The sequence below is a fragment of the Rattus norvegicus genome, chromosome 2 (genome assembly GCF_036323735.1).
Source record: "Rattus norvegicus strain BN/NHsdMcwi chromosome 2, GRCr8, whole genome shotgun sequence".
NCBI lineage: Eukaryota > Metazoa > Chordata > Mammalia > Rodentia > Muridae > Rattus > Rattus norvegicus.
This window is the reverse complement of record NC_086020.1, coordinates 173162519-173234607: the sequence shown is the minus strand read 5'-3', so window position 1 is coordinate 173234607 and position 72089 is coordinate 173162519. Positions and strand designations below refer to the sequence as shown.

Genomic DNA, 72089 nt, shown 5'->3' with positions numbered 1-72089 from the left:
ATTATGGCTGCCCATCCTATGTTTTCCTTAAGCACACTCTACTTCTACTATGTACACATGTATTAGCAGGTACTGTCACAGTGTGCTTAGTTCCTCCATGAGGGCACGATGACCTGGCTCAGAGCTGTCTCTCTAGAGCTAGTACGGGACAAGCACTTGGTAGACAGAAACAATGTCAGCCGAGGAAAGGACTGAAGGCAACCACAAAGGGAGGTAATAATAATTTAAGTAGAAGCCTGATGCTTACTGAATCGGGAGTTAAAACCATGCACTTTGAATACACTCAGTTAAGTGTTTACTGATTAATCTTGAAATATTTTAAAGCGCTATCTTTCTCTTATGGACCTTCTGTAATCAGGCATCTCTTTTAACAAGTCAGCAGGCAAAACAAATCACACATAGACCAAATGTATTCTACAGAAACACTACAGTTTCTGAACAATACATCACTGCTTTTTGAACAAAGCAAATCTCTTCTAAATTAACAACACATTAAAACTTAGTAACTTTCTATTTTGCAAATAAAATAAGTATTTTTACTGAGAAATGTTTGTCCAATATACTATTGTGGCCAAATGACATAATTGCAGTATATCTATGGTGATAAAATGCAAATAAGGATACCAACTGTTGTGTATAGCAGTTACTTTTGCTGTCACTCGCAAAACAAGAAACTGTGCTTAATAACTGAAGGGAATCTTTATAAAGATGGAAGTCGCCACTCACTATGTGTTAATACTAATAGGTTAGATTTATGAAGCACTTATTACTTGTAGTGACTAAGCATTTTAAAAGAGTTTATTCATTTAATTCTCATAAAAATCCAATGAGTCTAATACATTACCCTCACTTTGCAAGTTAGAAACTTAGGCAAAAGAAGATTAAGTGATCTATCTATGCAGACATTCTACTCATCTCAATGAAAATTTTATCTTTAGTACTTTCCTATGCCACTACAACATTTTCATAAACATTATTAGTGGCTTCATAATACTCCACTGTATACATTTGTCACAATTTACTTAACCATTCCCCCCACAACTCAAAAACTCTGGTTGCTTCCAATTTGACATTATTACAAACAGTCCTGGGTAGACATCACTGTAGAGAAGTCTGTAACAATTTTTTTCCATTGTTTTTCTATGACAGACTACTAAAGAATCAGTGGGTCAATAAATACTTCTTGAATAACTAAAATATACAAAACAATTTAATTTTGACTAACAAAAGTCTCTTCATACTCGCAAAAAATATCTTCCTGTCTATCCCAACAACAAATGAGTATTCTGTATTTTTTGGTGGTTTAATTTTTACATTTAACTTGTAAATATATATTTATTTGTTATTTGTAATAATATATATTAACTTGTAAATACACACACAATTTGTTCTATGGATAGAAACTGTATATGTTTTCTCTAAATAGCTAACCAATTTTCCCAAAATCATCAATTAAGTAAATTGTTCTTTTCCCAATGATTTTCTTCTCTCTCTCTCTCTCTCTCTCTCTCTCTCTCTCTCTCTCTCTCTCTCTGTGTGTGTGTGTGTGTGTGTGTGTGTGTGTGCGTGTGTCATGTATACATTCCTCCCTTTTCCAAACATTTCTGAGCAGATACTTTCCCCTGGTGATGGATATTTTTTTAACAAAAAATAAGTGCTATATTTAATATGTTAATGAATTATTTGTATAGAAATAGATAAAACATTAAAAATACAGACTGATAAGTAGACAAGAGACAAAAGCTCTATTTAAAGGCAAAATATTGCCAGGAAAACATGTAAAACAGAAGTGAGATCTGAGGAGCAGAACATGTGACACCAAGACATCCGAGTAGGTAAAGCAGAGCAGCCATGAGGAGAGCAGCCATGAGGAGAGCAGCCCTCTGTGAGAGCATCAGTGAGTCAGAGAAAGGAGATGCAGGAAGGAAGCAACAGTGTTACGCTGTGTTGACACAGGGGATTACACAACAGCATACTACTCTTCTCTAGTCTTCAGAGACCATCTCTCAAGTCCTTCACTAGTTACAGTTACCAGACGCAGAGTAAAAATATCACAAATACTGTGTCCGTGGGCCTCAGAGACATGTTCTACAACATTTTAAATTGAATAACAGGCAAAGAAGAGAGGAATGAAATACTTTCAGTGAAGTCTTGGCGTGAGGGTTTCCACATTCCTCAGCTGGCAGACTAAAATCCGTTCTTTAAAAGAGTGGCACTTCTGAAGGGCAGGCTGACAGCAAAGCTGAGAGAACAGCCATGGCACCTCCTGGAGCCATGAGTGGTGCTGGCTTTGATGAAGAAAAGCAAACCCTTGCTTATGAAAACAATAATTGTAGCCTTCCCTGCAATCTCAATCCAATGTTCACACATTCTCAATGCACTCACTGTTTAACTGACCTGCTAATCACAGAGCAAGAACTTTCTAGAGTACATAGCACATCTCTCCAAATATGCTGACCTGCTAGTTATTTTGAACTGTCTGCAATATTTGACTCTATTTAGGCACAACTGAAGAATATATTATCTGCTCAGAGCTGCTTATATCTGCTTATCCAAAACTATGTTTCTAAATGTACCCTAAGACTCTGCTAGGTATCACATTTCCAACTGAGGGGAAAAAAAACAAAATTTCCAAAAGGTTCAAAAGCTTCCATCTCCTGATGGTCAGCCACAACATAAAGAAAAAAGGTTCTCGCAAAGAAGGAAAAAGGTAGAAGTGCTATATAAACTGACTTCTATTTCACTCATCTGAGTAGATATTGTATCTACTATATGTGAGTCTTCACCCAAAAAAGAACCTGTTTTTTTTTTTTTTTTTTTCTTTTTCTTTTTTTCGGAGCTGGGGACCGAACCCAGGGCCTTGTGCTCGCTAGGCAAGCGCTCTACCACTGAGCTAAATCCCCAACCCAAGAACCTGTTTTTAAAAACAAATCTCTTCTCCAGTAAACAGGAACTCCTCCTCCATAGGCAGACACATTATGGCAGAAAGAGAAGCTGAGAGGATGGGACCACATGCGTACAGCAAAGGTCTCTGTAGCCGACTTCCTTTAGAGAGACCCAAGGGCAGACAGGCAATGGCCTGGGATGTGGTTTGGACAGATGCAATCCCTCACAATGAAAAGCCCAAATAAGAGGAGTTCTAAGCCTGAGACACTGCTTTAATCTAATCAAAGCTCTGGGTAAAGCAGACACATGCAAGACACTGCCAACAGCCTGTTCAATCAGCCTTCACTTGTATTTAAATGTCTGAGAGTACAGAACACACTCATGACAGTCCCTGCCTATGACACACTAATCATCACCCCGTCTACACATGCTCCCAAAGATGGAAACTCCATTCCCACTTAACAGTGTAAGATTCCTGGACAGAAGGGGAGCCACACACTAGCTCAAACATTTACACCGATCCTTCCTTCTTATCCTTCAAAACGCAACTCCTTACGTAAAAATACCACACTAAAACTCTTGCTGATGACGACACTGGCTCAGTCGCTCCTTCAGATCAAGTGAAAAAGAGTAGCTAAATCAGTAACCAACTCTTTTATACTGTAGTGGTCTCCTTTCTCCATTACGGACTGCTTCTTAGCTCTTAATAACCGAACTCACATTGCTCTTGCACTGTAAAATCACATACTACATGTTCTTTCCTTGGGTCCTCCCCACTCCACCACACAGTCAAACTCCTACTTGACTTCTCAGTGTGGACACCATTTTTTTCCAGCCATTAACTAGATACACTACTATGATTTCCTACAATAATACTTCCTCTTGCTCAATTACATGTCCTTCCTTTGGTTTCCAAAACCACCCTTTGCACATCGCCATTGCGAGAATTATCATATCGTACTCTACCTGTTTGTAAGGCATCAGCCCTGCCCATCTTTAAGTTCCTCCTAAAGCAAAGATCTTCGCTCCTCAGCATTAGACAGCTCCTACCAGTATCTGGTGTTTGATAGGCATTTAAAAGCATTTGTGAAATAAGTGAGTAGATGCTATGAATACACTCAGATTTAGAAACGGAATTAGAGACGTGTCTTTATAAACAATTAATACATAGTGTTTAACCATTCAAAATCCCTAACCATTCAAAATCCACTAAGCAAGTAGTTCCTTATCTATATCCACTATGACATAAACATTTTCTAATGAAAACAGATGATATAAAATACCTTACCGGTAAAGTTCCAGGCAGAGATGCATCAAAATAAGAAACCAAAGAATTCGGAGGTGCTGCAAAGCATACTTGAGCTCCAGAGAAGAGTTTAGAGTTGGAGGAAATCTGCGCATGAATTTCCAATCCTACTACAGCTGCCCATTTGTGTTCACTAAAGGGAAAGAAAATGGTTAAAAAATGCTACATTTGTCACTGTACATAAGTTCTTATAAACCTATATTTCAAATAATAATCTTAATTGTGTTTTAAATTAAAATTTCATATGCTTATATTTTAAAATGTATCATTTTATTGGTGAATAAATTAAGTGTACCTTATTAGTAAACACTAAGTAAATGTCTCAGTAAATAATAATAAAATCTTATCTTCTCATAATTATTTAGGTTTACTACAAACGCCAGGATTTTAATTCTAGAGAAATGATGTCTAAAGAATAAATTATCATCCATATTTTGTGTTCATTGTTAACAGCTTGTAGCTAGAGAGGCAGGGTCACACAGATACCACAGACTACCATGACATGGTATTCCTCAAAACTTGTGCAGAAGAACAGTAAACCATTAGAGGAAACATTTATTTTCCATCCTCCAAGTTACATCCAGTTCTTGAGACCTAAACTTAAAATTCTTTCATTTGTTCATACTTGACTGCTAGCAAATCTTAGTAAATGCTATAAAATGCTATACTAATGTCTCTTATCTGACTATTCCTACTCTGGTGAGCCAGTACTCAGTTCTCTTTGGGGAATTAAAAGTCTTTATTCTTATGTATGTTCCTATTCTTCACTTCTCCTGAGCAATTTTCTGTATTATACAGATTTTTATTCATGTGCATCCAGTTTTGTTTTAAGCATTTCAATGAGAAAAAAATTAATTCCTTTTTAAAAAAAATTTGGAAATAAAGCTTGCAAGTGAGAAGAAAATAAAGAAATTCATAAATTCTGCATGCTCTAACTACTAATTAAAGTAATTCTGCAGTTTCATTGCATGGAAAGAAAATGATCTAGTTTATAAAGGGAATAGAAATGAGATGCTTTGGGACATTTTCCTCTCCACTGAAATACTAAGAAGAATGCCAACCTCAACGAAACAAAACATTAAAAATTTGCCTTATGTTTTGTATTTTATAAGAAGCTTTAAGTCATGTACACTGAAGCAACTAACAGAAGTACAGGATAAGCAAATCTTTAGTCAGGGAAAGATTTCGTCGGTAGACTACATCCTCCTAGGTCTAGACAAATACGCCCATCATAAAACCAGAGATCTGACTAATAAGACCTCCAATAAACATTAAGCTCTCTTATCCGGGGCTTTGTACAAAGGCTATTTTCTGTCTTTAAATTATTGCTAGCTCGTAGTAACGCCAAATGCCCGCTATATACGTGCCATAGTCTAGTGTCACAGACAACCACACTAGTTAGTAGGACCGCTAGAGGAAACGCTATTTTACACTCGTACGTTGTCCAAACATGCCTATTTTAGGACAGAGGTTTAAGTGTGAGGGTGGAGATGGCAGGCCTGGTTTTGTGTTTTCATTTAGGTTCTGTTGCCCACATTACACAGGTAACCACCCTCCAGTTCACTAAAACCCTCAGGCTGGGCTGCGGGAGCCATTATCTTCGTTCCGCACTTCCACGAGACAGGTATAGGTACGAAGAAAATATACCCTTTCCTCGGCTTCTGAGCCGTGTGGAGGGAAGGCTGAGCCACTGAACTCTGTCTCCTAGCCCAGTTGGATATGGGCCCAATTTGAGAGCCACTTCGGAGGCGGGAACAGTCGTCTATCCACGCTAAAGCCCAGCGTCTTCCAGGGAAACCCGAACGCAGCACGGGTGCCGCCATTGCATTGCCGAAGACCGGGTCAGGTGACCCACCTTCCCTCCGCCGCGAGGCTCTCTGGGAAGCGTAGTTCTGGCAATGCGCCACAACCCTTGTAGGCCTGGACCGGAAGACTACTATTCCCGGCAACCCAACTCAAAAGCTGACGGAAATCTGACGGGGAGGGGCGGAACCAGAGAACTGTGGGTGGGTGAGTGGGTGGGGGTTGTGGGTCCTGTGTGACTCCTCCTAGCGGGGAGTTGGAGAGCTCTGTGGCAGTAGAGCTTGGGCGTGTTTGTGCTTGACAGCTCTTTGAGGGAGAGCCAAGGCTAGGAAGCCTCACCAAGGGTTTTAAATTCAGCTTAAGCCCATGAGTTGAAACAAATGATCCTGACATCACCACAAAGGCTTCCTGGACTCTCAAACGCACTTATTTTCTCTGTCTTGCTCGCACACTTCGTACACAAATTTGTGCATTATTTCAACCGATACTTATTTGTATGCCTGCTATGAACAACCTAGTTCAATAATTAGGCAACATTGACATACTAGAAAGCAAGACTTTATGGCTGTTATATTTTATAGACTTGGTATTTTAGGGAGAGAAACATACAGAAAAAAAGTTTAAAAAAATAAATCGTTTTCATGACCGAAAAAAAAAAATTAAACTTTTATGTGCTTTTTACTTACCATTTTTCTTAGGCAGCATCTGAAACATTTTTTTTTGTTGTTGTTGTTGTTAGAAAGCTTTGATAGAAAAATGACCTCAGCTCAATGGGTTTCTTTTGGTGTTTGACTTCAGCACTAATCCTGGGCTGGGCTGGGCTGGGCTGGGCTGGGCTGGGCTGGGCTGGGCTGGGCTGGGCTGGGCTGGGCTGGGCTGGGCTGGGCTGGGCTGGGCTGGGCTGGGCTGGGCTGGGCTGGGCTCAGTGGTACAGCCTTTGTACCACGTAGAAGGTGCTGCGTTCCACTCTCAGGAAGGCAAAAACAAATAGAGTTTTTCATATCCCTTGTTGAAATTCCAGGTGATTTTTTTTTAAATTTAAAAACTTAGTCTACAGTAGTCCTCACTTTCACCATCTGATTTTAACTGTTCATGTAGTACCTAACAGCTATCTTTGATTTCAATGGATCCTTGTCTGGTATTCACCACAGTATTTCCAGAGCACAGAGTAGGCACCTCAAGAATATTTGAAGCAGTGCAGTGTGGTGGATGTATTTCACAAATGGGGGCTGTGGAGAGGATATGTTCTTTAGAAAAGAAATAACAAATTGGGGTAGTGGTAAAGGGTACAGTAAAACATCTATTTCTGGGAGATGTGTAAGATGAGATCGAGGGACCTGATAGAGAGTTGGGGATTACTTTGGGGCTTCTGACTTATGTGTCTAGTATAAGGTAAAAAGGAGCCAGAAAACGAACCTATTCTCTGTGGAAACTTGTGAATGCTTGGTTGCCTTGGAGATTTCCAAGCGAAGTAATCCAGTGGAAGTCACTGATGCCCAACTATAGAGAAAGAAAAGATACGTACTCTCCATATTTCACACAGATGCATTTCTGTTATCGATCACTAACCTACAGATTAGACAGCTACATCTTATGATTTGTTTCCATTATTATTTACAAGAAGTTATGGTATTATGTAATATGGTCCCTCCATTTGGAAATATAACCTGTAAACTGGCCAGGAGAGATAATTCAGTGGTTAAGAGCACTCTCAACTCTTCCAGAGGACCCAAATTTGTTTCCCGGCGCCCATATCCAGGGAGTCACACCTCTCTGTAACTCCAACTCCAGAAGCTGTGACACCATCTTTGGCTTTCTGCAGATCCCACACACAACAATCCCCAAACATGTCTCTCTCATATATACATATAAAAATAATTTTAGGTAATTGTCATTTACTGTTTCTATTTTTTTTTTTACTTTTTTATCTACCTCCCATGAGTAATCTGGATTGCGGTAGTAGAAATCCTTTCATATAACTAAAGAAAAAGATGAAAGTGCGTGGAACACAGAGGCAAACATTCCAAAATGTATCTCCTAATTTCTTCCATTCATCCTTCCGGTCCTTGATATACTGGCATCTCTCTTCTGTGTCCCCACGTTTTCTATACTAGCTGTAGTTGGGTTTCCTTTTTCTTCTCTCTTAGCTCCTGGAGTGAGTTTCTGGTCAGTAAAATTGCTTGGGAATGCCATGTTGTTTCATCTTTAATAGGGCTACAGAGGAGAAAGACTGCCTTCTACCCCGCCCCTTGAATACAGTTAGGACACACTGCACTACCTCCCAGGGAGTATTAGAAGAGTTTTTTTTTCCCAAGAATGTGAGGACACCCAAAGAATAGCCTACATTTTTGTACAAAGCCAGATCCAATAGAAACCCAGCCTGATTTCTAAAGCATTATACAATCACATTCTCTCCGTCTTCAAAGGCCTCCACCCTGCCACTAGAGGGAGACAAAACCTATGCATGTAAATGGATTTGCTTCTTTGAACGAATGGGAAGCTTCCAGTGTGGTACATTTTATGTCTAATCATGGCCTCTCGAAGGCCTAGGGAAGCTAATGGTGGGAGTAGGGACTTACCATCCCGTTTTCTGACTTTGTTCTCTATCAAAACTATCTCTCATTTCCAGAAATGCCTGTTGATCTCTTGGTGGGGTCTAGGAGAGGCACTGTTTTCCAGTTACCCCTTGCTCTTCAGGGAGGGCAGTTCTAGCTAATCTTCTTTCATAAGACCATTTCTTGCCTTCTTTCTGAATGCCAAATATGTACCCATCAGAACTCTTACTGACAGACAGCTCTCTGGCTGAGAGAGCTATTTTGGATCCACAACAAGGTGGCTGTCATCTGGAAGACACAGAGATTCTCATTTTCCAGGCACTCAGGAGGTAGCAGGACAGAGTTTCTAACCATATTTTTTCAAGGAGCGTGTCTCAGCTCTTTCCTTCCCAATGTTATTCAATCAATTTAAAAAAAAGATATTTGAGCCAGAGCTGATTTTCAGTTATAAATGAGACTGGTTAGGAAATATGTCTTAAATAAGATAGTTTGTTTGGGTTAGTCTTTTTTGCAAGTCTTGAATGGCCAGAGTTGAAATGGCCTGGTTCACCTCTGTATTTGGTATCTATATAAACACATTGCTTTCTGAACACAAATACCGCTCCCCCATCTAGGTTGTGTTTAATTGTGACCCTTCCCATGATCCTTCATTTTGCTAGGGAGGGGTAGGAAAAGGCACTTTGTGCTAAGATTTGTAACTTCTTCAAGCACCATGTGTTACAGTGTAAGGGGAATAATGCAAGTGGCACAAAGTTTCTGCTTTTTAAGAAGAAGCAAACAGTTTTAATTGCAACATTGTAATTTCAAGTAAAATAAAAAGATAGCTTCTGCTGTCATGGCACTGTGTCTCAAAGTCTATTTGAATATATGTGCAAATCTTAAAACCATGCCAACTAATCTTTTTCTTTAATTAACTATGTTTGTCCTGTGGAAACAAAGGCAATGCTTTAAAAATACCTAGCAGATGAATATAGAAAGCATCCACTGTGGTCTCAGGAAGCTGGATGGGTGTTGTCACAGTGTTTCTTAGTAATGCAGAAGTGAGTTTGATCTCTCAGTTGGCTATTATTTTCTACTTGTTTTTTGGCTATGGAAAGAAGCCCAGTGTTGAAATTCCAGCCATGTGGATAGGAAGGGTTGGTAGTGAAGTTAATTCAAATTCCCTATAAAAAGAAAACAAAATTCATTTAAGATGATGGGCATGTGACAAAACTTGACAAGATCATCTGCATGTAGTAAAAACACTGGAACAAAGGTAGTTCATGTCTTTGAAAAGACATTCTTTAAACACAGAGTTTCGTCTTAGAAAAGCCCTACATTTTAAGATCCAGAGACGTGCCACTGGGGGGAAAACAAGAGACTGGGAATACATGCTTGCTGGGCAGTTGGGAGAACAGGATTCATTTCTTTTTATTTTCCCATTAAAGTCTTGCTTCTGATAAAATACTGATGTGGAGGGAACAGTCACTTTCTCTAGAAGATTGCTGTGGGGCAAAGAAATCTATAACCCTCTCTTCATTCCCGATGCAAGGAAATAGAACACCCTGCTCAGGGCCTTTGTGGAGATGAAATGTCAGCTGGGAAGATGAGGCCGGCACATTGTTATTAGGCCTGGCCTAGGAACTATAATGTTTTTGTGGTCTTCTATCTGATTTCAAGGAATAGCTTGCTGATCTAAAAATATGACTAAACCCTGGAAAGAAACAGGAATAGCGTATCAGCAAAAATTCTACCTGCATGTATCCTCTTGACTCATCCCATGCTTGAAGGAAGATAACCCTGAGTTGCAAGTAACGAGAGCTAGAAAACCTTAAACTCCGTGTTTCTGCAAGCTGTGGTTTGCACGTGATCGAAGCTCTGCAAGGAACTAAAAAGGCTCTCTATTTTGAGCTTTGGAATCGAGTATTCTAGCCATCAAAGCTAGAGAGTTTGTGAGCATGCGTATACACACACACACACACACACACACACACACACACACACACACACACGCTTCTAAGCTCTATTTTCATTCAAAAAACAATGCAAAAATAATAACCAGTGGCTATTCTGTTTCAAAAGAGATTATTTTTTGTCTGTCAGATGGCTCTCCTATTTTGGAGCCGAAGGATGATGATGAATAAATGTATATCATTAAAGAACCACTCAACAGGGAAGGCTGGGGAGATGGCTCAGTTGGTAAAGTGTTGTCTTCCCAAGCATGAGGATCTGAGCTTGGAACCCTAGCACCCATGTGAAAAAGCTAAGCACTGTGCTGTGCATCTGTAACTGAGCTGAAGAGACAAACACAGATAGGAGCATCTCTCTTACAGTTTTAGTGAGAGACTACACCTCAAAGTTAAGGTGGACCGTGACTAAATGAGGTTCAGCATTGACCTCTGTCAATAACATATACAACATGTGTACACATGTGCAGGCACAAACACACACAGCCTCACCAGGACACGTGGACTTTGACGAGACCTTTCTTCAGTGAATCAACTCTTCCTCGATCGTTGAGGGGGAAGTACCCCGCCTTCCACTGGATGGTAGTGGTACCGAAGGGAACAGAACAGCTTATCTCATTGTCTTGCTAGATAATTAGCGTCATTACTTGTGCATATCTGAACTGGCACCTCTACCTAGGCTGCCCTTGAACCAAGAATGAATGAGCTGCCCAAAACAATAGGTCTGAACTCTTGGTGACTGGGCCTTCAGTTTCACCACAGTTTAGTATATAACTATTGAGAGAGGCAGCATTGTGCTTCATGGAAAAGTGCTGTATCAGTTAAAACCAAGCAGCAACCAAATGACAGAACTACTGGGATAAATTCAGAGAGAGGGGAGAAGGGGGAAAGTTTCCAGCGATTGATGAATTAAGAAGGGATAGGGGAGCATAGACATTATTTGTGTCTCCTTGGAGCCTGACTCTAGAGTCTGATTCAACAAAGAGATTGAATGATGGCCCAGCAGTGATTTCAAATGGACGTTATTCAACCATTTAGATCAGTTTTGCTACTAAAAGGTATTTTCACTCCTCTCCACATAGAGAAGAAATTATGTTAAGGATGGAACCAAAAACTGTAGATTTCAGACAACGAACAGACTTAAAAACACATAAATTGTCTCTCTGGCAAACAGTAGTTGCATTTTAGTCTAATATTTACTTGTATCCATTCTGTAAAGTTGTTTTGTTTTAAATTATTGTTGCTGTAGTATACGGGTCTGATCCCTCTGAAGAATATTTTACATTGATGCATAACCCATGGTTTTTTTTTTAAAGTTTATACAGATTTATTAAATAACTTTATTATCTTTCACTTACCACAATGGAACTCATAAAACCTTGAGCAGTGTTATCATGATTTACGTACCCCAGTTTGACACTTCACAATATGTCAGAGTTGAGTGACCATCACAGATGTCAAAATGAAGAGTGTGGAGGTTAGAAAATTTTTGCCTTGCTTAGTTTTCTAGGGAGAGCATTATTTTAGACAGCCTCCTTATAACACTTGTAGTAGCTAACCTGGTGGCTCTCTATGAGGCTTGCAGTTCCTAGAACAGTGGTCCCCTCTGGCACTTACAGTGCGTTCTCGTCTCAAGGAAGAACGTAGGTATTTTTATGTTGGTATACATTTTCTTACTTCATATCTTCTTCTTAAAACTTGTGCTAAGCTTATCCAACACAGATGCATGAATACATGAAGTATCACTTCAGAGTGATAATACCCCTTATCAAATGCATTGTGCTGTGTGTGTTAACAGAAATGCTTCTCGAAGTTAAAAGAGAAGTTGTAGTGTGTACTTTGGTCAGATTTGCATAGCACCATAGAAATCCAATGTTGTGTTTCCGTTTTCTTCTTTGAAAAAAAAATATTGTTACTCATTTTCAATTGTCAAGAAACAGCAAGCTTGGAAGTGGTGATTTTCACTCTGTCTGAAATGTAATTTGGCAAGACAGGCCAAATTACAGAAAATCAATTAGTTTCTGTTACAAGAGTTGAGTATCGGAGGGCTCTTCTGCCTCTGGTCACTGCAGCTGAGGTCTGTGTGGCCGCAGAGGATTTCTTTGAAGAAAACTACTCAGAATTCTTTTTTACTTTCTGGGGCAAACCCTGATGGTATCTGGACACTTAATCCTTGTCAATTAAGATGGAGGCGGAAATAAATTTCTTCCTTGAATTACTTTCTCTCTTCCTGCAGTTTTAGGCCGCATGCTGTTAGAAGAGCAGTTAACATTTACTTCTATTAAAATTCTAAGTCTATAATCTGGGCCTTTCTGTATACAGCAGTGGCTGCAGTGGTACCAACATGGGCTCTTGTGTCAGCCTGCTCTACACCAACAACACTCCCCTTTTGATACAAAAATCAGCCAATAATTTGACCAAGTACATCTAGGACCAGTGTTTAGTGTTTTTAATGGCACTTTTTATGTATTTATACTCGAACATGCCTTTCTGGAAAGATAAACATTGCTCCCCTCCCCAAATTCCTTTTGCCCTTTTCTTTTATTCAAGGATTTTTGTCAAAAATATTTTATTTTATTTTATTACTAAATAATTTTCTTGTATTACATCCAGGGAAACCCAAGAGATTTAAAAACAGAACTCTCTCTCTCTCTCTCTCTCTCTCTCTCTCTCTCTCTCTCTCTCTCTCTCCTCTAGACCAGGGCGGCCATAATCGGAAAAATCCTTAATTAACCTTGACTTTCACTTAAAATAAGGTGTGGAAATAAAAAAAAAAATCTTTCAACGAGTTGTGAACCAACACAAAACTTGTAGTAAGCAAGTTATAACTCCTGTGTTATGTGGGGCCCATAATTAGCTTTTTAAACATCAAAACACTTTTAAAAAACAGTCTCGCATGTTGAATTCCAAGCATGGCACTGCTTTTTGTAGAGGGATCTCTGCAAAATGCACGTTTATTTATAGATTACAAGTGACTCAAAGATGTTCCAATAAAAAAGAAAATGACACTCTGGAGTCTTTGTTCAGGCTGTTTGGGGCTGTCTTGGAATGTTCAATTTACTCCAAGGGATTGGTTTTAATCTTCTGCAGGAAAAGGAATTTCATAAATTGAAATTGTTGGCCAGATGGAATTTCCTGATTAATTTTTTAGTGTTTGGTATTAAACATAATAATGAAAAAGGGAGTTCTAAGAGTAAACCCGATTAACATTTCATAAAATTTATTGCTCTAAATATGGCTTACCCTTCATTTTACAGTTGCTACTGGCTGCCTCCGTACAGAACCTCATTGTACTTTGAAAAATCAATCATGGTCAACTTACTTCCTCCCTCCTTCCCAGATCTTCCCTTCTTTCTGCTGATCTTCTTTTGGAGATTTATACAAATTCATCGAATGCCTACAAGGCAGTAAGTGCCGTTTTAGGGCTTGATTGGTCTCCCTCTTTATGTATCTTGTTAGAAAGAATGCTTTCAGTAGTTCAGGGTAGCTCTAATGGAGGCTCTTTGTTGTGAAAATCCTTAATCCCACCTATGGTCACACACTGGGATAGATATTTATAAAATTGCCCTTTGTGAATTTTTCTTTTCCTATTTACCATTTTCCTATGACAGTCGGAGTTTTCCTTTCTTTCTGAAGCTCAGTACATTCATTTGAATTTGCAGGAATTGGAAGATGGAGATTTTGAAAAGAAAAACCTATCCTCCTAGACTGTGAGATTGTTCAAGGATAGTGATTGCCTAGCTTCTTTGTCTGTGGCCTTTCTGTTCTGTACTATTTGTTACAGGTCGTCATCTCTGCCCACTGCTCTTGGGAACTATTTTCCTGTCCCCAGTGCCTCCTCCTCGGTTAGGGATTGCTGAGCTCAACTGCTGTTTAATTCAAGGCTAGCTACATAACTCATGTGGTTCATTGAAAATTTAAAATTCAGAATGCTATGCAAATCACAGCAGCACAGCATTGAGCCAAACAGGGGCCTCTTCCAAACATAGGTGCACATATGCAAACGCATGAGTTACAAGCCCAACTTTAGACGCACTCCTCCTCAGCTATGGTTTATCCAGTACATGGGAAGGGACTCTCAGACCCAGATAAGATCAGTTAGAGCCTCTCTCTCATCCTTCTCTTCTTTATTTGTACCAAAACTAAGGAGGAAAAAGAAAACTTGCCTAACTATGTGAACTGGGGGACTTGGTGTGAAGAAAGCCACTGATGCACAGAACATGTATCCTTCTGAAGACAGAAGAAAGAAACTAAACTGGCCAGGCAGTGTATGGGCAGGGACCTCAGAGATGAACAATTCAGTGTCCTCGTATCTTGCCCTTGACAGCCAGTTCCGGCTTGGCAGAACCTGGGACTGTCTTTGGTTCAGACGGCAGGAAGTGCCCAGAGGCTCTGCTTCCTGCTCTGTTGCTTACTTTTTATCTTCTTTTGCACAGCAACTTTAACAAGCATGGCTGCCTAGAAGCACTGGCTCTGGCGGGCGTGCCTCAAACCCCAGTGTAGACCAGGAGTGGAGAGATGTATTAATACCTGGTGGGTAGAGTGCCTGGCCTGGCCTGCTCACCCTGCCCTCATGCTTCAGCTCAGTAAAGGAACACCCCTGTCTTGGAGCCCACTCCTGCTATACAAGAAGTCCGATCACTTCCTTTTTCCTACACTTTCACCAATATTAAAACTCCTCCTGATTGACCCTTCCTCTGTTTTGTGGGACGAATGACCCAGAAGGCCCTGACCCAGTGAGACTATGTTGGCCATTGTTTATAGGCATTCTAGTTCCTCAAGCTTTTGATTTCCTGAGGTGGGAGGACCTCTGTCACAGTTGAGGACTCCCTCATTGCCCTCCACAAGAGTATAACTCCCTTGCTATCTAAGACATGTGTAGGAATTTTCAGGAATTTCATTGTCCCAAAATCCCGTCTAAGATCGTGATAGGCTCCTGGTCTTTCTGCTGACCCATCCCTTGGTATCCACTAGCTTTAGGGCTCTGGGGAGTGGAACAGATGACCCTGGGAACATGCTCTAGTTCCTAGTCAATAGTCAGACTCCCAAAGATTGACTATCTGTAACTGTCCGTGTTACAGTCTATTTGAATTGCAGAAGCATGCTTACTGTTACTTTCCCTCAGATTAAAACAGCAGTCATTTGCTTGGGGGTTTAATAGTGTAGTAACCAGCAATATAAGAAAAGAAAGCCTGTCTATCCAACGCTGACCAACAGGTGAAGAAAAAAAAATATTCCAGCTACAAAATGCTTTTGAGTCCTTCCCTAGGGGAAAGTGCACTGAGGCCCAAACCAAGGCTTCACGCCCCCCACCCTACCCCCAGGAGTCCCTGTCCCTTTCTCCTTCTCCAAACAGTATGAATCTCAAGAATGTTTTAAAAGAGGAGTCAGGAAATACCAGTAAGTAAGTAAGGTTGGCTCCCGGGAGACCACTTGACAGGCATTCTTCTGGGAGCTCATTGTAAAGGCAATTTTAGGGGCACAGCACAGTTTCCAGAGACTATGATCCTGGTATTTCATGAGGTTTTTATTTAATGACCATATTAGACTCTCTCTCTCTCTCTCTCTCTCTCTCTCTCTCTCTCTCTCTCCCCCCCCTCTCTCTCTCTCTCACACACACACACACAGAGACAGACAGACAGACAGACAGACAGAGACAGAGACAGAGAGAGGCAAAACAACAGGTATCCAGTAAATAAAGATGTTAAAGAAGTTTAAAATATATAACAGGAAATTACTTTCTAACTTAATATGTTGATGCTTAAGGGGAATTTAGGCTGCTTTGTGCTATTACAAGTATGTTATCTTGTTAATTATTTGATTGATCTGATTTTTTTTAAAAGACCTGCCTTTCATTCTATCTCTGCATGTGTGTCTGTGTGTGGGTATGTTCGTGTGAGTGTAGACGTTCAAATGAGGCCAATAGAGGGCAGTAAGTTCCGTGAGGCTGCAGTTACAGGTAGTTGAGATGGACCTGACATGGGTTCTCTGTGAGAGCATCAAGTTCTCTTAGCTGCTGTGCCGTGTCCTTGGCATTAGTTGACCTGCTGCTTTGAGATAGGGGCTTTCTCTACAGCCCAGGCTGACTTCGAGGTCGTCACGCTCTTGCCTTCGGCCTCCCGAGTTCTGGGGTTGCAGGCATGTACCACTCCACCTGACTTTTATTTTTAAAAGATTTTTGCTATGCTTCCCAGCTTGATCTGAGACTGGTGGACTCATGTGATCCTTCTGCCTCAAGTGTCTTAAGGTAAAATATACATAATTTCCTAGTTACTGTTCTGTTGCTGTGAAGCTACACCATGACCAAGGCAGTTTACAAAAGAAACAAATACCCCACAAAATATACGAGGTATATTAATTACTATAAGAAAGTTTGGCATTGGTTATTCATCCTAATACCCAACTTATTATTCTCATACACATTGCTTTAGTTACTCTGTCCTTTGAATTTCCATGTACATTTTGGAATCAGCTTGTCAGTGCTAGAAAAGTAAGTTTTGGGGAAAAATAATAATTCCTCCAATATACTTGAAATTTAGGATCATAGATACAGAGTGGTTTGCTGCAGTATAAATCTGAGCAACTTTATCATTCCACGGAAGATGTTTTGTAAAATAATCACTTTTCTGACAACTTGTAATCGAGGATGTGGGCTCCTGCAAGTGAAAACTGCTAGCTTCACAGCGTGTTCCTAGAACCCTCGAGACCTCTCTTTCTCTAGTCCCGGCTGGGTTAATATCCAGACGCAGCCTTTGTGCACTGCCTCAGAGGTGAGAGATTGATATGTATCATAATGACGGCTTTCTCTCACATTAATATCTCCCATCTTTTCAACTGGATACACTTAAGCCTTTTATCGCCTAAGTGAAAACAAGATGAAACAAAGGTGAGAAGCATTGGTCCGGAAGTGCGAGCAAACCTGAAAAGGCAGTCCCTGAGGAACGGCTCCTCTCTACACGGGTCCAGAAACATACGGCCATATGCCTTTCTGGAACTTTCCCAAGACAGTCAGAGGATCAAAATTATTTCTTCATAGCCATTATGCAGTGTCACATCTTACAAAAGCCAAAGGAATAAATTCCAGACATGCAGAACACATATCCCTTCAACCTCTCTCAGGCAGTCTGTCAACGCTGCAGTATTGATGCGCAAATCCAAAAGGGCAGCCAGAGCCTTAAGACTTTTTCTGCTTCACTGTTCCTTACGGGCCAGCCTCCTAGTACAGTGGAATGAGAAAGCCACAGCCAGGCTTTTGTCCTGTACAGGGCCTTCCCTATGCAGGCACTTTGGGACTAGAAAAAGAAACAGAGGCAAGGGTATAGAGGGGAGATATAGTTAGACAAAGCGGGAGAAAGAAGCCATACATCCAGGGCTCTCCAGGAAAGGCTGTAGCACAGAAATCTGACATGGCTGCCACCTGGCCCTTAACTTGGGTCAAATGCAGACTCCAGTGCGTTTCCCCTTCTCAACCGTCCTTTCTTTCTCTTCCTCCCTTATGGTTTGTCCTCTACAGCTGAATGCTTTAGAGTTCTTTCTCTTTTAGAAACACCACGACTCCTGTCAAATCCCAGTTTAAGCTTTTCAGAAAGGCTCTGAAGCTGTCATTTCGGTAGCCGAGATCAACAATCTGTCATGTACTGTGGCTTTTTCAACTGTCTGCTGGAGACCTCCACCTGGATATCCTGCAGACACTTTGAAATTAATATGTCCACAACTTCAGCAGCTTCCTTCCTGGAATTCAACACGCCCTCCCGGGACTCTTATTATATGTTTCTCTGTTGATGCTAAGCCATTTCCAGTCACTGCGCTATAAAGATGGAAATTCTTTCTGATCCTTGCTTCTTCTGTACTCCGGTTACTAAGTGGAGGTCATACATGTACCCGGAGCGTGGGCTTGGATTCTAAGTGAAACTCTGGATAGAATGGCTTGGGGTGTTAATGAGACAGTTGACTGGGTAGTTGAGAGCCAGTGGAGTACACCAGTCTAGAAGCCTAGAAACTGCAGCTCTAGCCCATGGGAGATGCAGGCAGGAGAATCAAGAGTTCAAGGTCATTCTTAGCTATGTACTAAGTTAAAAGGCTAGCCAGGATTACACAAGATCCTATCTCGCTTAACCTCCAAAACAAACAAATACCCCACAAAATATACAAGGTACATTAACTACTTATAAGAAAGTTTGGGGGTTGGGGATTTAGCTCAGTGGTAGAGCGCTTGCCTAGCAAGCGCAAGGCCCTGGGTTTGGTCCCCAGCTCTGGAAAAAAAAAAAAAGAAGAAAGTTTGATGTTGGTTATTTATTCTGGTACCCAACTTATTATTCTCACACACATTGCTTGAGTTATTCTGTTCTTTGAATTTTGTAATCGGCTTGTCAGCTCTATAAAAGTAAGTTTCGGGAATTTTGATTGAGACTAGGCTGAATCTATAGACTAATTCAGGGAGAGAGCTTTCTTCCAATGTTGAGCCTTGCTTAACTTACTTACTTCCTCAATTTTGTTCTAAAATGGCTTGTAGTTTTCCGAGCGCATGTCTTATATAGTTTCTTGCGTTTATCTGATAGCACCTTATGTTCCTCGTGATACTTAAGTGATGATGCTTTAATTTTGTCATTGTCTTTTACTATTACGTGGAAACACAATCGATATTTTGCACTTTGATTTCATTTTCAATGTTGATAAAAATCACTTAATACTTTTATTATTAACAGGGTTAATTTTGTTTGTTCCTCTTGACTCTCGGTACAGGCTTTTCTTGTTTTGTACTAAGTAGAAGCTCTAGCTTACGGTTAAATTCAACTGGTGGTAATGTTGTGCATTCTCACTTCCTTTGTATGTTGTTCGGGCCTCTCCCTGGCGAGGCCAATCAAGAGCTGCATGCCCTGGTCCCCAGCTTCCATTCTTGGAGTGGCAGGGCTACTCTACGCCATGTGCCTGTGCAACTTGGCCACCCGACCAGGAGTGCTGGGAACTCAAACCCAGGGTCTTCGGTTTGCTAGGCTGTCACTGTCTCTGCTAAGCTAAAGGACTCAGTTTTAATTTTTTCTTAATCTTAAGGGGGAAAGCTGTTTCAGTACATTTTGGTCAAGTCAATTACCAGATCCGTGTGTGTGTGTGTGTGTGTGTGTGTGTGTGTGTGTGTGTGTATGTGTATTTCCATCCCATACCATTTTCTCTCAGCTTAAAAGGGACTTTCTTTAATATTTCTCAGTAAGCTCTTCTGTTGCTGAACCATTTGCGAACAGAATTAGCATGGCAAAAAGGTGCTTTCATTATTAAATGGTGGTGGGGGAGGGCCTGAGTATGGAATTCTAGGCTAACAGCTGTATTTTTTTCCACTTGTCTTTAATTTAAAGACATTGCTCTAATGTCTTCTGACTTCCATTGCTTCTGACAAAAAGTTGTTGTATTTCTTATTGTTCTACACGTAGGATGCCTTTTATCTTCTGGTTATTTTAAAGATTTTTTTTCTCCTTATCTGATTTTAAGAAATCTTTTAATGCTCCTTGTTTTTGAGATTGATTTAACCTTTTGTATCTATGAATGTATTGGCTTTAGCAAGTATGAGAGCATTTTGGCTATTTCTCCAAGCAACTTTTAATGAATTAAAAGATATATATATCTTTTAAAACAGCTCAACTGTGCTTTAAATTATTTTTGAATCAGGGTCTCACTGTGTAGCCTAGGCTGACCCTGAATATGTCATCCTCCTGCCTCAGTTTACCAAGTACTAGGATTGTAGGAATTGTATCACAATGGCTGCCTGTTTTGTTGTTTTGTTTTGTTGTTTTCAGCTTTACCTTTTCAATGTAATTTTATTTGGATAGTTTCTGTCATTATATAATTCAAGTCTTCTAAACGTTTCTTCTACAGTGTCTCATCTGCCATGAGCCCCGTTCAGAGCACTTTGTGTCAGACATTTTTATCAATAAAATCTGTGAAGAAAAGAACATCACTCCCCAGGTGGATAACCTAAGTCCTGAAGAAGTTTTCCACAGTGCTACTTAGTGTTATTTGATGTAGTAAGAGTTTCGGTTTCTTTAAAAACTCAGTTTCGTTATGTGGATTTGCTTTTGTTTTAGTCTCAGGGGTGTGGTATGGGCTGCTTCAGTTTGTCCCCAACTGATAACTGTGATTGTCTCATGTTCTAGGGGAGGGTGTGAATTTTTTTTCCCAGCTACAGATAGTTTACGCTTGCAATTCTGAGGACTCTTGAGAGGATATAAATGGGAGAGCCCTGAGAGGGCCTGTGAGGGCTGCCACTCTCCCTGCTTCTGCTGTTGCTGGATTGGCTGTTGGCTGTTTTTCTGGATTGCTGGTTAGTGATATCTTGACCATGAAGATTTGCCCCAAGGAGCCTGAAGCCCCTAATCAGCAGGAAGTTGTCCAAAGAAGTCTACACGCCCTTCCCCATCTACCTAACCCTCTTTCTCTCCTACCTAGTGTTTGGGGGCTGGAAGGGATTGAAGTGGAGAAAGGTGGAGATATAAGAACCCAAGAAAGCAGAGCAAAGAGTTTGACTCTTTTAAGCTCTAGCTTTCACCCACACCATATTTAGTTCACTACACTAGGTAGATCCTCCAGATACACGTGATAGCATTAATTTTAGTTTAGCAGAAACTCAAACTGCCTCTTAAGCATGAAGGCCTGCTCTCTCATTAGGGTGATCATTGTCAGTTCCTGGTGTTATTTAAAACATGGACTTCTAGTTTTCTCCTTTTCTATTCCCACTCACAATGGACCATAGCAGTCCATGTTTGCACTCCAGGCAGAGGAGCAACCCTGGTAAAGACAAGAGGCTCGTCCATCCAACCACTGTTCCTGTATCTCTCTGTCCACATGCAGTTGGATGAACTACTGAAAATGGAGCCTTTTCTCCCAGCACATTGCTGTCCTGAAGAAACCTACGATTTGATTACCAAGGACCAAGGGAAGAATGCTTCTGCCATAGTTTGTAAACTCTGTATCTCCTGAACCATTTCCTTCTCACTGCCCTAGAGAGCAGTGGTTCTCAGCCTTCCTAATGCTGTGGCCCTTTAATACAGTTTTTCACATTGTGATGATGCCAACACTAAATTATTTTTGTTGCTACTTCATAACTGTAATTTTTCTACTGTTATGAATCATAGTATAAATCTGACATGCATGAGATCTGATATGTGACCCAGGGAAAGGGTTGAGAAATGCTGCCCCAGAGGTACAAAGGGTCACCTCTTGGCTGTTTCCCTACTCACACAATAGCAACATTTCTTTGTAAATAATGTCTAATTATTTTACTACAGGAAATGAATAATACTTGTATTTGCCTATATATATGCTCCCTCCTCCCCACTTTCCTTCCAATGTAATTATGCCATAATTTTACTCAATCAATATTTAATGCTTATATTATTATGAACATGTTACTATTATTCAAAGTCGATCCGTGTGGTGTATTGTAATTATGTACCACTTACATTTTTTAAAAACATTTAAATCTTCTACCTACTTCTCTTGTTTGGCCTTGAGCTTCTAATCTCCCTGCCTCCAACTCTCAAAACCTAGGATAACAGGCACATACCATCATATTCGGCTTGTGCTTATGATAAAATTTTATTGAATTATTTTTGTGTTTGCTTAAAGGTCTCATTTTTAAGCTTTTAAATATTGTTTATTATTATTTTGTATATGCATGATTGGGGTGGGGGTGTGCCACAGCACATTTAGAGGTCAGAGGGCAGGTTGGCGAAGTCGTCCCTGTGTTCCACCTCACCATGGGTTTCAGGGACTCAGGGTGGTTGAGCCCCTTCTGCAGAACTTGACTCTGAATATTTTTATTGCATTTTCTTTTAACAACATTTCAGGCAGTGACAATGGTAAACGTGTAAGTTCAGCTTTCTGTATTTAATGGTAATCTTCTATTCTCTTTTCACGTGTCTCCATTACACACTCCCCATCTCATTTTCTTCAGTATGTTTACAAAGGGAAAAACAAAGGCAAGGAGATGAGAGCAGAACAGGGTCAGGTGTAGGACCAGGTACAGGGCAGGTGCAGGGCCAGGTGCAGGGCCAGGTGCAGGGCCAGGTGCAGGACCAGATGCAGGAGCAGGTGCAGGGCCAGGTGCAGGGCCAGGTGCAGGCCCCTTGGGCACATTTACCCTCTGCTTATTGTAAAGCTCATTTATTTCAGAAGACAGGGACAATAATGTCTACTTTCTGAAGTTGAAGGTTATTGCAATGAACAGATGAGGGTATGCAAATGAACACTACTGGAAAGATACATGGTGGCACATGACTGTGAAAATTAAAATTCTCAGAAAGCAATGAACTGGAGAGATGGCTCAGCTGCTCTTCCAGAGGTCGTGAGTTCAATTCTCAGCAACCACATGGTGGCTCACAACCAACTGTAATGGGATCGGGTACCCTCTTCTGGCCTGCAGGCAGAACATTGTATACACAATCAATAAATAAATCTTTAAAAAAAATTCTCAGAAAGCGACAGAGATCCTCCTGATGAATGCTTAATTTGAACTCCTCGTTCCTTTGCCTTGAGGAAAGGAAACAAAATAAAGCAAGAATCAGGTGAGCCTAAGAAAAACAGTGAAAAGGAAGGTCACGAAGCAGCTGTAGGCAGTGGGGTGGAGCAGAGGCCTTTCAGGCAGTGTGATGGCTGTCAGGCAGGCAGGATGTGTACCCTGATACTGGGACTTACTGGGCTGTCTATAAATGTCCTTGTTGCCATGAGGAAGGTAATATCTATTTTCAGTGCTTCTGTAAGATATAGACTTATAGGTGCTGGGGAAATGGCTCAGTAGGTAAACATGCTTGAACCTGAGAGCAAACTGACAGCACTCAGGAAAAGCCAGATGGGATGGTACACACCAGTGATCCCAGCGCTGGGGAGGGAGAGACAGGCAGATCCCTGGGATTACTGACAGTCAAGCTAGCCAAATCAATGAGTTCAATGAGAGACCCTGTCTCAAAAGAGAGAGAGAAAAGAAGATGAATCACTGAAGAAGACACGATGTTGACCTTTCACTCCACCTGCACACAGATGAGCACACACACACACACACACACACACACACACACACACACACACAAACACACCACATATCTAAAAATTAAGTTTTGTCACACAGCCAGCATTCAACAAATGGTAGTAATGCTGAGTGGTTAGGGCTTGCATCTCAAGAGCTGCCTGTCTGGGTTCTGCCCCATTCTATCATTTGTGACTCATGTGATTCAAAGAGAAATCACCCAAACCCTCTGGGCTTGCCTCCTCTTCTGAAAGATGATACAGGAACCGTAGCTACCTTAGAGGGCAGTTATGAATGCTAATATGCCACTCAGTAGGAAACTGCAGAACGGAGCCCTGGTGCATCAACGCTGCCCAATAAACATCAGTTGATTGTCATTAGCTACGAAACAACACGGCAGCCATTTCAACTGCACACCAAGTTAGGGTGCACAAAAAGCTGAATCTCTGTCCTCTGTGACTATAACGAAGTATCTTAGACTAGGTAGTTTATAAACAAGATACTTTTATTATCCATAGTTCTAGAAGCTGGGAAGTCCAAGACTTTGGTTCCGGTAGATCTAGTGACTGGTGAGGGCCAGTTTCTCACCAATGGTGCCTTGTATGACTTCTCAAAGTGTAGAAAGGCAGATGAGCACCCCAGGACTCTTTAATACAGGGAATGGCCGCCTTTAAGTGGTCTGGACTCTCATGACCTCGCTTAATCTCTCTTAACTGCTCATAATCTCTTAGCAGAGATTAGACTTTGTGTGATTTAGGGCAAGGGAACACAGATATTGAAACCACAGCATGTATTCAATAGACCTGTGCATAATAACAACACAGATTATCTTTCCTGATAACAGGTGGCTCATTATCCAAGAGAACTTCAGTTCCAAGACCATGGGTGTTGGAATAGAATGCAGCAAGAGGGAAACTTTGGTGGCTCATGCTGAGGTGTGCCCCTGAGCAAGTGGCCAGGTCACAGCTCTGCTGTAAAAGAGGTTTACTGGGGGAGGGGAGAGGAGAGAGGAAAGAGGAGAGAGGGGAGAGGGGAGAGGAGAGGGGAGAGGGGAGAGGAGAGAGGGGAGAGGGGAGAGGGGAGAGGCAGGCAAGCGAGCATATAGGCAGAGAGATAGACAAGAACAGAGTCATGAGGACAGAGAAAGGGGGACAGAGAGAGGGGGCATGCCCTAAGAAGGAGAGAGGGAACACCAAGGACAGAGAGAGAGCTAGAGTGGCAGATGGGTCCTTTGTATCCACAGCACACACCTGTCACACCTGGCAGTGGCCTCAGGTCGTGATGCTTAAGCTAGGTCCCTGAGGGCAGGCCAATGAAATCGCCTGCATGCTAACAATAGGTTTTTAAGCCAAGAGTAATGGGGCATTTGAAGACATTCTGCACTGTGGTAGCTAGTTTTATGTCAACCTATTACAAGCAAAAGTCATCTGAGAGGGAGGAACCTCAGTTAAGAGAATGACTCTATAAGATTGGGTTGTAGGAAAACTTTAGGGAATTGTCTTAGTGATTGATGGTGGAGGGCTCAGTCCAGCCCACTGTGGGTGGAACCATCCTTCTGCTGGTGGTCCTGGATTCTATAAAAAAGCATGCTGAGGAAGCCATGATGAATGAGCCGGTTTAAACTTCCTGATCCTCAGGCAAAGAGAGGGAGGGAGAGAGGGAGGGAGGGAGAGAGGGAGGGAAGAAGGGAGGGAGACAGAGACAGAAACAGGTAGACAGAGACAAAGAGAGGGACAGAGAGAGACAGAGAAAGAGAGAGAGACAGACAGAGAGACAGACAGAGACTGGGCCTGGCATGGGCTCTTGAAACTTCAGAGCCCATTCCAAGTGACCCACATCTCTTAATCCTTTCTGAACTGTTCACCAACTGGTGACCAAGCATGCAACTATGTGAGCCTATCAGGGATATTCTCATTTAAACCACTACGTTCTGCAATCTGGTCCCACATAGGCTTGTAAACATATGATAAAGTAAAATATATTCAGTCTAACTTCAAATGTCCCTATAGCCTTTCCCAGTCTCAAGATGGCCTAAAATGTCAATGTCTCTTTTGAGATTCAAAGCAGTCTCTTCACTATAGTGTCCAATAAAACCAAAAGGGAACACCAGGTCACATACTTCCAACATACAATGGAACAGAATGTACATTACCATTTCAAAATGGAGGAAAGGGGAGTATAGTGTAGAAATATTGGACCAAAGCAAGACCAAATCCCAGCAGAGCAAACCCCAGGAACCTTCATGCCTGATGCCAAAGCTCTCTGCAGATCTCCGACTCCTTTCAGTTTTGTTGACTGCCGCACATCTGTCTCTATTTGGCTGGCCCCATACCCTGCTAACTACTTTCCTTGGCTGGCATCATATGTCTCTGGCATCTCGAACATCTTGGAGTCTCCGGTGCAAACTAGGTTTCTCACCTCATACAATGATCTCCCTGGGCCTCCATGTAAGGACTCCCCTATCACATGCTTGGCCTCAGAAGCTTTCCTTAACCCCCAGAGGAAAATTCCACAGCTCTTTTTCTGTATTCTTCTTTGCTCTAGTTCAGAAACACAGGGCCACAGTGGTTCTGCTTGGTGGTGCTGGAACCTGGCCCCTCCTTGAATAACATTTGCATGAGCTTTCTGTCATTGTGTAGGTCTAGGAAATGCCTCAGCCTTTAACTTTCACAGGTTGCAGGATTAACTGCGTCTTGCTCTGAAGATACCATTCCCTTTATTTCATTTAGCATCAGCCTTTTCTTTAAGCTTCTCATCATCTTGAGCCCAAGACTTGGCTTCAACACTGCATTTCATAGTGCTTCTATTCTATTCAGCCTGTATATTCTGTATTTGTCTTTGCCCCACTTGCTCCTTTTCATTTTCGACCTCCATAAGGGAGACCACTAATGTGACACAGTCGATACTAGGCTGCCTTGAAAGCTCCACTGCCAATGTCATTAATCCAAAACCCCTTCAATTTGCCTTCAGACAGATTTTTAGGATAAAGGCAAAAAAGCAGCCATGGTTTGTTTTTGTCAAAATAACATTAAGAATGGTCTAAAGTTCACTTATTAATGTTCTTCCCTTCTGAACTTGCAAGGACTTTTTTAAATCCCAAGTCTCAAAGTCTTCCACTTTCACCAACAAACAGTGTGATCAGGGCTTTAATAGTAACACCCCATTCTTGGTACCAACTTCTGGCTTAATGTTTTATTTCTGTAAAGAGAAAGCACGACCAAGGCAACTCATAAAAGAAAACATTTAATTGGTGGCTTGCTTACAAGTTCAGAGAGGTAGACCCTCATCATCATGGCGGGGGAGTGTGGTGGCAGGCAGGGAGGCATGGTGCTGGAGAAGTAGCTGAGAGTGCACATCCTAACCTGCAGAGAGAGAGAGAGAGAGAGAGAGAGAGAGAGAGAGAGAGAGAGAGAGAGAGAACCAACTGTGGACCAAGAATACAAACATATAAGCCTATGGGAGCCATTCTCATTCAAACTACCATAGACTCAGAAACCTTACTGTTAGCTGTGAAAATGAATATGTACACCAGGTATCGAACTTTGAAGTCACCTGGACTTCAAACAGCTGCAAACCAGGTGCCTACTCCTACCCAAAACGTAGGTTACCTAGAGACGCCTGCTAAGCTTCCCAGCAGCTTGGACTCTACCCCATCTTATCACCAGCACTCAGCTGCCTGTACCTCAGGACTGACAGCTTCGTATCCTAGTGTGGTTCCCCGTGATTGAGAGGGCAGCGGTGCCCACACACTCTGTGACTAATCGTTGAAAGAATAACTTACTAATCAGTGTGGGAGGGGGCAGAACAGTGAATGTGCTTGTCTTCGTATGGTAGCACCCATCAGGTAATATAAATGTACTATCTAGTTCAGCATGGTTTCTTCCCTCCCACACTCCCCCTGCCATGGCTTAGTGTTTATTTTTCTTCTGAGAACTTCTCAAAGTTGTGTACTAGCTTTCACCACTGGCTATATGTGGAGTGGGCAGATGAACGCATTCACCTATTCAGCATATATTTGCTGAGTTGTAAGAATACTGTGGAGATAGAGGAGAGTTGAGACCAATGAGCTCTATGATCCCACAGAGCTCCCTCTTTAAGAATGAGACAACATGTAGCTTCAGACAAGAAGCTATAAGGGGATCCCAGAGAGTGAGTGTGATAAACTCTCACAAATCTACTGATGCAAATGTCCTTGACACTTCCCTGTAAGGAAAAAGCAGTGTGTCCTGTGTCCCCGAGTTTCATCTCTGCAGAAGGTCCTTACAGAGGGAAGAAGGATGTGGACCCAGACCACTAGCCTGGAATGATCCAGCCCTCCAATGCCTGAGGGGCAGCAGCCTGGTTTAACTGCTTTAGCTTGGCCTGAAATTTGCTGGAGGTTACATGACCTAACACTCTCCCGGCTTTTTAACTGATAGGTTTATAGAAGGCTCACAGCAAATCTGTGCTCTGTGATTGAAAATTTAAAGGCATGAATCTCGGATTGTTGGAAGTTTAAAAGAAAAATCTCCATACTCCTACTACCTCTCTTTTCTTTCTTCTTTTGCACTAAGAGGAAAGTGCTCTTCCAGAAATGACCTGTACATAGTACAAGTGAGGAAAAAACAGGAAGCTGTTGCCCCCTGAGTTCCGACAGTGGGAACCTGTTATACTTGTAAAATATGTGTAGAAGCAGGGAAATTCTTTTTTAACAATATGATAAACGTATTTTGACTGTTTTATCTGTCTAAATAATAAAAGAAAAACAAACGTAATTGGCCTAAACTGAAGGTGCCCTTTGATACATGTAGATAACCCCTATGGGGATAATTATACAAAAGTGAAGGCTGTGTTGATTTCAGCGTAACATGTGTGTCCAAAGGCAGAAACTGACCTTTAGTGCATGCGCATGTGTTCTGCATCCTTATATTAGGTTTGTCTGTATGTCTGAGATGTCTGTATTTCTACCCACAGTCTGGGATGGAGGGCAGTGTTGAGAACTGAGCTGACTGGCAGAAGCTGTGTGGGTAGAGGAGAGGGTTAAGAGTACTGATTCCTCCTTGGTAAAAGATCTCCATAAGCACATTTGGAAAAACTTAACGTTTTAGGAATTTCCATGGTGGTGGTAGCATCCAGTCCACCATGGTACTGGTGGGCACCATGATTGTACCATGTGGGTCAGAAAAGGGGGAAACTGCAAATGCCCTCTGCTTCTCTGCTTGGCTTTGCTTACGAGTCTTGTTCTATAGACATCTGAGGTGAAAGGGGAGCAGAATTATGAAGGTGTGATGGTAACTCTCTCATCGGTATGACCAAATACCTGGCTTAAAGGAGGAAGGCTTTACCTTGGCATACAGTGTCATAGTCCTCCATGGTGGGAAATGCTCAGAGTGTAGGGTAGGGGTGTTATATTTACTTCCTGATAGATAAGAAGAGAGAGAGTGTGTATGGAATCAGGGACTTTCAAAATAATGCCCCTGCTTGTAACCTGGTTCTTCCAGGTAGGGCCTATCTCCTTAAGTTTACACCATCTGTCCAAAATAACGTCATCAATATAAGCCAAGCATTCAGCACATGAGTTCATGGGTGACCTAATCAAGCCACAGCATAGCCATCTTCCTCATCTTTAAAACTAAACTTCAGAATCCTGGAGCAGGAAGTATGGACATTGAGGGGTGGGGGAAGGTGTCCCATCAGATGTGTATTAAGTCTAATTTTGTAAAGTGAAATGATAGAAACAAATCACATATTTATTCTAGGCACCCATGGAATGGTGAGGGTAAATTATTCCAAAGCAATTACTCTCCAGAAAAAGAGTTATTATTCAATTTCTACTCTTGCTCCTAATGTTTCACTTATATTTATATTCATAATGCTCTCAGAACACATTAATCCAAGCAAGACTCCAGCCAAGAATCACAGCTATCATTTATTCTCTGAATGCCTTCCTACATGCATTTACAACGACGACTAAAGCACATACATGTACACAGACAGACAAACGACCCACGGTCACATGCTCCTCCCTCGCCCACAGTAGAGCCATTTGTGACAGGCCAATTCCTAGTAGCTACTAAGTCGAAGGCTCTCACAGCTTAGCTATTCACTGCCAGACAGGGAGTCTGTGTTCTCCCACTCCCCATGCACTTCCAGTTTGCAGAGTGGTGCCAGCCTGGCATCTTGTCTTGTGACTTGATAACAGATTCCATTAATAGAGCATCCAGTGGCACTGACATCCAGTCCTGCTCAGCTGGGGGCATCTGGCAAATTGTGCCAGCCTGGAGAACTGTGAGGGCCGTGGAGCCAGTGCCAGGTCATACAGAGAGGCTGACTGTAATCCACGCCCTCTGTATGCACAAGGAATTGCAAAAAGGGAGCTTTGAAATGAGATGAAAGAGAGAGAGAGAGAGAGAGAGAGAGAGAGAGAGAGAGAGAGAGAAGATATTGGGTCCAGACCTTCTTGATATTTGTCATCCCAGTTTGTGAACTCTGTGGTGAGACAAAACCACCATTGTTTCTCTCGGTTGGGCTGAAGCCTGGTTCAGAGGTCTATTTATTCCCCAGCACATTGCCCAGGCCTGGTGACTGTCATTATCATTATTAATGATGGTAATCATTGACAACATGGTAAACAACTTGAAAAGATCTAGCTTCCTGAAGGGGAAAAAAATGTAAGTCACCGTAAGAATGACTCTTTTACATGGGAATAAATAGCACATTTGTGTCTTGGTACTTTAAATTATGTCTTCGCTTGCTGAGGCTGGAGGGCATAGGGCTCGGTTTTAAACTCCAATAAATGAACAAATGGATTAGCACTAGGCAAAGGGTCCATGTTGATCAAAACCAGTCATTTGGACTTTGGGTCCATAATTACACATAGCCTTCCTGCTTTTCTGCTTTTGGTCATTCATTCCTGGATCTGCAGAACTGGCCCTCCCCAGAAGAGGAGAGAATCGCTTGCTAGTGCTGGGATTTTAGGTCATGGCAACTAAAATAGCTCTTTCTGCACAAAATCCCCTCCACTAAAGCTGAAAATGTAAATATAAGGAAAGCAAGGGCAGAGAGGCTCTGGAAACCCTTGACCCCCGCCAGCCAGCTTCTCTGTTGAACATTCCAACAACACAAAAGCCAAGCCTAGATCATCACTCTCTGAAAACCAGAGTTAATTACTTTTTCCACAACACTTGCCAAAGATACCATTCCATAGTCTCATGGTGTGTCTTTGACCTGCATCAGACAACATTTCTCCACGTAGCAGATGTGTTTGCCTTGGTAAATAATTTCAATTAAACTGGAACTAAGGCTAAAATATATTGTTCAACAATGAAAAACAATTGCTTGAGATTCTTTTCCACCTCCCCTCTTTGTGCGTCTTACATTGATGTCTAATACTGGAAGAAAAACCCAGACATGATCTATGGAGCTTGACGCATATTGCTTTTTGAAGTGGTTTGACATGAATGTATTTTTGCACCTGAACTCATTTGTTTTAAGAGATGGCAGACCTAGATTTTACCTAGAAAAATCCTTTAGAATTCTAAATATTCACCCTCCGGGGTCTGCATTCGTTTTTGGAACTTGGTAGAAAAAGATATGAATCCGTGTCAACTCAGAAAGCCGTTCTTGAAAAATCAGTTCAGTAGGCAGTGTCATCGCGGTGAAAGCAACAATAATAAAGATGGCATTGTCTCCTTGGAAAGCCGGTTGAGCATCTCCAGGCCCCTATTTGTGTGGGACCCCAGTAGCTGCACCACATTCCCACTTTGTGAAGTTGCATTGCTCCCCCACAGTTCATTTCCCAAGGCTTCTCTTTCTTTAATGCCCTAAGAGCAACTCACACACACTTGGAGAACACAGTGCCCTGTTTCCGAGCCTTGACATTGTGTCTTCATCGTAGACCGCTATGCAACCGAAAAGCTTCCTCCCCTGCACTTTCAGATTGAGTTTCATCTTCGTCTACCACAGGTCTATCTCCTTCTGGGGTCTTCTAAGTGTAGATTTTGACTACAGTGTGCATGGGATATTTTCTTCTTAGGCTCAGCTTTGTTTTGGCAAAGCTTGCCACTTCCTGAGCAGTTACTGCCTCCAGTCACTCCACAGAGAAAAGAGCATGTCGCAGTCTAGGCAAGGAGCTGTGTGGATGCCCTGTCAAAGCCCCTTTTATAGAGTATTTGTAGTTTCTGAGAGTTACCACTTTAAAAAAGCGACCGTCTTGGTTACTTTTCTATTGCCATGATGAAACACCATGACCAAGGCAGCTTATGAAGAAAGGGTTATGGTGCTCTCTTGCTCTTTGCTCTCCTCTGCTCTGCTCTCTTGCCCTCTTTCCTCTCTCCCTTCTCTCCCCATCCTCCCCTTCCCTCCACGTGCTCATGGTCGGCCCTTACTTCTCCCCTCTTCTATTCTTCTTTTCTCATTAAACTTTTCCACATGGATGAGAGAGAGAGAGAAAGAGAGAGAGAGAGAGAGAGAAAGAGAGAGAGAGAGAGAGAGAGAGAGAGAGAGAGAGAGAGAGAGAGAGAGTTATGGGGACTTACAGCTCTGGAGAGTTAAGAGGCTATGTCCATCATGATGAGGAGCCTAGCAACAGACAGGCAGGCCTGGTACTGCAGCTATAGCTGCAAAGTCTAAGTCAAAGTCTACCCCCAGAGACACACCCTTCCAACAAGGCCACGCCTCCAAATCCTTCCCAAACAGTTCCATGAATTGCAGGCCAAGCATTACAATATGTGAAATGTGTGTGTGGGGGGGCATTTTTATTCAAGCCATCTCGGCGACATAAAAGGGTAACCAAAAAAATGACAGGTTGGTTCCTATGAAGACTCTGAGGGGAACTCTGTTGCAGGTCTCTTTCCTGGCTTCTGGTGGTGGCTAGGAATCTTTGATATCTATTTTCTTAAGGCAATATGAGTCAGTTAACCATCCATTACTGTGAGTAAACATCTGAGATAATCAATGTAAAGAGAGAAAGGTTTATACTGGCACATAGTGTTGGGGCTCAGTCCATGTCCAGGTACCACATGGAGGGAAAATGGGGTGGAGAAAGCTTACATCAGCAGAGAGGCAAAAGGGAAGGAAAGATGTGTGTGTGTGTGTGTGTGGGGTGTGTGTGTGTGTGTGTGTGTGTGTGTGTGTGTGTGTGTATGTGTGATGTTTCTTTTTCTCAAAAGAAATCCCTAGTGACCTAATTTATTTTTCCTACCACTCAACACTGCCATATTCTGGGGATAAGACTAAACACAAGAACTAAACTATCATACTATATAACTCCAATCTGTGTCACTTCTTTTACATAGGAAGTGTTGTCCCCTGTGTCTTGTCTTTATGGATCAGGACAGCAGTCACAGTGGATTAGACTCCTCTCAGAACAATATGATATCATTTAACTTGATTCCATTTGCAAAGACCGTATTTCCAACTAAGGCACATTCTCGGCTATGGGACATCAGAGCTTCAATGAATTTTTTGGGTGGGGTGGGGGGAGACAATTCAATCCACAATACTATAAGTGTTCTTCACACTGTCTCTTTTCTCACTTCACTGGGCACTGAGGATAATTCTTTTTCTGCTCCCTGGATATCCCAGCACCAGAGACGTTACCGTGCTCAATACGTGACTGATCATGATGTACGGTCTGCATGTTCATAATGACTAGGCCACAGTTTGTTGGCAGTGAATACAAAGGCACCTACTTCATTCAGTTATCCTGTGGCAGTATCAAATGGAATGGGTAGAAACAATACACCTCCACTTTGTAAAAACCTACCAGGTTTACTGAAATATCGAAACAAGTTCCAAGGGAAAGATTCTCAGGATTAAAAAAGATGTCAAATTTCTTTTCAGTCAACTCGGAATTTATATTTAATAGTACCTGAGAGAGGTTCAGCAAAACTCTTCTAGGGTATCCCTGTGTGACGTTGCAGGGTCAACTTGAAGGGGCAGAGTCCTCGGGTGGGTGGTGTCTGGAGTCCTGAGCAGTTGGGGGCACATTAGCTTTCAATGTTGTCATCACTGTCCCTGTGAATTAACCACAGCGGCTGGGGCTGGTCCTCTATGCCCTCTCTCTTCTCTCCTTGCCTCCTTGATCTTCCCAGGCTTTCACTTTAATAGTTCCCCTGCACCACATCCTCCAGGAGTCTCAAGCCTCCCTGGCTTTTCTGTCTAAGGAGGAAAGGAGTGGCTTCTCACAGCAGACGAACACCATTATTGGCCCTTAATAAAGTGGATATTAGAGTAATTTGGAAAATCCTCTCAGCAAAAATGTCTGGCTTGTAAAACTATTGTTTTACTGCATAATCCTATTTGGCATGTCAGACCTTAGTGCCAGCCTCCTGCTTTTTCTGCAACTTCAACTGTTAATCTCCTCCTAAGCAGATGGACACCTTGGGCCTACCCATACAAAGCAAACAGGAGAAGCTGATTAAGTATGGGGGGGGGCTTCCAATTTGCTTGTAATTACAAGTTACTCAGTGACAGATACCGAAGAGCAACTGGACTTGGTGAGGAGAGAGCAGGAGTGATCAGGGGCGATTTCAGGAGCACTTCTTAGCCCACCAAATGACCCAGGAGGTGGGAGAAGACTTAGGCAAGTGTTCCAAAGGAGCATTTTGTCATCAGCATCAAGTCATGGACACATTCTGGTGCTACCATAAGTGTTTATTAATTTAACATTACTCTGAAAACATTCTCACTCTTTCAGATGGACAATCATTCTCTAAGAGGTTTTGCTTGGGTTAAACTTGTAAGCACTCTTGGTAATTTCTCTTTTGAGTTAATGATTTTTTTAAAAAAGCTTTATTAATTTTATGTATGAGTGCACACTGTGGCTGTCTTCCGACACACAAGAAGGGGGGGTCAGATCCCATTACAGATGGTTGTGAGCCACCATGTGGTTGCTGGGATTTGAACTCAGGACCTTTGGAAGAGCAGTCAGTGCTCTTAACCTCTGAGCCATCTCTCCAACCCCAATTCTCAGTGGTTTATCTTTATCTAGTGGTTTTCCTTTCTGTGTTTAAAAGACCCATGGTTTCTACATAGAACCTGGAGGATAGAGGGGGAAGAACCAGACTCTTCTGTGAAGCTGTAGGTAACTTACAGGATGTGATTCCCATAATTCATTTTTATTTGTAGTGTGTGTGTGTGTGTGTGTGTGTGTGTGTGTGTGTGTGTGTGTGTAAGAGAGAGAGAGAGAGAAGGAGTGAGAGAAAGAGAGAGAGTATGAGAATGTGTGTGTGTGTATGTGTGCATGTGTGTGTATGTGTATGTGTGTGTATGAGAGTATGTGTGAGTATGTGTATATATGATCCATACATGTATTGGTAACTATGAAGGTCAGACGAGAGTGTCAAGTCCCCTGAAGCTTGAGTTACAGCTGGTTGTCAGCTATCTAATGTTGGTGCTAGGAATTGAACTCATGTCCTCTGAAAGGGCAGTAACCACTCTTAACCACTATGCCATCTCCTCTGTCCTGTAATCCCCAAAGCACAGCACTTTGGTATGCAGAGTATATTTGCATACCAGAGTAGAAGAAACTAGGAGGGCTTTAGATACAAACATGTCTTGGGTCTCCGCCTTCTTGTTTCTAGTTCTTTATCCCCACTAAGTTGGTCATGGAAACTGTAATTCCTCCCCCCAAAGCAAGTCATAAAACTTGGAAAGGTTACTCTCTGACCTCGTCACTCCAGAGGCCCCAAGTTGTCCTGCCTTATACATGGCATAGGAATGTCTTACAGAGACAGAAAAGGGTAGGAATAGCCTTTCTCTCACTAGCCCTTGAAGAGAGTCTCCACAGCCACAGTTTATTATCAATGGGGCATATTTATGTCCAATCGTGTTTCTCTACAACCATCCAAGGGTTTCATCAGACTTAGCATAAAAATGCAGCTGTCCCTGAGCTTTCAGCCTTAATTTTTGGAGACTCTCCAGTCACATAAAACTTCAGGAACATTTGTTCAGCTCTTCTGTTGTTAATCTGTCATGTTAGACAGGTGCCAGCTTTGACCTTTGCAACAGGCAGGAAGGAATCATTGCTTTTCTCTCCAGTGCTCTGACAGTGGTTCTTGTCCTTGCTTGCACATTAGAGCTACCTGGAGAGATTTGCAAAGACACACACATGTAAGAGTGGGAGGGTTCATTAGGATTTAAACCCTGGCTTCTGAGCTAGTATTGAGGGGTTAATTCTGGGAGATTGCCTTTGTATCTCTGTAATCACGTTGGCTCTTACTCCCTGGGTTCTTAGTTTTAGGGCCAGCCATTGTGTGTGTGTGTGTGTGTGTGTGTGTGTGTGTGTGTGTGTGTACACATATATACTCTTCCTACTTCATTCTCTGTGCCTCCCATATCAAATTGGCCAGAACCTGTGCTGTAGCATCAGAGAGATGATCATATGCAAGACCTGTAGTCCATCTTGCTCAGTGTTACGATGGCTGAACAAGCTAGAGTGTTTCACCCAGGTCACGCCATGAGTGACATGTGACTTGGTATAGCAGTGGTACCCAGCTGAAGGCCTAAGCTAGAACATTTCTCCTTACATCCTGAATGCAGTGTCTACTGCCTAGGTGATATTTGCTCACCAAATGTTTGTTTTTATTTTACCCAGAAGTGAGGGAATTAGCAAGAAAAGCATTAATCTTATTTCCTGAAATCCTATAATTCCCTTGTTCAGAGTCATGAGTATTTGTGGAACAGGTCCACTTGGGTGCATTTGGTTGGTATGACCCATGAGAGCCTGGAGTCCTGGCAACTGAGATTTAAGATTATTAATGTGTGAATGCAACAGGAGCCAAGGAGAAAGAATTACCGATCGGAGGGATCCGGAGACTAATGGGTGGGTAGATATTCAGAAGCATTGGCTTGCTCCTCCTCCTTTCATTTACTGGTTCAAGAAACACTGATTGTATTCCAATTGAGTTGGGTGGGCTGGATGTGTAACTGGTGGGCTGTGGGGATGCCTCAAATATCTGTAGAATGAGTAAAAAGTTATTTGTGAAATAAGCTTATTATTAATTGCTTTGACTGATGTGTTATCTCTTATTCTTTGCAGGTCGCTCTGAGGTGACAGTGATCATCAGGACTCCTGTTCTTGTCTCACCAGGTAACCTGTTCCTCCAGGCTATATACTGGAATGACATCATCTCTGTCTCATCCCTGCGTCCAATACTAGATTACCCTGTGGCTTTTCAGTCACAATACTCAAAAGTACAATCACTTCACAGTTCTCTACTTCCTAGGAAATATTGGGGTTCACTTCAAGGTCATTTCTAGGTGATTTATACTCTACTTTTATACTTCTGTCTTACTTTTCTGTTCATGTTTCTATTGCTCTTGCTTACTTTGTATTCTTTCTCCATTTTCTCTAGCTATTCTCTTTAGGATTAAGAATGAGACCTAGCAAACAACATACTCTTCCTTTTAGAAAATAACTTACAGAAGAAATAGTATAATACATACATACATACAAACATACATACAGACATATGTGAGTATATATATATATACACATATATATGACACTCTGTGTATGTGTGTAGTGTATACATGATTGCACATGCGTGTGTGTGTGTGTGTGTGTGTGTGTGTGTACATGTTTATGCTCAGAGTTCAGAGGTCAGCAATAGTGTCTTTCTCTACCCTTCTGCTCCTTATGTTTTGAAGCAGGGTCTCTCACAGATCCAGAGTTCACCTATTGTCTAGGCTGATTGGCTAGTGAGTCTTAGTGACTCACTTTTGCTCCCCCCTGGACTTAAAGATGTGAACTGCAGTACCCAGATTTATGAAGGAGATGGGGATCAATATTTAGGTCCTCATGCTTGGCTGGCAGGCTCTTCACCTTTGATGCCAACTCCCCTTTCAATTAATTATGAGATGTGTGACTTTCATGAGCTGATAAAAGGAAACCACTAAAGGAACTCTGCTGCTTTTAGGGCATGGCTTAGCCCTGTGTCCCCAGCCTTAACCATGGAACAGTAAACACTGAATAAATGTTAACTTTAATAACTAGAAAAGAAGCAAGGGGTCTTAAAAACCCAAGAAAACTAGGGCAGGTAAGAGTGTTTGCCAAGCATGTGCAAAGCCTAGGTTCAACCCCAGAATGAAGAAAAGAAAAAGAGAGAGAGAGAGAGAGAGAGAGAGAGAGAGAGAGAGAGAGAGAGAGAGAAAGAGAGAGAAGAAAGAAAAAGAAAACAAAAGAAATAGTTGAAACGGAAATTAAGTTTTAGGGTCTCTGTGGGATGTTTCTCATTTCTACCTTTTTTTTCCAACAGCACTGGCAATTGTAAATTGACTGCATTCAATTTTAAATTTACTAATTAACAGGCAATTTATTTTTCATAAAAAAATCATTGTTTGACTAGTTATCAAATTTATTTCTTCAATTAATTTAAAACTTTTGACTTATTTTTATCTTATAAGCTTGGTCTAGACGTCAAAATTATTCAAATAAATTACCCATATAAAACTACTGAAAAGTTAAATAGCAAAGCTTAATCAAACAACAGCAGCAGTAAAGTCTGAATGTGGGAATTCTTTTCTAGAGAAGGGGGCTTTCTGAAATCACAGTGATGTCCTGTTGTGTTGTCCCAGTCAGGGTTACTGTTGATTTGGCTTATACTTCCCAGCACAAGCCATTGTTAGAGGTGGTCAGGACAGGAACTCAAACAGGCAGGAACAGGAAGGCAGGAGCTGATAGAAAGCCATGGAGGGGTGCTGCCTACTAGTTTGATTCCCCTGACTTGCTCAGTCTGCTTTTCTATAGAACCAAGGACCACCAGCCTGGGAATGCACTACCCATAATGGGTGGAGCCCTCCACCATCAATCACTAATTAAGAAAATGCCCAACAGTCCTGCCTACAGCCTGACCTTATGGAAGCATTTTCTTAATTGGGGTTCCCTCCTCTCGGATGAGTTGACATGGAATCAGTTGTCCTGGCTAGTTTTTATCTGAACTGTACATACAAACACACCATTTTTCAAGTAGAACCTTTCCTTTCTCATTTATGCCCAAGACAACATCACAATATAAAACATAAATAATGTTAAAAGTCTCACAGTCTTTACAAATGAAGACACATTAAAAGGTCTCTTTAAAAATTCAAAATCTCTTTAAAAATTTCAAAGACTCTCAATTGTAAGCTACTGTAAAATCAGAATTAAATTAAATACTTTTTTATTTAGGGAAGAAGGAGGACACAATCAGAACAAAGCAAAACCAAACTCCTACAATGTAAATAATTCAATGTCCAATATCTGGAATCCACTCACAATCTTCTGGGCTCTTTCAGGGCCCTGGGTCACTTCTCTGGCTCTGCACTCAGGAGCGCACACGGTTTGTCTTCTAAGATCAGGCTGGCTCCACTCCATCACTGATGGTTGTTTTGGTGGTCATCCCATAGTACTGGCATTTCCACAATTGTGGGGTCTTCTACTAGAGCTGGGCTGCACTTTCACCACTGGCCTCTCCTGGGCTCTATTCATGATGCAAAGCCTCAAATTTCTCCATGACCTCTTTATTCCTGTGACTTAGCTGCCTTGTCACCAGTGGCCCCTCCTGACCTCTTCTGGCCTCTCCCAGTGCCAAGTCTCAGTGGCTATCATGACTTCAAAACCAGTACCACCCACTCTTATACCACCATGCTTGGCAACCAGTGCAAGGTACAGCCTTGGCCATCTAGAAAACGACTTGCAAATGCTGACTCTAAGGAAACACTTCCCAGAAGATATTACCTCAGTGATGCCAGTCTCTTTTTAATAGCTGCTGGCTCCAGCTAACCAGCATCAATTGTCTCAGTAAAGCAAAAGTTTCACTTCTGTGGTTATGGCATTTTGTTAATTTTAGCCGATTCTTCAGTCTTAGCTAACTTGAACCAAAGACTCTTAACTCACAATAGCAAATGGCCCTGATAGAGTCATGAAGGGACCCTCAACTTCCCTCTGAAGCTTCCCAGGTCAGGCCTCCATCATCTGCATTAGTCTCAACATTCTTACCTTCCAAGCTCCCACAGAATAGCTTACAAATAACACTCACCCAAAATTCCAAAGTCCTTCCATAGCCCTCCCATAAACCAGCATGGTCAGGTCTGTCTCAGAAATACCTCACTCTTGATACCAATTTCTGTCTTAGATAGGTTTACTATTGTTAGGATGAAGCACCATGCCCAAAGCAACTTGGGGAGAAAAAGGTTTATTGGGCTTACACTCTCACAGCACAGTTCACCATTGAAGGAGGTCAGGAGAGGAACTGAAGCAGGGTGGGAACACGAAGGTAGGAGCTGAGGCAGAGGCCATGGAGAAATGGTATTTACTGTCTTGCTTCCATGACTTGGTCAACCTACTTTCTTTCAGAACCTAGGAATCAGCCCAGGAGTAGCACCACCCACAGTGGGCTGGGTCCTCCCATACGAATCGCTAATTAAGGCAATACGAAACATGCTTACCTATGGTCTGATCTTCTGGAGACATTTTCTTTATTGAAGTTCCCTCCTCTCAGATGACTTTAGCTTGTCTTAAGTTGACACAAACTAGCCAACACATCCGTATGTAATTTAACCTCTCTTTCTACTCAAGATGTGATGAGTTATCTTCTGTGAGTTGTCCTTTAAAGGCTAATGACCATGTTCTTAGCTATGGTTTCTGTTCCCCACACTTGTCCATGGTTTTCTCACTCTTCTACCAAGAGAAGGGTGTTAGCCACTGGAGATGTCCTGCCCTGTCTTTGTTTCCCCAACCACCCTGTCCTTTCTCACATCTAAGAACTGCCTGGGTTTCTATTTGATGAGAAGTCTGTCTTTTAGGTTTTTCTTTCTTTCCTTCCTAGGTATTTGTTGATGTATTTGTTGGTCAAAATTTATTACCCAGTGAAAATGTCAGCACCTGCAGGCTTCTTGGCAGCCGTTGCCACACTTCCTGAGAACAGGTGGCTGATTTCCACGCTTATAATGTCAGTTTCGGTGGAAGAGCCCTGACCTTCACCTGTCCCGAGAAAATGAAATCCTATTTCATAGTCTCTGTTTTCTGCTGGCTTTTGGATCCAGAATGTACATATTAGAAAGCTATGTTTTCCAGTTTTTTTCTTTCCTGATTCACATTGATAATTTCTTTTACATATAGACCACAATTTTTAGCACCAAAGTGTAATCAGTTAGCTTAGAGATGCTAAGTTATGGATTTTCAATCATATAAGTAACAAGCTGCATACAGATTCCATGCCCTAATGTGGTAAGTTGACTCTTAACTGTTCAAGGTCTGGTATGGGGGGTGGAGGTTGTTTGTAAAGGATTCAGGGGAGGGGAGGGGGCCGGTCAGGTGTAGGGGTAGGAGAAGCTCAGAGGCTGGCAGTTGCCTTTACATGAGAGCTATGATGTCTTACAATGCACGTGGTCTCTTCTGAAAGCCAACTGAGCCTCGGGTAAGCCAGATTTCTCTGGTTTGAGTGTTGCTCTCCTCTTCCCTTCTACAACTCAGAGAAGAACCGAATGCATTCTTGATAATTTACTGAGGCAGAAGCCACCACGTCTCTACTCGCCTGCCTCAAAATGTTTGAAGCAAGCTACATTTGAAAATGGGTATCTGTGTTGACTGTGAAAACCAGAAAATAAGTAAGGATCCATCTGTCACGGAGAACATTGGCCTCGGGCACCTTCATCCACCATGGCAGCCCCTGGCTAGTCCTGTCTACTCCGCTGCCCATGTGGAATGTTGGCCATGGGCTCTAACTGGCCTGATTTACTGCAGAGTGACACAGAGTTAAGAGACAGCAATGGCACTCCACACTAAGCTCTTGTTCCAGAAGTGACATTTCCTTCAAGGAGGTCAGATCCTTCTTCCTCCAACCACTGCAGTTTCCTGGCAGTTCTCGAGAGGAGTTCATAATTAAAAGACAAAGTCACACTGGTGACCACCAAACACTAGGGTTGGCCTGTCAGCCAGGTCTAGATCCCAAGGGGTGACTTCTGAACACTTGTTTTTAAACTAACCAGTGACTCTCCTTACCTCCCTCAGTGCCTCAAGTTCAGTGCATTTTCAACACCCAGGCAAAGCCTAGTGTGTCCAAACAAAGATAGACCAATGTGTTTATCTGAAAACTGTCTTTTCTGTGAGGGCCAATGATCGATCAAATTCAGGGTCTCGCACACACTAGTCAAATGTTTTACTGATGAGCCTCACTCCTACTCCAGAAACTTGCCTTTTCATAGGTAGTAGTCCCTTTATGTTATGTTACAAGGAACACCAATTGCAGAAACTAGAATCAGCCTCAGGGGAGAAGGGACGATCAATAGGACAGTTGAGCAGGGTGGGGTCCTGCACTCCAGGCTTCACCTGGGGTTTGAGAAGCCTTGAAGTTGGGCAAATAATGATCCAGAACCTTCTGGACTCACAGTCGGAGAGCTTGCACATTCTCTAAGATTCTGCACTTGTGACAGTGCCGCTTTATGGGGAGAGCCATTTCACAGAGTTCCTTTTAATGAACTTTCTGCAGTGATTTATGATAATTCAGAGACTCTCATCTAGAACGGCATTCTTTGCCGAGGAAAGATGGTGGCGAAAAGTAGTGTGTCCACATCTGTTGACAATTAAAGGTTGCCGGAAAAGGCTTGTCATAAATTATTAATGAGGAATTCACAAAACTGTGCTTCCAAACTCCCTCATGCCCCCTCCTGCTTCCCCCCACTTCAGGACTGGAACAATATGGCTGTGGAGGGAGCTGTGTGCAGAGAGCACTGCTGTGCATGCTTGAGGCCCTGGGTCCAAACCCCAGCAAAGCAACAACAAACCCAAACCAAGCATACCTGTGCATAGACAGAAGAGGAGGAGAAGCCCTCTAAGACTCCCAGTGCTAACCTAAATTCGGGAGTTCCTCGTGCCTTGCAGAAACATGCACTCAGAGTTTTTAACAGAGGGCACAAGATAGAATTATGAAAAATTAAACATTCAGACTTGCCTTTTAACACTGCATCTGGTTTTGAGGTCATCAAGCAAAACAAGATAAAACCTTGCCAGAAACCCAGGAAATTAAATGGAAAGCGGAAGCCTGGATCAGGTGGGGGTCTCCAGCAGGCCAGCATTTCCAAGTACCCCAGAGCAAAGAATGGCCATGACAGCTAGCCGTGGCGCTCAGATAACAAACCAGAGACAGAGAGAGAGAGAGAGAGAGAGAGAGAGAGAGAGAGAGAGAGAGGCTTTTATTTGAATTGTCAGTCTTAGCCTTGAGATACAGTGCAAATGGTTTTAACAGCCAAATCACATCTTTGTGAACAATGTCACAGAGATAGAAAAGGAGCACTATTTTTTTTTTATCTCACAGATGTCCTGAATAAAGTACACTTGGTTCCAATTTCATCTTGATAGCATATCGCGGATCGGGGTGACAGCCTTCCCAGCACAATCCCTGATCCAGGGATAAGCTTAGTTTTTTTCCTCTCTGAGCAGAGAAGCTCTGAGTGTTTTCACTAGCACACACCCAGTGCTGACCCATTACGGGTTTCACCATTCTAAGTCTTTGATTTGTTGGATTTCTCGGGTATCAGAATGTCCTGGCCTCTAGAGAATGCAGTTGGGTCTTCAAGATCCCACCTAACCTAACACACCGTGATAGCACCTACCATCTGCCACAGCATATGCTTAGAAGACACAATTTACAAACCGAGTACACACCAAAACTCAGGTTTCCTGGTACATGTGTTCTCCAGTGTAAAAAATCTCCCTGCATTCCCAAAGGTACCAGGAAGCACAACAGTCATGACTTTGTATGGATTTCTGGTATGGGGAGGACTTTGGACACTGAAAACTCTGTTTAGCTATAACCCTGCATCTCAGATAAAGACCTGTATAAGCTTGGGTTCTTCCTGTTTGGCTCGAGGCTTTACCTTACTTAAAGCCGATAGGAAAATAGAAGAAAGTCAGAAGTTAGGACCAATGTCCACAAACAGACATCAGTCACCAGACAAGCACAGGACAAAACCTTAAATTCAAACATAGTCTCCGTGGAGTGACTATTCTTGGGAGTGTGAGTCAGCAGCCTGTGGACCCGCAGGAGACCAAGCATAGTCAGAGGAGGGGAGGAAGGGGAAAGGGGAAGTGGGAGGGGAAGGGGGAAGGGGAAAGGGGAGGAGGTACAGTTAGGAGACAGGAGAGGGTAGCTTTATATGCTTCCCCAAGCAATCCAGAACTGTTAAGCTCAGAAACAGTATTCTGCGTTTCTGTTGCTTAGTATTCCCAGAATGGCAATGGGTCATGAACAATTCTAACCAGAGGAGGGACAGGCAAAAACCCTCCCCTAGCACAGACTAGTAGACACGTTGCACTGTCCACTGACCTTGGGAACTTTTAGCTCTGTCATGGCTTCCTGGTCTTTCCACATTTCTGAACTATCCTTCAAGATTCTCAGTGATGCCTGTGAGGGGTTATGGTGGGCGAGTGGCATAAAGTCACACTGGCCTGGCCCTACCTGGGAGAGGATCACAAGTAACTAAAGCAGGCATCTGATTCCCTCCAAGTGTCCCACTCCTGATGCTCTTATCCTACTTTATTTCTCTTAATTGTGTCCATAACCCATCTATATAATAACAGCCAAATGGCTGATTCTCAAATGAATGGTGGACATTTTCCTCTAACAACAATGCCTTCCAAATGATCTCCCTGCCCTTATTATTGTAGTTACCCCTGGTTATCACCCTGTAGACATTCTTTTTTATTGGTTATTTTATTTATTTACATTTCAAATGCTGTCCCCCTTCACAGTTTCCCCTCCACAAACCCCTTAGCCTGTAGTACCCCTCCACCCTGTTTCAATGGGGATGCTTCCCCACCCAGCAACCACTCCTGACTCAATGCCCTAGCATTCCCCTATGCCAGGCATTAAACATTCACAGGACCAAGGGCCTCCCCTTCTTTAGATGCCAGATAAGGCCATCCTCTGCTAAATATGGAGCCATGGGTCCCTCCATGTGTACTCCTTGGTTGGTGGTTTGGTCCCTGGGAGCTCTGGGGGGGGGTCTGGTTGGTTGATATTGCTGTTCTTCCTATGGGGTTGCAAACTCCTTCAGCTTCAGTCCTTCCCCTAACTCTTCCATTGGGGTCCCTGTGCTCAGTTTGATATTTGGCTGCAAGCATCTACATCTGTATTGGTCAGGCTCTGGTAGAGCCTCTCAGGGGACAGCTATACCAGGCTCCTGTCAGCACAGACTTCTTGGCATCTGCAATAATGTCTGGGTTTGGTGTCTGCAGATGGGATGGATCCCTAGGTGGGGCAGTCTCTAGATGGCCTTTCCTTCAGTCATTGCTCCACTCTTTGTCCCTTTAGACAGGAGCAATTCTGGGTTAATATTTTGAGATGGGTGGGTGGCCCCATCTGTCAACTGGGGACTGTGCCTATCCATTGGATTTGGTTCTCTACAGGCTCTATCTCCCCTCTGTTGGGTATTTTGGCTAATGTCCTCCTTGTTGGGTGCTGGGAACTTCTTGTTTCCCTGACATCTGGGACTTTCTAATGGTTACCCCCAGTTCCCCTTCACTCACTGCTACACACCTCAATTCAATTTCCTGACTCTCTGTACTTCTCCCCCACCCCTGTCTCCTCCCACACCTGATCCTGCTTCCCCTTTTCCCTCCCCCTCCTCTCTCTCTCCCATGATTATTTTGTTCCCCCTTCTAAGTAGGACTAAAACATCTTTGGTCTTCCTTCTTTTGAGCTTCATAAGGTCTGTGAGTTGTAGCATGGATATTCCAAGCTCTTTGCCTAATATCTACTTATCAATGAGTGCATACCATGTTTGTTCTTTTGTGACCGGGTTACCTCACTAAGGATGATATTTTCTAGTTCTATCCATTTGCATGAAGTCATTGTTTTTAATAGATGAATAGTACTCCATTGTGTAGATGTACCACATTTTCTGTATCCATTCCTCTGTTAAAGGACATCTGGGTTCTTTCCAGCTTCTGGCTATTATAAATAAGGCTGCTATGGACGTAGTGGAGCATGTGTCTTTGTTGTATGTCAGAGCATCCTTTGGGTATATGCCCAAGAGAGGTATGGCTGGGTCCTCAGGTAGTACTATATCCAATTTTCTGAGGAACCTCCAGACTGATTTCCAGAGTGGTTGTACCAGCTTGCAATCCCAACATCAATGGAGGAGTGTTCCTCTTTCTCCACATCCTGGCCAGCATCTGCTGTCACCTGAGTTTTTGATCTTAGCCATTCTGACTGGTGTGAGGTGGAATCTCAGGTTTGTTTTGATTTGCATTCCCTTATGACTAAAGATGTTGAACATCTTTTAGGTGCTTCTTGGCCATTCGAGATTCCTCAGCTGAGGATTCTTTGTTTTGATGGTGCTTTGGAAACATTTCATTTCCTGTCACCACTCTGTCCCATGATTCTCCACAGGACAAGACAGTCACTACAGGACATAGTTCCTACCCCTGGGCACTACAGCCTGTCTTCACCCACTGCTCTCTTCCTGCTTGCTTTGGGTTCCATCACCCCGGGATCTTTGTGCTTAGAGTTTTTATCCTCAGAACGTTATTCTAGGTATCGGCCCCCATCAAGCGCCTGCAGGAGTCTCTTTTCCACTGAGAGCTGGCCTAATTCTCTCTAAAATTGCACTCTCATCCCATCACCCTTGACCCTTTCCTCCTTGATATATCTTTACTGCACATAGCAGTTATTATCTAAAGAATGCATAATGAGGATATATAATGCCTTCTGGGGGTTATTGTCCATTCCCCTGTACATACACAGGATAGAAGCTTCATGGAACAATGATGTTTAGTCTATTTTGTTTACAAAATGCAATTATGCCTTAGAGAATAATGCCTCACATAATAGAATGTGCTAAAAAACTACTTGTGAGTTGAATTGCTAAATTTTATAGCCGTCTTGTAGACAGTTTTCTTATATACAATATTATATATTTGAAAGGTCTTGTCTGATTGGAACAAGAAAAACCTCTATAAAATTGTATACACATCCCCTGGAGGCTATAAGGCAGCCTACGCACGGGGTAGACTGTAAGTGGCAGCCGAGTGGCCTATGGATAGACAGCCACAGGGAAAGACTCTTTGACAGACTCAGTGTTTCCTCTCAACTGAAGCTGAGGAAAGTTATGTCTCTTTCTGGGTGAGGAAATATATATGGCCTATTATCTAGGGTATGCCAGGACAAGGATAAGGGTCATTTCCCCATCAACATTTCCAACAGATCATTTGTGAATACTCCTTTTTTTTTTTAATTCAGGTTTTGGAGATGGGGGGACTTCAGTATGTTGCTTAGGCTGGACTTGAACCCCTGGACTATGGTGGCTTGGATGAGAATAGCCCTCATATACTTTTATACTCATGGACATGTATACTCATACACATATATACTCATAGACTCATATACTTCAATGCTTGGACACTAGGGAGTGGCAATACTTAGAAGGTTTAGAAAGATTAGGAGATGTGGCCTTGTTGGAGTAGATGTGACCTTATTGGAGGAAGTGTGACACTGAGGGTGGACTTTGAAGTTCCAAAAGTCAATGCCAGGCCCTGTCTCCGCTCTCAGCTACTGCTCCAGCACATGCATGCTGCCATGCTTCCAGCCATGCTGATAGTGGAGAACCTCTGAAACTGTGAGCAAATCCCCAGGTAAATGATCTCTTTCATAAGAGTTGCCTTGGTCATCATATCTTGTCACAGAAGTATGACAGCGACTAACTGGGCTCAAATGGTTCCTGTATCGGTGTCCCCAAGTAGCCGGGACTGTGCATGTGTGGCAGTGTATTCAACCCCATTTTATTGTTTTACTTCATGTACTGTAGTGTGCGTGCGTGTGTGTGTGTGTGTGTGTGTGTGTGTGTGTGTGTGTGTGTGTACATGTATATGGGTGCATGTTTATAAGCTGTTTTTTTTTTTAATTAACTTGAGTATTTCTTATATACATTTCAAGTGTTATTCCCTTTCCCGGTTTCCGGGCAAACATCCCCCTCCCCCCTCCCTTTCCTTATGGGTGTTCCCCTCCCAACCCTCCCCCCATTGCCGCCCTCCCCCCATAGTCTAGTTCACTGGGGGTTCAGTCTTAGCAGGACCCAGGGCTTCCCCTTCCACTGGTGCTCTTACTAGGATATTCATTGCTACCTATGGGGTCAGAGTCCAGGGTCAGTCCATGTATAGTCTTTAGGTAGTGGCTTAGTCCCTGGAAGCTCTGGTTGCTTGACATTGTTGTACTTTTGGGGTCTCGAGCCCCTTCAAGCTCTTCCAGTTCTTTCTCTGATTCCTTCAACGGGGGCCTATTCTCAGTTCAGTGGTTTGCTGCTGGCATTCGCCTCTGTATTTGCTGTATTCTGGCTGTGTCTCTCAGGAGCGATCTACATCCGGTTCCTGTAGGCCTGCACTTCTTTGCTTCGTCCATCTTCTCTAATTGGGTGGCTGTATATGTATGGGTCATATGTGGGGCAGGCTCTGAATGGGTCTCTTCAGTCTCTGTTTTAATCTTTGCCTCTCCCTTCCCTGCCAAGGGTATTCTTTTTCCTCATTTAAAGAAGGAGTGAAGCATTCACATTTTGATCATCCGTCTTGAGTTTCGTTTGTTCTAGGGATCTAGGGTAATTCAAGCATTTGGGCTAATTGCCACTTATCAATGAGTGCATACCATGTATGTCTTTCTGTGAATGGGTTAGCTCACTCAGGATGATATTTTCCAGTTCCAACCATTTGCCTACGAATTTCATAAACTCGTTGTTTTTGATAGCTGAGTAATATTCCATTGTGTAGATGTACCACATTTTCTGAATCCATTCCTCTGTTGAAGGGCATCTGGGTTCTTTCCAGTTTCTGGCTATTATAAATAAGGCTGCGATGAACATAGTGGAGCACGTGTCTCTTTTGTATGTTGAGGAATCTTTTGAGTATATGCCCAAGAGAGGTATAGCTGGATCCTCAGGCAGCTCAATGTCCAATTTTCTGAGGAACCTCCAGACTGATTTCCAGAATGGTTGTACCAGTCTGCAATCCCACCAACATTGGAGGAGTGTTCCTCTTTCTCCACATCCTCGCCAGCATCTGCTGTCACCTGAGTTTTTGACCTTAGCCATTCTCACTGGTGTGAGGTGAAATCTCAGGGTTGTTTTGATTTGCATTTCCCTTATGACTAAAGATGTTGAACATTTCTTTAGGTGTTTCTCAGCCATTCGGCATTCCTCAGCTGTGAATTCTTTGTTTAGCTCTGAACCCCATTTTTTAATAGGGTTATTTGTCTCCCTGCGGTCTAACTTCTTGAGTTCTTTGTATATTTTGGATATAAGGCCTCTATCTGTTGTAGGATTGGTAAAGATCTTTTCCCAATCTGTTGGTTGCCGTTTTGTCCTAACCACAGTGTCCTTTGCCTTACAGAAGCTTTGCAGTTTTATGAGATCCCATTTGTCGATTCTTGATCTTAGAGCGTAAGCCATTGGTGTTTTGTTCAGGAAATTTTTTCCAGTGCCCATGTGTTCCAGATGCTTCCCTAGTTTTTCTTCTATTAGTTTGAGTGTGTCTGGTTTGATGTGGAGGTCCTTGATCCACTTGGACTTAAGCTTTGTACAGGGTGATAAGGATGGATCGATCTGCATTCTTCTACATGTTGACCTCCAGTTGAACCAGCACCATTTGCTGAAAATGCTATCTTTTTTCCATTGGATGGTTTTGGCTCCTTTGTCAAAAATCAAGTGACCATAGGTGTGTGGGTTCATTTCTGGGTCTTCAATTCTATTCCATTGGTCTATCTGTCTGTCTCTGTACCAATACCATGCAGTTTTTATCACTATTGCTCTGTAATACTGCTTGAGTTCAGGGATAGTGATTCCCCCTGACGTCCTTTTATTGTTGAGGATAGCTTTAGCTATCCTGGGTTTTTTGTTATTCCAGATGAATTTGCAAATTGTTCTGTCTAACTCTTTGAAGAATTGGATTGGTATTTTGATGGGGATTGCATTGAATCTGTAGATTGCTTTTGGTAAAATGGCCATTTTTACTATATTAATCCTGCCAATCCATGAGCATGGGAGATCTTTCCATCTTCTGAGGTCTTCTTCAATTTCTTTCCTCAGTTTCTTGAAGTTCTTATTGTACAGATCTTTTACTTGCTTGGTTAAAGTCAGACCGAGGTACTTTATATTATTTGGGTCTATTATGAAGGGTGTCGTTTCCCTAATTTCTTTCTCGGCTTGTTTCTCTTTTGTATAGAGGAAGGCAACTGATTTATTTGAGTTAATTTTATACCCAGCCACTTTGCTGAAGTTGTTTATCAGCTTTAGTAGTTCTCTGGTGGAACTTTTGGGATCACTTAAATATACTATCATGTCATCTGCAAATAGTGATATTTTGACCTCTTCTTTTCCGATCTGTATCCCCTTGATCTCCTTTTGTTGTCTGATTGCTCTGGCTAGAACTTCAAGAACTATATTGAATAAGTAGGGAGAGAGTGGGCAGCCTTGTCTAGTCCCGGATTTTAGTGGGATTGCTTCAAGTTTCTCTCCATTTAGTTTAATGTTAGCAACTGGTTTGCTGTATATGGCTTTTACTATGTTTAGGTATGGGCCTTGAATTCCTATTCTTTCCAGGACTTTTAGGGGTGTTGAATTTTGTGAAATGCTTTCTCAGCATCTAATGAAATGATCATGTGGTTCTGTTCTTTCAGTTTGTTTATATAATGGATCACGTTGATGGTTTTCTGTATATTAAACCATCCCTGCATGCCTGGGATGAAGCCTACTTGATCATGGTGGATGATTGTTTTGATGTGCTCTTGAATTCGGTTTGCCAGAATTTTATTGAGTATTTTTGCGTCGATATTCATAAGGGAAATTGGTCTGAAGTTCTCTTTCTTTGTTGTGTCTTTGTGTGGTTTAGGTATAAGAGTAATTGTGGCTTCGTAGAAGGAATTCGGTAGTGCTCCATCTGTTTCAATTTTGTGGAATAGTTTGGATAATATTGGTATGAGGTCTTCTATGAAGGTTTGATAGAATTCTGCACTAAACCCGTCTGGACCTGGGCTCTTTTTGGTTGGGAGACCTTTAATGACTGCTTCTATTTCCTTAGGAGTTATGGGGTTGTTTAACTGGTTTATCTGTTCCTGATTTAACTTCGATACCTGGTATCTGTCTAGGAAATTGTCCATTTCCTGAAGATTTTCAAGTTTTGTTGAATATAGGTTTTTATAGTAAGATCTGATGATTTTTTGAATTTCCTCTGAATCTGTAGTTATGTCTCCCTTTTCATTCTGATTTTGTTAATTTGGATGCACTCTCTGTGTCCTCTCGTTAGTCTGGCTAAGGGTTTATCTATCTTGTTGATTTTCTCAAAGAACCAGCTTTTGGTTCTGTTGATTCTTTCTATGGTCCTTTTTGTTTCTACTTGGTTGATTTCAGCTCTGAGTTTGATTATTTCCTGCCTTCTACTCCTCCTGGGTGTATTTGCTTCTTTTTGTTCTAGAGCTTTTAGGTGTGCTGTCAAGCTGCTGACATATGCTCTTTCCTGTTTCTTTCTGCAGGCACTCAGCGTTATGAGTTTTCCTCTTAGCACAGCTTTCATTGTGTCCCATAAGTTTGGGTATGTTGTACCTTCATTTTCATTAAATTCTAAAAAGTTTTTAATTTCTTTCTTTATTTCTTCCTTGACCAGGTTATCATTGAGTAGAGCATTGTTTAATTTCCACGTATATGTGGGCATTCTTCCCTTATTGTTATTGAAGACCAGTTTTAGGCCGTGGTGGTCCGATAGCACGTATGGGATTATTTCTATCTTTCTGTACCTGTTGAGGCCCGTTTTTTGACCAATTTTATGGTCAATTTTGGAGAAAGTGCCATGAGGAGCTGAGAAGAAGGTATATCCTTTTGCTTTAGGATAGAATGTTCTATAAATATCCGTTAAGTCCATTTGGCTCATGACTTCTCTTAGTCTGTCGACATCACTGTTTAATTTCTGTTTTCATGATCTGTCCATTGATGAGAGTGGGGTGTTGAAATCTCCCACTATTATTGTGTGAGGTGCAATGTGTGTTTTGAGCTTTAGTAAGGTTTCTTTTACGTATGTAGGTGCCCTTGTATTTGGGGCATAGATATTTAGGATTGAGAGTTCATCTTGGTGGATTTTTCCTTTGATGAATATGAAGTGTCCTTCCTTATCTTTTTTGATGACTTTTAGTTGGAAATTGATTTTATTTGATATTAGAATGGCTACTCCAGCTTGCTTCTTCTGACCATTTGCTTGGAAAGTTGTTTTCCAGCCTTTCACTCTGAGGTAGTGTCTGTCTTTGTCTCTGAGGTGTGTTTCCTGTAGGCAGCAGAATGCAGGGTCCTCGTTGCGTATCCAGTTTGTTAATCTATGTCTTTTTATTGGGGAGTTGAGGCCATTGATATTGAGAGATATTAAGGAATAGTGATTATTGCTTCCCGTTATATTCATATTTGGATGTAAGGTTATGTTTGTGTGCTTTCATTCTCTTTGTTTTGTTGCCAAGACGATTAGTTTCTTGCTTCTTCTAGGGTATAGCTTGCCTCTTATGTTGGGCTTTACCATTTATTATCCTTTGTAGTGCTGGATTTGTAGAAAGATATTGTGTAAATTTGGTTTTGTCATGGAATATCTTGGTTTCTCCATCTATGTTAATTGAGAGTTTTGCTGGATACAGTAACCTGGGCTGGCATTTGTGTTCTCTTAGGGTCTGTATGACATCAGTCCAGGATCTTCTGGCCTTCATAGTTTCTGGCGAGAAGTCTGGTGTGATTCTGATAGGTCTGCCTTTATATGTTACTTGACCTTTTTCCCTTACTGCTTTTAATATTCTTTCTTTATTTTGTGCGTTTGGTGTTTTGACAATTATGTGACGGGAGGTGTTTCTTTTCTGGTCCAATCTATTTGGAGTTCTGTAGGCTTCTTGTATGTCTATGGGTATCTCTTTTTTTAGGTTAGGGAAGTTTTCTTCTATGATTTTGTTGAAGATATTTACTGGTCCTTTGAGCTGGGAGTCTTCACTCTCTTCTATACCTATTATCCTTAGGTTTGATCTTCTCATTGAGTCCTGGATTTCCTGTATGTTTTGGACCAGTAGCTTTTTCCGCTTTACATTATCTTTGACAGTTGAGTCAATGATTTCTATGGAATCTTCTGCTCCTGAGATTCTCTCTTCCATCTCTTGTATTCTGTTGGTGAAGCTTGTATCTACAGCTCCTTGTCTCTTCTTTTGGTTTTCTATATCCAGGGCTGTTTCCCTGTGTTCTTTCTTGATTGCTTCTATTTCCAACCTCAATTCCTTCAACTGTTTGATTGTGTTTTCCTGGAATTCTTTCAGGGATTTTTGTGTCTCCTCTCTATGGGCTTCTGCTTGTTTATTTATGTTTTCCTGGAATTCTTTCAGACATTTTTGCGATTCCTCTCTGTAGGCTTCTACTTGTTCTCTAAGGGAGTTCTTCATGTCTTTCTTGAAGTCCTCCAGCATCATGATCAAAAATGATTTTGAAACTAGATCTTGCTTTTCTGGTGTGTTTGGATATTCCATGTTTGTTTTGATGGGAGAATTGGGCTCCGATGGTGCCATGTAGTCTTGGTTTCTGTTGCTTGGGTTCCTGCGCTTGCCTCTCGCCATCAGATTATCTCTAGTGTTACTTTGTTCTGCTATTTCTGACAGTGGCTAGACTGTCCTATAAGCCTGTGTGTCAGGAGTGCTGTAGACCTGTTTTCCTCTCTTTCAGTCAGTTATGGGGACAGAGTGTTCTGCTTTCGGGCGTGTAGTTTTTCCTCTCTACAGGTCTTCAGCTGTTCCTGTGGGCCTGTGTCTTGAGTTCACCAGGCAGCTTTCTTGCAGCAGAAAATTTGGTCTTACCTGTGGTCCTGAGGCTCAAGTTCGCTCGTGGGGTGCTGCCCACGGGCTCTCTGCAGCGGCAGCAACCAGGAAGATCTGTGCCGCCCCTTCCGGGAGCTTCAGTGCACCAGGGTTCCAGATGGTCTTTGGCTTTTTCCTCTGGCGTCCGAGATGTGTGTGCAGGGAGCAGTCTCTTCTGGTTTCCCAGGCTTGTCTGCCTCTCTGAAGGTTTAGCTCTCCCTCCCACGGGATTTGGGTGCAGAGAACTGTTTATCCGGTCTGTTTCTTTCAGGTTCCGGCGGTGTCTCAGCCACAGGGGTCCTGCCGCTCCTGGGCCCTCCCCCACGGGAGCCCAGAGGCCTTATACAGTTTCCTCTTGGGCCAGGGATGTGGGCAGGGGTGAGCAGTGTTGGTGGTCTCTTCCGCTCTGCAGCCTCAGGAGTGCCCACCTGACCAGGCGGTTGGGTCTCTCTCTCACCCTATAAGCTGTTTTTGTTGGTTGTTCCCCACTGTAGTCACCAAGGCAGACTCACTCACTTGAATCAAGAACTGACCAATGTGGGCTAGCTGAGCTAGCCAGCTTGTTGTGGGAATCCTCGTCTCTTCTTCACTGGAATTACATTTGGGCGGCCACACCCACCCAGCATTTAAACGGCTTCCTGGGCTCCAAACTCCAGTCCTTACATTTGCACAGTAAGCCTTGGTAAGGACTGAGCCACCTCCCAGCCCGTCTGGGGAGTAAATACACTAGCGTATTCAAGGCAGGTACAGTTCGGTGTGCGCTGGCCCAAGTTACTCAGGAGACTAAAGTGGGAAGATTACTTAAGTTCAGACTTCCAGGACCGACCTGGGGAAACATAATGAGATCCCATCTTTCAAAATAGGTCTGGCTGATTGTCGTTGCCCTACATCTAACTGCGTGACTTCCTTGTTTTCTCTGGTGTTTGGTGTCTTTAGAGACATGGGCATATGTAACGGAAGCTCATGCATGGCTATTGGCTGTGTAGCTGCAGGAGGGCAGTTCAGAGGCCTTTCGAATGCTCTCCAGGGCTTTCTCTGACTGTATTTCCTAGACCCGTCCCATTGGCTGAAAATCCATTAGTCTCTTGACTTTCCACACGCGTGGAAATTGCTATGTTCCAAAGATGAAGGGAAGCAAGGCTCTCTTTTCTCAAAGCCGTCTTATTGTGTTTACCTTGATGTTAGCACTGCTTTCTCATTTATCTGATGTGTATTACTCTCTGGCAGGGTAGCGTGCCGTATGTAATGATTATAATTTAGAAATGAAAACCACTAGTTGTCTCCCCCCCCCCCTTTGGTTGTTGCTGGCTTTGGGGGTTTTCTTTCTCTTTCTCTGCCTGTAAACATATATAAAATGAGTAAGAGTAAGTGAATTACACGGGTGTAATCCCATTGAAGGTTCTGGAAACAGCTTTTAGCTTCCAGATCCAAGCTCTTACGGTCTGTATCAGATCAGAGGTGCGGGATAGAATCACAGCTCTGTTATTCAAGGTTTGCTTGTTGCTAATTTTATGGGGAACATAAAAGCTAATGTAAAGCATCTGTCACATCCTTGACCCCCTGTATCCATGGCAGCCAGAAGCAGGGAGGAGGAAGGGACCCCCAGGTCTACACACAGCATCTCAGCAAAAAAGAAGTGCTTATCTCTTGAGTGTCCTCCCCTGCTGTGTCGATGTACTGATAAGGTTAGGCTTTCATTCTATCAAATCAGTGCTCATTAACCGGGCTCCTCTCCTCTTCCCGGTGCTAGAATTACAGTGGTGAACAAATCACACAAGAATCCTCCTTCTCCATCACTGGGAGCCCACTCCCGTTATGACTAAACAAGTTGGGGGGAAACCACTGCATATTAACAACCTACTTCACACACAACTGGTTAAGGTAAGAGTTAGGAGCCTAATCTTTCAAGGCTGGAGCTGGGCTGGGTGCCAAAGACCTCACTGATAAAATGATACTTGAGCAGAGATCAGAAGGAGGGATAGCCCCAGTGCAGAATTCTACATAGAGACTCCCAAGCCTGGAGGAGTGACCTGTGCAAAGACACCGAGACCGAGGCTTGGCAGAAGGCGTAGCAATACTCATTTTCCCAAAGTCTAGTGAGTAAAAGGAAGCGATGCAGACCAAGATGCACTAGAAGTCCGTGTATGATAGGGCTTTCTAAGTCCAAGGCAGGCCCTCAGATTCCCCAGCAGGAATGGGAAATCTGGTCCATTTCACACATAATACATAACACAGCTTCACAAGAATCAGGCGTTTGGGCTTTCAACAGGAGACAGGCTGCTGCCGTAAAACCTGACAAGAGGTCATGGTGGCTTGGAGGAAGGTGGCAGGTGGCGCTGAGATGGAGTCTACTTAGGTTGTAGGTTGAGGGCAGAGCCAATGGGATTTGCTGACAGATTGAATGTGGGATCCCTTCACTGTCCTATTCTCTGAAATTGTTACTTAAGGTGCACAAGGAGCTTGGAGACGCCTCTTCCTAATGATAAACACTCAGCCTTATATCACTGGCCACCTTTGGGATTGGTTTCTTGTTTTGCTGCATTTTGTACTGAACACATCTATAGCATTTGCAAGGACTGAGGAATATCGTTTCTGTGCCTCTCTGTTTTTTGGACTGCAAATTCTTGCTGCCACTGTGAAGCATCTCTCCAGAAGGTGCTGCAATCCTCTCGGGTCCAAGAACCACACACACATCCATCCTTCCTCACACCACTGCCTCCGTGCATCAATTATGCCTCCACCATAGTCTCCAATGTCTCTTTCCTCCAGACTCCGCTCCAAGCTGTAGCTGATTCATGTGCAGCCGGATGCAATAATCTTTACACTGACTCTTCTGTCTCCATGTTTCCAGAGAACTAGCAGCTTGCAGCCCAAATTACCCTTGTCCAGTTTCATTTCCATCCCCTTGCTGTCCCTCTGAGAGTGCTGTCTCTGCTTCCTTTGGCCTCTCTCTCTCTCTCTCTCTCCTCTCCTCTCCTCTCCTCTCCTCTCCTCTCCTCTCCTCTCCTCTTCCTCCCACCCTCCCTCTCCCACTAAATATAAATAGTTTAGCATACTCTTTGTACACTCTTTTCTCACTGCCCTTTTCATCTGTAATTTTGGATTCTCTCCGGCAAGCCAAGTAGAAAACCGAGCACACCAGGTAAACACCACTGCCCTATGTTCTGGTTATGGATGCCTAGAACATGAGCCTGGAACACACATAGTAAGTAGGATGGCAAGGGGTAATTCTTGACTCTGCAAACCTTCATGTTCCTTCTGAGTGTAACAAGCAGCTGGCCTGATGGCGCATTGTCATTTCTGCAGCTTGGTCAATGCTTCTGGCCCCGTGACTTCAGATACACAGAGAGAATTGTATCTTCTAGCCCTTTTCTGGGTAGATGAAGCCATGTGGCTAATAACTCTGGCTAATAACTTGAGATGACTACCTATCATGTCTATCATGATGACTCCCCTCATCCCTTGGTCACTGGTAGTGTTCTGAGTTACCGAATGACTCTGACATATAGCCCTTTTGGCAACCTGTGTGTGGATAATAAACTCCTTATGACTACTGAGATTTTAGGATTATTACTACAGTATGATCTCTTCTGTCTTTTTTTTTTCATGGTGCTGAGAATCAAATGCAGAGACACATATATATGCTGCTAGGTATGTACTTTGCCATTGAGCTAAGCCCTGTCCCACCTAGCCCATGCTAGCTTGATTTATTCAGGTCACTTGTTTCTGTGATAGGTACTTAAGAAGACACCTTAAAGCAGATGAGATCTTGAATGGATAATAAGACCTAGTCTAATTTAGGTATCAGACCAACCTGTTCTAGCCCTGGGGTCCGTAAGAGCTATGGTAGTAAAAGGAGGATCAGCATTAACTTTAGACACAGGGAGATAACCCTGATGGCAAACTCATATAAGACACCTGTAAGGCCTTTCTAGGGTTGGAACTGTGCTGCTTTCTTTGTTGTGTCAGAAAAGAGCTTTGCCTCAACCAAGCAGCCACACAGCTGGGGGTCCTATCTGTTCAGGAAGGAATTTCCATCGCACATGATGGCAAGAAGTGAAGGCAGGAAGGACCACTTGCTTCTGCTTCATGACTTCCAGAGAGGCAAGTGCATATGACACATGACCTATTTGTCCAAGCCTGTGGTGGTGACACAAACACGTGGCTGTGAACGATGCCTATGTACAGCTCAAACAAGGTCAGGAGAAGCAAACATTCTTGATGCTGTCTAAGTACCAGAGAGTGGCAAAGGAGTGATTTCTGCTTCCTGTAGAGACCATTCGCTAAATTGCAATATCTCATTCTTGGACTGCCTTCGCCAGGGTTGTTGTTTCTTGCGTTGAACTTGGGAAAGGCCAGGGAGAAGTAGGCGCCTGCTACCTCCCTCTCCTTTTCTATGAAACCCGCTGTTTAGAAGGATGCTTTGTTTTTAATTGGCAGGGAGGCTAGTGAGAGCCGCTAGCTCTCTGCTTGTGTTATGATTTTGTGACAGTGTGAAGTCAATCTTTGAGCAGTTACAGCTCTCCAGAGCTGTCAGTAACTCAGAGACTTCAACCCTGATTAAAACTCATGACTAGAAAAAATTACCATAATTCAGTGACAGCGCGGAGAGAAAGGCACAATGATACTGATAACAGTGTGCAGTGAAGAGGGCACCACGGTGAGGCTTTACTTCAACACCTAGGACTTTCCTCAGGGTCACCATTGAGAACCATCATCTTACCAGTGAACGTGAGTGCCTGCCTCAGATACTCACCTTGGGGAGGAAAGGGGTCAGGCATATCCACCTGCAGTGATTTTTCTATTGGAAGTCATGTTGTTAAAACAGAAGCGATCTGACCTGTGTGGTTAAGGGACCAGCAGAGAAAGAAATTCAAAGTTTCAGTCCAATAAGCCAATTAATTGTCTGGACCCCTCGGACCACTTCTATTAAAGCCTCTCACCTCAGGGTTCTCAGAAACACACTATGCTGTTCCTTCTGTCACCAAGCTGTCCTTCTGTCTCCAGGTCACAATAGGCTGCTTCCTGTTACTCTACCTTGGTAGGTTCTTTGAGGTCAGGTTTTAACTCTGTTAATGGCTTAAGGCCTGGGCTCTTCTAGCTGCATCCTAGCCATAAACCTTTCAGCTTGAAGCCCAACATATTAGAGGACACGAGGATAGGCTGATGTTGGGGAGGTGAGTCTGTATGTGGGATTCTAATTACACCAGGTAAGTGTTGGATTCCTCTGCCAAAATGGTGCCAGGGAATGGTGCAGTCTCTGGGTGGTGTTTGTGTGGCTATGGATCTCTCTACTTCTTTTCAGTCAGATAGAATGTCATTCATACTGTCTGATGGCATCCTCTCTGAAGTGTGTGTGTGTGTGTGTGTGTGTGTGTGTGTGTGTGTGTGTGTGAGAGAGAGAGAGAGAGAGAGAGAGAGAGAGAGGATAGTCAGCTGTCAATTGTTCTGAATGTCTGAAAAAGCAATGGTCATTCCACTACTAGATGAGCAAACTCTATGGCAAGCAGACTTTCTCTGTTGAAATAATTATTTCAGTCTAAAGTCTCCATTAATCAGCATTCATATGTGGACTAAAGTCTACACTCTGCTTATATTTTAGCATGGGAAGGACTCTGTTTTAATCACATATGCACATAAATACTTCACAGGCAATCATACAGAATGTTCTGTGGTGGTGATATTTTATATCAAACCCAAAAGATTCTAGGATAAATGGAAATAAGTATTTTGATGGAAATTTAACAAGTATAAAATATTAAATATGTGAACACTTTTGACTTAGCAATTCTTAGTCAAATCTAGGAATTTATCTTAGAGATAATCAGAGATGTTCAAGAAGAATTAAGTGAGGACAGATGAGGAAATTCATTAGAGTACATTTAATAACAAAATATTAAAAATAATTCACACTTAATAACTGAGGGGTGATAAGAGGTACATTCATATAACATTGTTGAGTTAGACACATAATACTTTTACATTTCTTTATCTTATGTGTATGAGTGGTTTTGTCTGTACGAATATTTGTATGTGCACCGTGAGTATGCAGTTTCTGCAGAGGTTAGGAAAGGACATCAGATCTCCTGGGATTGGAGTTGTAAGGTTCTGAGCCATCATGTGTGCACTGGGAACTGAACCCAGGTCCTCAGTAGGATCAACAAGAGCTCATAATCACCAAGCCACTTCTAGAACTCCAACATATATATTAATTTAAATGATTAAGAGAATGTACACCAGGATCTCAACCAGTTACATTTTAATATTAATGAGTGATTTCTAAAATTATTATTTGTATTTTAAAGTGTTAAGGTGAATGACTACTTTTATACTAGAAATAAAAAGGTGACTGAAAACACATGAAATCTGGTTTATTGAAAAGACTTAGGGATAAGGACACTTGCCAACCAAGCCTGACAACCTGGACTCAGTGCCTGGGGTCCACATGAGGAAGGGGAGAACAGACTCCCTGAACTTTCCCTCTGACCTTCCCATGTATTCTGTGGTACATATGTTTTCAACACACACACATAGAGACAAATAAATGTAGTTAAAAACATTTTTAGTACATAAATCTCATTTGTTCAAATTTTAACTCAGGAAACATACTGAGGTCTTACACAATGCATACACAAATAGGAAAGATTGGCAAACAACGGAACTTCCAAAAATTGTTGGGACCATTTAGGAAAAACATCCTATTTGGAGAATTAGAGAAAAAAAGTTGGAATCTCCCCTTCCTTACAGCACATTATTTATTCTAACCTTTGATTTTTACATCTGTATGAAGGAGACAACACATTATTTCCTAGAGCTATCGTGAAAATTGTTGGGGGAACAATCAAAAACATTACCAGCAGAACAATGTAGAACTACTTAGAATTTAAGGCACACAAGGAAAGGCTGATGTTGGAGAGGTGGGTCTGTCTGGGGGATACATATGACAGTGTGTACTTCTCAGCCATTCCTACCTTGTCTGTCTTAGTCCCTTGCTAGAGTGACACTGACTATGGGATTCATACCAACCAGTTGCTGTTTTAAAATGTGCTGTAACTATTATTTGGTTATCGCACACCATTGTAAAAGGTTGGTTATACTTCCAGATTCTACAGAAAGGGGCAGGCTACCTGGGGAAAAGACTATAGAAGGAAGGACAAGCTGGTTGTGACACAGAGGAAGCAGGTACAAACATGAGTGACATCTTCTTTTGTCCCACTGGTTTGAATGGCTGCAGCAGTCTTCAAGGCATAGCATGGCCCTTAGTGTTGGTGTTTGGCCCTGGAGCAAGTAACATACAGCAGACAGTTAGGGCACAGAGTGTGGGGTGCCACAAGGAAGGTGGTTGGAGATATCCCTTGTGAATCGGTGCAATTTACTAATGAAAGACACACTGCAGCCTGGAAGGGGCTCACAGTGCCTCCATGTGCCTGCTCATCAAAACTACATAAGCAGATTCATGCAGAATCAGGTTGGGTCAAATCATCCCTGCAATATTCCATCACATCTCTATGGGAAAGGGTCAGGATAGCAGTTGGGAACCTTTGCCAACTTCTGTTTTCAAGGATCATAATTATGTTTTTCCATCTTTCTAGTCGAGTGTGCGAGCCATCCTAAAACTCAGTGGCTGAAGATGAGAGCTGTCCCATTTGCTCACGACTCTGCAGTTAGAGCTGAATCCAACTGCGTGGCTCTTTTGCCAGCCTTACCAACGGTATCTCAAAAAAGTTCATTGAGCTCACTCTGTAGGCTGATGTCATTATGCAAGTAGGCAGGTACAGGATAGAACGAGGCCTGTCATTGGACGAGAAGGAAGGATGGGTGGGAGAAAAGTTTTAGAAAGGAGAGGAGGAGTCAGAGGAGGAGAGGAGCTGGGACAACATGGCAACAGATGTTAACATTCTTCTCTGCACATAGATACAGGCTGTTATGACTAATTTTAAGGGATGGGTGTGTACACGATTTTGTGCTGTCTAGATGGGTAAATTTTATCTTATCAATTGGATCAGAGGTTATTGTGAGGCTTAATTGTGTTCAAGAAAGTATATGGTGGTAGGATGTACCGGGCCTACCACGGAATTGGGATGTGTATGTCTGTCGTGGTGGCAACCTGCCTCGGGAACTAGATGGGTGGAGAAATTGCTGCTGGGCTCAGAGAGTGGCCATCGGCAGTGTGAGGTGGAATGGAGCTTAGTGGGTGAGACACTTTGTTGACTGAGATAAAAATAGCCTGCAGATGTCATGTGGCCCTGCAGTGGAGGCTAGCATGGGATAAAAGAAACTTTTTTTTTTATTATTATTTACTGCAGCATCACTCGACAGCTATGGGTCAAGCTCAGCTGAAGGTTGGCCTGACTGGGCCTCTTCCCACCCGTCTCTGATGATAGCTTCATGCTTGACTCCTCCAAACAATCTTCACATAGAAAGCAGACATCTTCCGTACCTCCCCAGGACTGTCAAAAACGCAGAAGCTGTCCACCCATCACATTCACAGTTCGAGACCAGAAAGGGACATGTGAGGTATGTTCCAGGAAGGGGTGTGCTTAGGGGTCATCAGTGCGATGAGCCACCTGTCATAGGAGGTGAGGCACAGCAGCCATTTAGACCTTCAGAGACAGCGAGAACCTTAGAGATCATCTGGTCTAACACAGTTGGGAAACCAACCAGAAGGTTCCCATCTAGTGGGCTGTGTGCATGCTGCAGACTCTCTTAAAGCAATGCTTTATCAAGAGCCATAGTTATTATGATTTTGAAATGTTAGGGGCCTACTTCCAATCACCATGTCTCAGGAATTGGGCTATTGCTATATTTTAGACAAAGTGTGCTAGTTTGCCTCTGACCAAGGAGTCACTGAGTTGGGCTGATAGAGAACAAGAGGACCACTCATTTGAGTCCTCATAAAGTCAAAGGAAAGATGTTTCTATTGCCTCATAGTCTGGTAGGACAAAAGGTGCTTTATGATGTAACTGAATATTCTGTTTCCATCAAAAGATATAGATACCAGATTTTAAAGAGGTTTACTAAATCCTGGCAAATGACAAATTTTCTCTTAATATTTACTTTTTCATACACACACACACACACACACACACACACACACACACTGGATTACTTTGGTCATGGTGTTATATGTTCCTAGGCTAGAGTGTACATTAACAGGCTAGTTTGCTCATGGATTTACCTTATTAGGAGTGTACAGTTCTCCAGCTACTGTCTGTCCCAACACAGTGCCTCTAGTGCTAGGTCCCTGTGTACCTGAAACTGCTTCTATCTTGAATTCTTTTAGTCTTTACATTTTATGGTAACATCTTTCTGTTCCACAATATATTCGTTATTGTTTAAAAGCCAACACTATATATATATATATGTATATATATATATAAAATCATGATTTATAAAATATAAATATGAAATAATTATTTATTCTGGGGATACCTGAGGCTATTGTCTACTCCACCTTTCCTGGGGGCATCTTTGAAACATTCAATAGCCATCATGCCTATATTTTAAGTATATTTATTATTTGGAAAAATGGAAGTCCTTCCCCTTTGACCATAATTAGAAGGGCATGGTTTCCTACTTACCCATTTTGCAATGAGTTCTGAATTTCAAGTCTGTCACTCCTGGCCCATTCTCCCTCAGTTGTGGGATATAGGTACACTCTTGTCATTGCTTAGTAATTCATGTTAAATCCCTCCTACTGTAAATGTGTGAAGATGTCCCCCAGTCATTGTCACATGCTTTTCTTCTGTCTGTTCTTCGTAGACTCTCAGATAACTTCCCCCCTGCCTCAGGCCCTTTAACCAGTTGCATATCCCAAGTTCCTGCTTTCAGTCCCTTCATATTCTTCCTAGATCGTTCTAACCATGAGTGATGTCACCATCTACATTCTATTATTCCTGAACCTTCTTCTATAAAGAGCATCACCACTTTCTTGAAGGCCAGAAACCTATTTTTATCAGCTCTCTGGATACATCTGAACAAACGTCCTGTGGTACCTCAGATTTAAATACACCGAACTCATTACATCCTCCACAAAATATGTCTCTCCTCCTGTGTTCCCAATCTTAAACACCACCATCTTCTCAGTCACCTAAGTTAAGGACTTTGAAGTCATACACAGCACCTCCTCCTCAGTTCCAAGTCACACACACACACACACACACACACACACACACACACACACACACACACCAATCTGTTTCCTCTGGCTCAGGTTCTCCACTCCTCTTGCTTAGCTGTGCCCGAGCACCCCTGACTTACAGACAGCTGCTTTCTTACCTGCCCCCCATGAAGGAGACAGGAAGCTCTGCTGTCCTTCTCTCTTCTTCTAAGGGCAATCACTCCCACCACGAAGTCTCCAGACTCTTGACTCCATCTAAACCCAATTATCTTCCAAATAGCCTCTTTTCTAATGTTGTCACACTGTAGGGGCTTGGGCTTTAACGGCAGACACAAACATCTAGTCCCCAGAAGGTTCTCACACGCATGGCCTCATCAGTCCTCTCACGTAGTCTTTTCTCCACATCTTTCAGATTCGTCTTTCTGAAGCACAGAAATGACACATTACTGCTTCGGGAAAACCTTTCAATAACAGCTCTCTGCGTTGCCTAACCACGGCACCTGCAGCAGGGCTGCATCCAGGCTTAGCCTGTTTGCCCATCCTTGCGTCTTCTCCAAAGACGCTGCTCTTCTGCCCTCCCTCCCTTCCTGTTCCGCTTGCTCAGGCTCTTTCCCCGTCGTTCAGCTGTCTCGTTTGTTCTGTCCCCTCCTCAAATGTCCACAGAGTCTTTGAGAAGCCTCCTCCCAGACAGCATTACTCACTGATCTGTGATTTATATCAGTAGCTTCAGAATTTGTTCGTATATCGGAACAATGTACAGTGCCTATAAGAAACACACACACACACACACACACACACACACACACACACACACACACACACACTCAGAGAGAGAGAATTGTAAATAAGATATGGAGGATTATAGAGTACAGAGAGATAAAAAGATTCATTATAGGAATCATGAGACAAGGGACAGACAAGTCCTAAGCCAGATGGAGGGCCCTGAGAGCCTCTTGCTCTGGTTCTGATCCAAAGGCCACCAAGTTCCTAACACAGGAAAAGCCACTGTTTCAGTTCAGGTCTAAAGTCAAGAGAAAATCTTGCATCCCACTCAAAGGCGGATACAAAAGATAATTTCTTCTTTCTTAGGGCAGAAGGGTATCCTTTCTTCTACTCAGGCCTTTAACAAGTAACTTGCTGAGTTTAGTTTATCCATTTAAATGTTGAACTCATCCAAAATCACCCCCATAGAAATACCTAGAGAAATGTTTGATCAACCACGTGGCCATCCCATGGGAGAATCAAAACTGACCAGTACAGCTGGGGAACTTTTTTTTTTTTTTTCAGAGCTGGGGACCGAACCCAGGGCCTTGTGCTTGCTAGGCAAGCGCTCTACCACTGAGCTAAATCCCCAGCCCCTTCAGCTGGGGAACTATTAACATGGGCTAATTCTACTGGGTCTGATTGTAGGAGTTTTCATGCTGTGAGGTAAAGCTTGGCTATCAAAATATTTGAACTTTTCCTTACAGCCAGGGGAACGAGCCAAGTGAATTTGGAACCAATCCCCCCACAGTTGAAGTCCTCACTCCCAATAACCGAGAATTCAGTCCTATTTGGAAGCTGGATTCTTGAGATGCCATTCCGTGAGATAAGATCACAGTACTGTGGGGTAGGTGACAATCCTTGTAAGAAAAGAAGCTGGGTGTAGTGGGGTACACCTTTAACCCCAACACTCTGGGGACAGAGGCAGGTGGAACTCTAAAAGCTCTAGACCAGCCAGAGCCACAGAGAAACTGAGAGATAACAGTGTGATTAAAAAAAAAAAAAAAAAAAAAAAAAAAAAAAAAAAAGCAGAGGCTGAAGTTTGCAGCCACAATTCACAGAGCATCCAGGATCATGGGCAAACCACCAGAATAGTGGTTCTCGGCCTTCTTAATACCACAGCCACAACACAATTTCTTTGCTAATTCATAACTATAATTTTGTCACTGCCATGAATTGTAATGTAAATATTCAGTATGCAGGGTATATTGAAAAAACAACCACCAGAGGGGTCATACTCACAGGGTTGAGAACCACTATACTAGAAGCTGTGTAGAGGCATGGAAGGATTCCCAGTACGATCAGAGGAAACATGGCCCTTCTGGATAGCCAAACAGCATTTGTTGTCTTATTATGATGTCCCCGGGAAACCAACAGAGTAACCAGATAAAGAAAGGCTCTAAAAGGTGGTTTGCCCGACTCTTACAGGGAGGGAGAGCAGAATAAGCAGAGATTGCTCATTTATTCTCTGAGGGCTGAAATCTGAGGAATGTGCTCAGGCTTTCTTCCCTCTCTCCTTCTCCTTTAGGTTGGAATCTTTCATATCTAAGACACGTAGCAGAGTCTGGCTGGCTGAAGAGCTTTTCAGAGAAGATCCCCTAAACTGACAGCCAGTGTCATTTCCCAAGCTGAGCATAGATCAATTAGAAATTAAAAACAAACAAACAAACAAACGGGTATTTGGCATATCAATTTATCCTTTCTTTCTCAAAGAGCCTGACCTCAGGGGTCATCTCCAGAGCGCACTTCAGGGTCCCTAGAACTGAAGCTGTTGCAGTAGGCCCTGTCAAGGTCAGTGAGAGGCGCTGCCTGCTCAGCCATCTGCCCCTCGCTCCTTGACGTCTTTTTAAATTAAACCCCACGCCCTGTGGTAAAATTGCTCTCGCTCTATAAATAGCAGGCTTGGCTTGGATTGCCCTGCAAATGCTGCAGGAGAAGGGTGTCAGAGCAAAGAAAAAGGAGGGCCACAAACCCAAGGGCACATTTCTCGGTCAGATGATTGCAGTCTCTTAGGAAATCCGAGAATTCTCCCTGTAAAGCCTCCTGTCTCCCTTCTCTGGAGTCTTCCTTGTCTAAGATCTCTTCCGTACTGGAGTGAACAACTCACATTTCCCTTCCTCCATATTCTCCAGATTGAATTTGTTCTGGATCAGGAAATTGCGGCTGGGTTACTGTACGTATACTAGCTCCTCTCTGTAGACCTAGGACATGCTTCTAATTACAGTTCCATAGTTAGTGAGTTAAAACAGAAGCTGTCCACAGGCACACATGGCTCCTGATGCTTCTTCCTACAGCCACACTGTTATAGCAGAGGAGTACAGTTTCATAACCCACTGGCCTGAGTTTTTCTAGGCTGTTGCAGCCTCACACCTGCTCCCTGGGAAGGACTCGGATGGCTTCCTAAAGTCCCCTGCACAATTATCTCTAAACTCTCAACCCACCTGACTAGAAGCACTTTCCTTCCGTTGGCTGCCACACTTGGGTCACCTCCTCGCGGCTGTCACCACTCCACAGTCGGTAAATCCCTGCCAGAACTTCCTGGGCTACTTTTCAAGTGTTTGATCCTTGTCTAGTTCCCCACTGCCCCACAGATCACATTCTTCCCCACACCCCTCTGTCTACCCTGAGACCCTCCTACCCTAGATCTCTTCATAGGCTATGAGGCAGTCTTACAGTGCAGACCCTGCTTTTGTGATCCACAGTATAACCGGTGGGAGTGGGGTGAGCTTTGTCTAAGGACAAGGGTTCTGGCTCTACCACAGGGACTTATATTCTGATCTCTAATTCTTCCATTTAAGGGGAAAAAAAACCCTACTTCCAGTACCTAATGATGGTAACACCTTCCGAGTAATGTCTCAAAACAATAGATACAGAACACAGGGGTCGAGGACTGGACATGTCCCTGGACTCACAAGTCCTGAGGAGGTCTCCATTTCGTCTTCTCTCACCAGAAGCTTCCCCTCCTGGGATGATTCTGAGACTATGTCTTCACAGTGGACTTACTGCCAGCCCTATGCACACCAACTTCACACCACTGGGATTGGAAAAGCTGGACAGAGGCACTGGCAAGGTGGCCCAGTGAGTAGGGATATTGCTGCCAAGCCTGATGACCTGAGTTCAATCCCTGGAGCCCATTCAGTGAAGGAAGGGACCAACAACCAAGTTGTTCATGATCTCAACACGTGTGGTGTAAGTGTGCCCCCTGCCCATCAACCAACAAGTGAGGGTAAAAAGAAGAGCAGGCAAGCATGGTAGAAAGGTCAGTGCAATGGAATGCCCCAGATGTTCTGGGTCACTCTCTAGGTGTCTAACAGGGGCTGTTTGTAGAACTTTTGTGCAGAATTGCTTTTCAAAGTGTTTGGCTAAGTAGAACTGAAGGATCCTAGTTCTTACTAAAGTGTAAGAGCTATTAAGAGGCTTGGCCTGGTAGAACGTAGGTAGGTTATGGGGACCTAGGGATTTTTGCCAGTTTTACACCCACCGCCTCAGGTCAAGATTAGGCCAACTACCAGCTTCCCACCTCCAGTCAAGGCTAGGCCAAGTTCTATTCTCTACCCACCATTCTTGGGAGGAGCAGGGACAGGACATTCTTGAAAAACCACAGAATTACTGACGGTCACCTGACCCTCTGGTCCCAGATAAGAGTTCGAATACATGTCATATGCTTGCTAGACAATAGATTCAAAGGTCAATATGCTTAGCCAATAAGTTTAAACTGTAACCTTGCTGATGCAACCTGTACCTCTAAAAAGTATAAAAACTGCTTGTTATATCCATTAGGGGTCGCCTTCGCCATGAAGGGCTGATTGAAGGTCAACCCCGTCGAGCTGGAAAATAAACCTCTTGCATTTGCATCAAAACTCCGTCCGTTCTCATGCTAAGACTCACTTCAAACCTTACAGAACAGGCTAGTATCCCCAGTAAAGGAACATGGGAAAAATTCAGATCCCAGGGGGGCCCCTTGATCTACTGAATCAGAACCTTGTTTAAATATCATCTCCGTCTTCTTAAGCCCATATTTTAGGTTGCAGATCGGATATCCATAGGACTATCTTTGCAGCATGCGTGTGTGCTGCCATCTGGGGCAGTAGAAGCCTTCAGTGTCCCTGTTGTGGCTATAGAGACACCTTTAAGAATGTGAACCCGCTAAGAGCATTTAGAGGTTATCAATGTGTCAGCAAAGCAACCTCTTTATGGGGATCATTTAATTAATGTTAATTGCTCTTGGCCTATTGTGTGACTCTGGAAGGATTTACGGAAAATCACCATTATCTACAACCCCATAAAAGACTCATTGCTTTTAGAGGCCTTGTAACTCATGCCTGGAGACACCTCCTGATACTTGATGTATTACCCGGATGGATAAATACCGCTGGTGTTTGCATACTTTTCAACCATGTCCAGGCCCTTTATGGGGGGCTGGGGGGGGGAGGAGTTGCCAGGGAGGTTAGAGAGGCAGGCGTGGTCAGCAGAAGAGCCCAGCTCTTCACCTGTGACACACTGAGTTGGGGAGAATTGACTTAAGAGAGAGAAATGATTTATCCGGTTTTACTACCCCAGCTCAATGCTTTCATGGCTCACATAGGCGGTGTTGTGACTGCCTTCAGACCAGTGGATGGTGAGCACTGTCTACACACTGTCGTCACACCCCATCCGTTTCTTAGTGTCTCCGTGGGTCAGAGAGAGGGAGAGGTGGGTTACAGACAGAAGTGGCGACAGATGACGGCTCTTAAAGAGCTGTAGCTTGAAGAGCTGTGCCCTTCCCAGGCTGGCACCTGTGCAGCTGCTGCAGGGAATTAGGGGTAGTCTGTCTCTCCTAAGTCTGCAGTCACGGTCCTCTGAGAAAACGAACGTGTTTGCCCTTTAAGCACCGCTCTTGGTCCTGTGTTCTCCTTTCTCTTACTGTCTCAATTGGCGTCATCTATAACAAAACAGAGTTGTGTTTTGAATTCATTCACACTCTGTTTCAATTACCTTCCAGGGTAACTTATCTCCCGTATTTATTACCCTCTGGAGAGGACTTGAGCCTCTGCAACCTTCATTCCTCATGCTTTGCAGAAGCATTCTCACAGTTATTTTTCCTAGCAGAAAAGCTATCTTACTTTTGTGGCAGAAGAGCGGGGGAACTGGGAGGCAATAAGAGGAAAGAAACAGCCGGACTGCAAACTCCTCCCGCAAGGCGGATGTGGAATAGAGCATGCGCAGAAGTGCTTGCTATACAAATGGGCCTATCTGCTTAGAGCAGATCTCCAATGCACTTCCTTGCTGAGAAGTGCTCTTTTTCTTAATAAACTGCCTCCGTGTCTGTCATAGTCTACATGGGCGTGGCCAAGTTCCTTGTTCTGGGACGACAGAACCTGGAGCTTCCAGTCCCTGCCTTCCAGACTATAATGGCCACCTTCAGACAGCTCTTTCATGGTTCTAGAGACTTCTTTACCCTAATGTTTTCCATCCCCTCTCCAAGCTCAGAGCCTCATTGGTTTGCTCAAGACGGACTCCTGCATGTCTTATCTGAATAGGCCTTAGTTTGGATAAGGGTGGTCAGTTCCTTATTTACCTTTTTCAATTCCTACATAAAATTATGTGAATGGGTCTGAATGGGTCTGGTATCTTTAAATTCTTGTTACACTTATTTATTTACGGGGGGGGGGGCGAGAGAGGAAGGTGGGGATGAGAGCCCGAGACTGCTAGTGCATGGCTACAAACAATGGGACAACTTACAGGCAAGAGTGCTCATTCTACATTATAGGAACCAGGAATCAAACTCAGGTAGGTATTCAGGCTTGGTGGTAATTGCCTTTACCTGCTGAGCCTTCTCACCTGATCTAATATTTTTACACCCATTTCACAGATGAAGAAACTAAGGTTAGGGAGCAGACCTAGGGCTGAAAAAACAGCTTTAACTGAACAGAGCAGTTGTTGCCACTCAGTCGCAACTGAGTTAGTTATACTGAGTATAACTAACCCCAGCGTGGTGCTCCTGGGCTCCAGTTTTGAGGTACCAAGGTGGTGATAGGACTGTGTCCCTTACTGGCCCACCCTTTCCAGTCCTCAGCTGTGCAGTGCTACCTTGTAGTGCAGTGCTGTCCTCTTCTAGCGAAGGAGGTGAAGGTCAGGACTTCATTGTGCATGGCATTCCCTCTTGAGTTTGCTTTGCTGTCCTGACTTGGGGTAGAGCATCTGGGTGCTGCCCTGACAGCATGGAGTGTCTACCAGTCCATCTGCAGCCTTTCCCAGCTAGCCTCCTGCAGGGGCTCTGCTCCCCACATCACATCGCTGCATGGCGATCTGGGTGGATGACCCACTTCTATGCCCTCAGAGGCATGTGCCATCTGTGGACTCTCGCCCCAGTGATTCCTATTCTCGGAAGCCCGGCCTCACTGTCACTTGTCATTTGCTCTGCCTCCCAGCTTTGTGTCGTCTGATAATCTGGAAATCCGGATTTCTGTCATTTCATTCCTTTCCGTGGATAGATGAAACAGCAGAGATCCCGTGTCTCCCAGAGAGACAGAAATACCTCACTCACTCATCCACTTACGTGATAATGAGCACATATCTCGCTCACAGCCCAGTTCTGAATGCCAGGACATAAAGCTGATCATGGCAGAAGGCCTTGTCTTCCAGGAACCACTGCGCTAGCCACCCATCCCCCAGTGAAGCAAAGCAAAATGGGCAGGAAGGGAGTATACTGAATATTAAATTTCTTCTACATTCCATTAGAACTGAGCTCCACGACAGGGCTAGAACCAGTCTCCTTGGCCAAGAGATCCTTAGCTCCTCCAATGACTGGTCCAGTGGGTGCTTAGGAAGGATCGAACGTTTCAGTTTGCATTATTGAGCCCGATTCTCTACCCTCTCTAAGTCGCAAGATTATTGAATGAGCAGGCAGTGCCTTCTTCCTTCTTCCTCTGGATATGTTTCACTTTGGGCTGTACCTTGCAGCTTGCTTTGCTCAGTGGCATTCAGGAGAAAAGGCAGTGAGTTGATTTCTGAGTCTACTGCCAATTGCTGTTACACATTTCTACTCTTTGGGTCCCAATGGCTGTCAAGAGAAGATCATGGCTTGGCTAGCTCACGGACCCAAGGAGGGCACAGGATGTTAAAGATCCAGACCCAGACCTGCAGTGTAGAGCAGTCTTCCCCGGGGTAGCTCCACCTATCCTGACTGACTCAGTCAAGCCACAGAGAACAAGTAATCAGCCAAGGTCTGAGTTGCCATTCCAGCTGTGCCTGCTCACCTCCAGATGTGTAAAATACGGTGGTGTTTTTTTACAACAGAAAATGGGAACGGTTTATTATGCAGCATTATTTCGAGGACAGCTAATACTTCCTTTGTGTGCTACCTGATTTTCTCCAGGACCTGAACTTCTAAGCTATTATTTACTCTCGTTGTTCTTACAAAATGGGGCACTGGTAAACTTTGCAGAGGATTAAGCAAATGTTCTAGGTTGTCAGGCCAATGTATGCCAGGTCTTTCACTCTATTCTTCCCCCTCTCCTTCTCTTTCCTTCCCTCCCCTTCCTTTCCCTCTCCTTCCCTCCCTTTCTCTCCCCTCCACCTTCCCTCCCCTTCCCTTCCCTCCACTCTCTCCTTCTATCTCAGTCTTGGCTTGGCTTGGAATCAGCTCTTGAGCTGTAGTTGGTCAACCCTGTTCTAAACTACCAGAAACACTCATTTGTAAAGATCCCCATGCAGGCTTCAGAGTTCTTCAGAGTTCTTCAGAGTTCAAAGCAGAGTTCTTTCCACTCACTGAGGGCCAAGACTCTTCTAGTCACATCAAACTCTTGCCTCATTTTGTTGATCAGACATCAGAACAATAGTCAGAGACAAAAATTTTCTGTAGACACGAGGTAATCCTTCCCCTGTCAAAGAACTAATAGCCCGTGTTTTGA

At 43.0% G+C, this 72089-nt stretch overlaps 1 protein-coding gene and 1 long non-coding RNA gene across 3 annotated transcripts in view; one reads left to right on the top strand and one right to left on the bottom strand.

The window, feature by feature from the left end:
- Gatb (glutamyl-tRNA amidotransferase subunit B) overlaps positions 1 to 6046 on the bottom strand; it is an 86583-nt gene extending 80537 nt beyond the window's left edge. The window contains exons 1-2 of one of the 2 annotated variants that reach the window (XM_063282121.1): positions 5840 to 6046; positions 4175 to 4325 (exon numbers count right to left, since the gene is read on the bottom strand). In XM_063282121.1, the coding sequence (XP_063138191.1) occupies positions 4175 to 4325; positions 5840 to 6015 (327 nt within the window). In that variant the 5' untranslated portion in view covers positions 6016 to 6046. The remainder of the gene's footprint in view (positions 1 to 4174; positions 4326 to 5839) is intronic. The other variant, NM_001399231.1, reaches the window with a different exon arrangement.
- A 30327-nt stretch (positions 6047 to 36373) lies between these two features.
- LOC108350049 (uncharacterized) lies at positions 36374 to 62513 on the top strand. The gene is made up of 3 exons (XR_001836790.3): positions 36374 to 36580; positions 60908 to 61026; positions 61622 to 62513. It is a non-coding gene; the product is annotated as an uncharacterized LOC108350049 (long non-coding RNA).
- Positions 62514 to 72089: the final 9576 nt, after the last annotated feature.